Source organism: Dipodomys ordii, unplaced genomic scaffold (genome assembly GCF_000151885.1).
Source record: "Dipodomys ordii isolate 6190 unplaced genomic scaffold, Dord_2.0 Scaffold128, whole genome shotgun sequence".
NCBI lineage: Eukaryota > Metazoa > Chordata > Mammalia > Rodentia > Heteromyidae > Dipodomys > Dipodomys ordii.
Window position 1 is genome coordinate 2,234,600 of NW_012267344.1, and position 55,371 is coordinate 2,289,970.

Here is a 55,371-nt window from a genome sequence, read left to right on the forward strand (position 1 = left end):
AAGAAGAAGAAGAAGAAGAAGAAGAAGAAGAAGAAGAAGAAGAAGAAGAAGAAGAAGAAGAAGAAGAAGAGAAGGAGGAGGAGGAGGAGCAGGAGGAGCAGGAGGAGCAGGAGGAGGAGCAGGAGGAGGAGAGCCCCAGGCTACATTTTATTGTTTGACACTGTCAAGCAATTTTCCCAGGGCTCTGGTTTTTTTCAAATCCTTTTTTGAACCTTGTCCAAAACCCATTTCTACCTGTCAACGTTTTTCTTTTCCATTTGCAGATTGTTCTTGAGAAATTTCACAACAGAGGAATTACTGTCCCCAAGTAATCTCTTTAGCTCTGAGCTAATGAATGCTCCAGAAGATTAACAGCCACAAAATTACTTTGTGTGGACAGGGTTTTTTTTTAATGCAGGTGCCCTGTTTTCAAGATTTGGCCTAATCAAAGGCGATTACAGAGAGAAGTGGTGAGGGTGGAGGGGGCGGATTGTCAGGCTGGCGGCGAATTCACACAATCTTGAGGGTTCTAGAAGGTACTCTGGCGTTCCCTATTAGTCTAGGTGAGATTTTTTTTAAAAAATTGGAGCTAGGTGGATTTTTTTTGTCGGTCATGGGTCTTGAACTCAGAGCCTGGGCGCTGTCCCTGAGCCTCTTTGTGCTCAAGGCTGGCGCTCTACCTCTCTGAGCTATATATAATGCACCACTTCCGGTTTTCTGGTGGTGCTTTGGAGATGAGAGTCTCACGGAATTTCATGCCCAAGGCTGGCCTTGAACTGTGATCCTCCAGAGCTCAGTTTCCTGAGTAGCTGGGATGACAGGCGTGAGCCACCAGAGCCTAGTTTGGGGTTGGATTCCTTCGTTTTCATCTCTTCCTCTTCCTCCTCCTCTTCTTCCTCCTCCTCCTCTTCCTCCTCCTCTTCCTTCTCCTCCTTCTCCTCCTCTTCTTCCTTCTCTTCTTCCTCCTCCTTCTTGAGTACAGTGCATCATGTGTGTGTGTGTGTATGTGTGTGTTTGTGCCAGTCCTGGGATGTGAACTCATGGTCTCTCACTCTTCCTTAGCTTTTTCACTCAAGGCTGGTGCTCTACCACTTGAGTCACAGTACCACTTCTGGCTTTTTTTTATAGTTCACTGGACATAAGAGCCTCATGGACTTTTCTTCCTTGTCTTGGGGCCTAAATCCTCAGATCTCATCCCTCTGAGTAGCTAGGATTACAGGTGTGAGCTACCAGCACCCCGCAGTGCAATGTATCTTGATCAATGTCCACAACTGAGTTCTTTAAAAAAAAAAAAAGTAACTTAAGCCAGATGCCGGTGGCTCACACCTATAATCCTAGCTGAGATCTGAGGATCACAGTTCAAAGCCAGCCTGGGCAGGAAGGGTTGTGAGACTCTTATCTCCAATGAACCACCAGAAAACCGGAAGTGGTGCTATGGCTCAAGTGGTAGAGCACCAACTTTTAGCTGAAGAGCAGAAGGACAACGCCCAGGCCCAGAGTTCAAGTCCTACGACCAGCAAAAATAATAATAACTTTATTGTTATTGTTGAGGTGTTGCACAGAGAGGTTACCATTGCACAGTCCAGGTGCTGTGTGCATCCATTTCTCTTTTAGGCCATGTCCCTCTTCCCTCAGTTTCTCCTTCCCATCCCTGCCCACAGATTTCACAGTCACTTTCCCCTTGGTGTTTACTGAATCCCGTGATGGCGTCTGCTCACCCCGTCCCTTTCTGTGCCCCTCTAACTGGGCTCTTGGTGGTTCTATCTAACACGACACAGAAGAAACAGCTCACTCAGAGGAGGAGCGGGGAGAATCAGGTGTGTTTGGAAGAAGAGGGCTGAGCACTAGAGCTCCGGAGAACAGATTACAATTCTTTGACAAGAGACAGAGAAAGGCGGCTGGCGTGGCATGCCAGGAAGCTGCGGTGCTTAGTAGCTCCACGGGGAAGAACCTGTCAGCCATGCCTCAGACAGAGCAGGCAAGGAAGGGCACTGACAAGAAACATAACACTCACTTGCGTTACATCCCGCCAAGTCCCACAGGATTGAGCATGGCGTGCCTGTCCATCTGGTGATTGGGGCAGGGGAGGGCGAGGGGAGGCAGAGGTAAGAGGAGCATAGTTGGAGGCTGCTGCCAGGCCCCCAAACAAAAGCAAAGCAACAAGCACCCAAAAACCCCAGGAGGTTCCTAACTGAATAACCAGAGGCTAAAAAAAAAAAGAAGGTGTGACTCAAGTGGTAGAGCAAGGCCCTGAGTTTAGTTTTGCCAGGAAAAAAGAAAGGAGAGAGGGGGGGAAGGAAGGAAGAAAAGAAGGAAGGAAGGAGAAAAGGAAGGAGGGACCAAGAAGGAGAGGGAGAGAGAGGGAGGAAGGGGAAAGGAACAAAGGAAAGGAAATAAGGAAGAAAAGGAGGAAGGAGAAAAAAGAAGAGAAGAAAGGAGGGAGAGGGAGACAGAGAAGAGGAGGGGGAGAAAGGGAAAAGAGGACATTTAGAAGAAAAGAGAAAGAAAGTAAGGAAGGAAGGAAGGAAGGAAGGAAGAAAGCAAGCAGAGGAAGAGATGGGAGGGGAAGGAAGAAGGGGGAGGAGAGAAGGAAAAGAGAGGAAACTCAGGAAAGGAAAGAAGGGAAGGGTGAGAGAAAGGGAGGGAAGAAATGGAGGATGCAAGGAGGGAGAAGAGAAGGGAAAGGAAGGAGGGAAGGAGGGAGGCAAGAAAGGAGAGAGGGAAGGAAGAAGGGAGGGAAGGAAGGAAAGAAGGAGGAAGGGAGGGAGGGAGGGTAGGAGGGAAAGGAGGGAAGGACAGAAGGAAGAAGGAAGGGAAAGTAGGGAAGGAATGAAAGAAGGAAGGATGGAAGGAAGGATAGAAGGAAGGATGGAGAGAAGGAAGGAAAGAAGGAGGAAGGGAGGGAGGGAAAGTAGGAGGGAAAGGAGGGAAGGACAGAAGGAAGAAGGAAGAAGGAAGGGAAAGTAGGGAAGGAATGAAAGAAGGAAGGATGGAAGGAAGGAAGGACAGAAGGAAGGATGGAGAGAAGGAAGGAGGGAAGGAAGAAAGGAGGGAAGGAAAGAAGGAAGGATTGAGGGAAGGAAAGAAAGAAGGAAAGAAGGAAGGGAGGAAGGAAGGAAGGAAGGGAAGGAGGAAGGAAGGAAGGAAGGAAGGAAAGGAAGGGAAGGCAGATATCACAATATATGGCAGTTCACTTAAGTTAAAAATACCTGGTCAGGAGGCTCTGATTTAAATTGATGAGAATTTACAGTTCTGACAAGCGTCCCCCCCCCCACCTCCAAGAATTCTGGAAGTCTGTGAGTAACATGTTGTCTTATATTCTGATGCAGATATATTCGAATTCCTATGGAGTGGGAGGGGATTCTGAACAGGTCGTGGGGCTTGAACTCTGGGCCTGGGCGCTGTCCCTCAGCGCTTCAGCTCAGGGCTGGTGCTCTACCACTTGAGCCACGGCACTACTTCCAGTTTCCTGAGTATGGTTGATTGGGGATAAGAGTCTCACGGACTTTCCTGCCCGGGCTGGCTTTGAACCGTGATCCTCAGATCTCAGCCTCCTGAGTAGTTAGGATGACCAGCGTGGGCCGCCAGCTCTCCCTCTCTCCTCTTAGCTTCCACAGGGACACAGCTCTTATTGTGTCAGCCCCACCCAGTCATTCCCAGCTACAGAAGAGATTAATCACAGAGAACCCAACCCACTCGTCTATCGGTTATTTCAGCACCATGGACAGCACAGGGCCCAACAGATCACCTCCACTTTCTGGCAGGATCACAGCACTGAGCTGCATTTGCACAGCTCTTAATTCTGCCTCATTTTGAAGAGTCACACAACAAGGACGTCCCTAGCTTCATTCCCTGAGCTTGGAGTCAAGTCCCAAGCATTCAACTGTGTGTGTGTGTGTGTGTGTGTGTGTGTGTGTGTGTGTCCGTCTGAAGCTCGAACTCAGGGCCTGGGCGCTGTCCCTGAGCTCTTTTTGCTCAAGGCTGGTACTCTACCAGTTTAAGCCAACTGTTCCCCCTTCCTTCCGGTTTTCTGGTGGTTTATTGGAGATCAGAGTCTCATAGGCTTTTCTGCCCAGGCTGGTTTTGAACCAAGAGCCTCAGATCTCAGCCTCCTGAGTTGCTAGGGTTTACAGGGAACTCACAGGAGTTTTTGTGGGGCTCTGTCTGCAAGGACTGGGCAAGATTGTGGCTAAGATGGTCTCTCTTACATGGCCAGGAAGAGCTTATTATTATACAAGGCCTAATGGCCTGGCTCCTTCAATTGTCAGCTTTCTGAACCGTGTTCTCATAGTGCCAGAAACTCTGAACTTTAATGAAATGTCCAAAGACATACACACACACACACACACACACACACACACACACACACAAATTCAGGGCAATGGTGTGTTTACCTGGACATACACCAATATCACTGAATATATACATATGCATACATGTATGCATAATATACAAACATATATGTTTATATACACATAGCCATGTATATGCATATATATGATTATATACACATATATGCACACACGTATACGTAAAAGCTTGGTCTAGTGGCTCACACCTATCATCCTTGCTATTCAAGAGGCTGAAATCAGGACTGTGATTTAAAGCCAGCCTGGGAAGAAAACTCCAGAAGATTCTTATCTCCAATGAACCAACAAAACCTGCAAGTGGCACCGTGGGCTTAAAGTGGTAGAGCACAAACTAGCCTTTAGCAAAAGCGCTCAGGGTCAGTGCCAGGCCCTAAGTTCAAGCCCCAGGACTGGCACACACACAGACAGACAGACAGACAGACACACAAATAGTTGTAATGGATAATCTGGCTAAGAGGGAGATTGTTCATCCCTATACAAGGAGACAATCATCTGGAGATCTAAACTGCAGTTCCAGGAATGAAGAACACATTGTAAATGTTAATGAATGAAAAGATTGTGGGCAGAAAGTTACTCAGAAGAAGTAGATTCTGAATTCAAGTCTTCCTGGAATGTAGGAGCAAGCCTGGAGCTCGGTGGTCATCTTTGACATGAGGAAACACTGGTACAGGCAGAGTGTGTGTGTGTGTGTACGTGTGCATGTGCATGTAAGTGTGTATATGTGTGCATGTGTGTATGCATAAGTATAAGTGTATTTAAGTGTGTGTATTGTGAGTGTATGTGTATGTGTGTATGTGACTATGTGTGTGTACGCGTGAGTAAATGTGTGTATGTGTAAGCATGTTGTGTGTGTGTTTGGAGAAGATCACAATGTAAAGCAGCAGAAAGAAGCAGTAATCAGTGGAGGCATGGCTGATTGGGTGGAGGTGTAGCCCAGCAGATAGCCAATAAGCGAAAGCAGCAGGGGCTGAGTTCGAGTCCTGGTCCCAGCCCTAAACAAACACACCAACCCAAAAGCAATGGGAATAGCTCTTGGGAAGCAAACACATTCGAGGTGCCAGGACCTGGGTGGACAAACAGCTTCTCCCCGAAAGCCCTGGGGATGCGTGTTTGGAAGAAGCTCTTGTGAGCTCAGAATTGGGGGGCTAGTCTAGCAATGAGGGGGGGAGGGAAAGATGGGGGGGTGGGGATAATGGCCACGCTGTCAACTTCTCTGGGGGTCTTGTGTCTTCTCTTAAGGATCTGAACTCCTCCTGAAGAAGGATGAGAAGATGGAGCTCACGCTGGTGTCCCTGGGGGTGACCCCCCACTTCCGCCGGTTCACTGCCGAGTCCCTGGTGGAGATTGAGAAACGCATCTCAGCCCATCAGGCTGCCAAGAAAAGCAGGGAGAAAAGGAGGAGCAGAGAGGAGGAGGGTGAGAAGCTCCGGCCTCAGCTAGACTTGAAAGCCTGCAACCAGCTGCCCAAGTTTTATGGTGAACTCCCTGCGGAACTGGTTGGGGAGACCCTGGAGGATTTAGATCCTTTCTACAGCACTCATCGGGTAAGAGCTACTTGGGGGAGGGAGGGAGTCATGCTCTCTCAGTGAGAGGCCCAGAGATCCAGGGGATCCCCTAAGTCTTGACAAATGGGACGAGGCTGCTAAAGATTCAGAAACCAAGCCATCCATGTAACGCAGCGCTCACATGCTTTGAATCTCTCTCCACGAGATTTTTGGCTTTTTGTGGGTGCCAGGGCTCGAACTCGAGGCCTGGGCACTGTCCCTGAGCTTCTTTGTGTTCAAGGCTGGCGTTCTACCACTTTGAGCCCAATATGGCGCCACTTCCGGTTTCCTGGTGGTTTATTGCTGGTAAGAAGCCCAGGCTGGCTTTGAACTGCCATCCTCTTGTCTCAGCCTGCTGAGTGGTTGGGATGGCAGGCGTGAGCTACCAGCCCCAGCCTTGCTGTCATGAGTCTCTTGCTTTGAAATGTGGTTGGGCCAGGTTTCTGATTCTCACGTGTGTGTGTGTGTGTGTGTGTGTGTGTGTGTCCTTTTTTGCTCTGTTGTGTTTTAGACTTTCATTGTGCTGAACAAAGGGAGGACCATCTCCCGGTTTAGTGCCACCCGGGCCCTGTGGCTCTTCAGTCCTTTCAACCCCATCCGAAGAACAGCCATCAAGGTGTCCGTTCATTCGTATCCTTTGTGTCTCGGTGGGTTCAAAGCAGGCGCCCAGGGGCAGGGCGCCCCGTGGCTCACACCTGTCACCCCAGCCACTCAGGAAGCTGAGATCTGAGGATCCCACTTCCAAGCCAGCACCAGCCGAAAAGTCTCTGAGACTCTTCTCTCCAAGGGCTCACCAAAAAGCCTGAGTGGAAGTGTGACACAAGTGGTAGAGCATCAGCGTTGAGAGTAAAACCTCAAGGACAGCACCCAGGCCCTAAGTTCAAGCCCTTGTATTAGCATAGAATAAGAATACTACTATTGCCGGGCGCTGGTGGCTCACGCCTGTCATCCTAGCTACTCAGGAGGCTGAGGTCTGAGGATCACAGTTCAAAGCCAGCCCGGGCAGGAAAGTCCGTGAAACTCTTATCTCCAATAAACCACCAGAAAACCAAAAGTGGCGCTGTGGCTCAAGTGGTAGAGCGCTCGCCTTGAGCTGAAGAGCTAAGGGATAGTGCTCAAGCCCAGAGTTCAAGTCCCACGATGGACAAAAAAAAAAAGAAGAATACTAGTATTATTGTATCTAATTATCTAGAATGATACTAATATTATCATTGTTTATAATAATTATATCATTATTTGCAATAACATCATCACCTATGTAATAATTTATATATAATTTATAACGATGATCATATATAATTATACAGTTATATATTTATTATATATAATTACATATTAATAATATAATTATAGTATATGATTATAATGTGTAATATGATATATAATTATATATTTCTTTGCTTATATTTATGTAATTTATATATAAATTATTATATATCTAAAGGTATATATCAATAAATATACTATGTATAAATATATTTATATATATAAATTTATTTTCTATAAAATTCATTTATACATAAATAAATACATTTACTTGTATAATTCATATATACATTATTGTATAATAGTGATACTGTTATATAATTTAGATGATATTTTATATGATATCAAATTTTATATAATGTCATTGTAAGTTATATGATATTATTTATAATTTGGTGATATATAATAGTATGTGATATATAATAATATAAATAATGATAATAGTATCATAAATAATGATAATTGTATGATATCAAATGCACACCCACAGGAAAGAAAGGAAAGGTAAAAGAAACCCCTTTGTGCAACTACTTAAAGCTAATTTTCTTTTTTTGTATTTTGGTACTGGGGCTTGAACTCAGGGCCTGGGCGCTGTCCCTGAGCTTCTTTTACTCAAGGCTGGTGGCTCTACCACTTGAGCCACAGCGCCACTTCCAGTTTTCTGGTGGTCCACTGGAGAGGAGAGTCTCATGGACTTTCCCTTCCTGGGCTGGCTTTGAACCATGATCCTCAGATCTCAGCTTCCTGAGTAGCTGGGATGACAGGCGGGAGCCACCAACACCGGCTCCTAAGTACCATTAAACACAACAAGATGCAGTCTGACTTTATAAAGTCTGTAGAATGACAGGTGTGATCTCTTGAAAAATGTTAACACTTGTGTTCGAGTCCTCCGTAGATGTGAGCCAATTTCTTCATTGAAGTATAATTTAGTGATCATTACAGAGGAGAACAAGGAAATAATGCGTTTGAATTAGATGCATTTTGCCTGCTCAAATCGGGTCTGTTCCTAGGTAACCAGAAAACACGGCGCATTAGCAAAGCATTTACAGAAAGCCCGAAGATAGATTTAACATTCCTGCTCACCCCGAGGCCAGAGAGCAAAGGCTGACTCTGGGGAGGCCAGGGTTCCCTGCTGGAATTTGTCTTCTTTTATTATTATTATTTTTTGGTTCATTTTCCTTCAGAAAGATCCAGAAGGGAGCAGGAAGAAGAAAAAAAATGACCCCTGTAGGCAAAAACTCGCTTTTGCATTCTTTCCCACAGCTTTAGCCTTTGTGGGGTGGTCCCCCTCTCTCCCTGCCCCAGCTACTCAGGAGGCTTGAGATCTGGAGGATCACTGTTCAAAGCCAGCCCGGGCAGGAACGTCCATGATGACTCTCCTCTCCCCTGAACCACCAGAAAACTGGAAGTGGTTCAAAGTGGCAGTGCGCTGGCCTTGAGCAAAAGAAGCTCAGGAATAGCACCCAGGCCTCTTCTTCATACTGGGCCCACTTGGTATATACTGGGCCTGACATTCTACCCACTGGGCCTCACCCCTCAACAGGCTCCAATCCGGATGAGAGAGAATTCTATCTACCTGATTTCAGAGACAAAATGGGGTGAGGCGCTGGTAGCACATGCCTGTAATCCCAGCTTACCTGGGGAAGGCTGAAATAGGAGGATCACGGTTTCAAAGCCAGCCTGGGACAGGAAAGTCTGTGAGATTCTGGCCTCTAAGGCACCAGCCAAAAAGCTGGACGTGGAAGTAAGCGGCTATAAGTGGAAGAGTACCAGCTTTGAGGGGGAAAAGCTCAGGGACAGTGGCCAGGTCCCAAGTTCAAGCCCCGGGACCGGCACACACACACACACACACACACACACACACACACACACGCACACACACACACAGAGGTGATCTTAAATGACATGATGTGCATGGGAAACCCAATCTTTCCTTAACACGGGCCTTGCAGTTGGTTCACTACCTTTATTACGGTCACGATTCTGATCAATTGTGGGTGTATGACCCAGAATGACCTTCCAGAAAAAATCGAGTGAGTTGCTCTATCGTACCATTTCCTGGGCTTTCCCCATTTCTCTTTGCCCTCTTGTTTTTCTCGGCCCTTTAAAAAATTTGTCTTTATCTTCCCTGTTTCTTTGTAGAATGCTGAATTCAATCATCAATTTGATTTTAGAAGGATTTAGGTTTCTTTTTCTGGTTTTGTTTGTTTCGTTGGTGTTTTCTCTGGGTGGGTGCACAGAAATGTGATTGAATTCAGGAGGGTCTCAAAACTTGCACTTGGATTTTTCTCCCTCATGACGGGTGCTCTACCGCTTGAGCCACGCCTCCACTTCAGCCTTTTGGCACATTCCTTGGAGTCTCTTGGGATTCTCTGCTCCAGCTGGCTTTTAACCAGGATCCTCAGATCGCAGCCTCTTGAGTAGCTAGGAGCCAAGATGTTGGGCCACTGGTTACCCAATTTTTCTGTGGGTTTTATTTTCTTCAAAACACACAAAAAATATTTTTTAAAGTCATAACCATATGGATTGGCTGAGCGCCGGTGGCTCACGCCTGTCATCCTAGCTACTCAGGAGGCTGAGAGCTGAGGATCATGGTTCAAAGCCAGCCCGGGCAGGAAAGTCTGTGAGACTCTTATTTCCAGTGAACAACTAGAAAACCAGAAGTGGCGCTGTGGCTCAAATGGTAGAGCACTCGCCTTGAGCAAAAAGCAGCTCAGGGACAGCGCCCAGGCCCTGAGTTCAGGCCCCATGACCAAAGAAAACGCCTAGCAAAAAAACAAAAAAGCCCCCCCCACTCGCACAAAAATATGGGGGAGAACATTCCAGAAAGAGTAGGGAGACAAAAATGTTAGCAATGGCTGGCGAATAGATCTCTCCTGACCACCTTCTACCCTGCACGCACAGCAAACTATCACTGGGTGTCCTCAGGACGACGTATGGTAGCCATTTGGGTGGGGTCTGTGTGAAGGGCCGGGTGTGGTAGCGCACGCCTATAATCTCACTGCTCAAGTGGCCGAGGTAGGAAGATCACAAGCGCCATGCAGTGAGACTCCATCGCACATAAGCAAGTGCTTAACTGGAGGTGTGGCTCAAGTGGTAGAGCACCGGCCTTGAGCTGCGGAGCTGAGGGACAGCGCCCAGGCCCACCGAGCCGCTGGTTTGGAGCCATGGCTTTGCTGATGGCTTCTCCAAGTGAGAGAAAGCAGAACATTTCCACGCCAGGCAAATAAAGGCTCACTGGGCCTGACGGGAGAAGAGGAGGGAGGCAGGGAGGAAGTTTCTAGAACCCATGCCCTCTTCCCCCATCCATGGGTCTGGAACAAAGCAGACGCCAGCTTCCACCAGACAGGTGTACGGAACATGAAACAGGGGGATCACAGTCCTTCCCCCCCCCCCGCACTGCGGGCTGCCCCACCCGCCCTACTCACCCCTGTGTGCCTGCCACTCCTCCATCCACAACTGCCCTTCCCCACGCACCTCCTTCCTCCTCACCTGGACCTGGTGGCTCCCAGGGACCCAGCAGCCCAGCTCTCCTTCCTACAGGCAGAGAAAACACCCCAGCGATCCTCCTCCTCCTCCTCCTCCTCTTTCCCTTCCTCTTTCCTGCCTTCCTTCCTTCCTTTCTGTTTGCTTCCTTCCTTCCTTCCTTCCTTCCCTCCCTCCCCCCCAACCTCCTCCTTTCTTTCTTTCTTTTTTCTTCATTCATTCTTTCTTTCCTCCTCCTCCTCCTTCCTTTTTCTTCTTCTTCTTCCTCCTCCTCCTTCCTCCTCCTCCTCCTTCCTCTTCTTCTTCCTCCTCCTCCTCTTCCCCTCCCTCCTCTTCCTCCTTCCTCTTTCTTTCTTTCTTTCTTTCTTTCTTTCTTTCTTTCTTTCTTTCTTTCTTTCTTTCTTTGTTCTTTCCCCTCCTTCTCCTTTTTCCTCCTCCTCCTCCTTCTTTTTCTTTTTCTTCTTCTTCTTCCTCTTCTTTCTCCTCCTTCTTCTTCCTCCTCCTTCTTTTCTCCTCCTCCTCTTCCTTCTTTTCTCCTCCTCCTCTTCCTCCTCCTCTTCCCCTTCCTCCTTCCTTCCTTCTTTCTTTCTTTCTTTCCTCCTCATTCTCCTCCTTTTCCTCCTCTCCTCCTCCTCTTCCTTCCTCTTCCTTCTTTCTCTGTCTCTCTGTCTCTGTCTCTCTCTGTCTCTGTCTGTCTGACTCTGTCTCTGTCTGTCTGTCTCTGTCTCTGTATCTGTCTCTGTCTCTCTCTGTCTTTCTCTGTCTCTGTCTCTCTCTGTCTGTGTCTGTGTCTCTGTCTATCTGTCTCTGTCTCTCTGTCTGTGTCTGTGTCTCTGTCTGTGTGTCTGTCTCTGGCACAGGTCACTGCGCTCTCTCACAGGTACGTCTTCACCGTCATTTACACCTTTGAAGCTCTGATAAAGATCCTGGCGAGGGGCTTCTGCCTCAATGAGTTCACCTACCTGCGGGACCCCTGGAACTGGCTGGACTTCAGTGTCATCTCCCTGGCGTGAGTCCCCCCCCGGCGTGAGTGCCCCCCCCGTGTGATTCCCCCCCAGATGACCGGTGTCATCTGTGTGCCGCCTGTGGTTCATCGTTATTTTTAGGGGTCTCCAGGATCATTCTCCCGTGAGGTTTCCTCATCTGTTAATCCAGCTCCCTCTGCAGGGGCCAAGTCAGAGACCTCAACTCAGGCCGGGCACCCATGGCTCACGCCTGTCATCCCAGCTCCTCAGGAGGCTGAGATCTGAGGATCATGGTTCAAGGCCAGCCCGGGCAGGAGAGACCGTGAGACTCCTATCTCCAAGGCACCACCAGAAAAACCGGAAGTGGTGCCAGCCTTGAGCCCAGAGAGGCTCAGGGAGCGCACCCAGGCCCCCCACGTTCAAGCCTTTTGAGTGGCAAACAACAAGATTGCCTATTTGCACAGCCAGGCATCTGTGTAGAACCCAGAGCCTGGGATCACAGCCCGACTTCTCAGCGATCCTTTGTGAGAGAGATACCCCGGTGTGCACACCCGTGTGCAGAGGGCAGGGCTGGGCTGTCCGTGGTGGTCAGCCACGGGCGTGCTGACGGTCCTGTCCACCGCGATCACCCCCTTTGTGTCCTGCCTGCGATCCCGGGGTCCCCCTACCCGGCTCAGTCAATCTCACGGTCCCCCCCCCAGGTATGTGGGTGCAGCTACCAACCTCCAAGGAATCTCCGGCCTGCGAACTTTCCGTGTTCTGAGAGCGTTGAAGACCGTCTCTGTGATCCCAGGTGGGTTGTGGACTCCATTTTGTCCTATTACTATTACTGCTGCTGCTGTTGTTGTTGTTGGTGGTGGTGGTGCCAGTCTCGGCTCTCGGGTTCTCCTACCCTGGGGCTGGCTTTGAACCTCCGATCTTGGTGGGGGTGTGAGCTGGGCATGTGGTCCGTTCTCTGCAGGGCTGAAGGTCATAGTAGGAGCTTTGATCCACTCGGTGAGGAAGCTGGCAGACGTGACCATCCTCACCGTCTTCTGCCTCAGTGTCTTCGCCCTGGTGGGCCTGCAGCTCTTCAAGGGCAACCTCAAGAACAAGTGTGTCTGGAACACCACAACCTTCCCGGCGAACGCCAGCGACTCCACCGACAGGAAAGGTGAGTGCCGATCACCCGCTCTCCAGACCAGGACTGTAGCTCATGCCCAGCATCCCAGCCATGTCAGCAGGCTGAGATCCGGAGGATCGCGTGTCAAAGCCAGCCCCAGGGGGAAGGAAAGTCCCTGAGACTCTTTAGTCTCCAGTGAACCACACCCCCCCAAAACAAAGCCTGAAGTGGAGGCGTGGTTCAAGTGGTGGAGCACCCACCTTGTATGAAAAACCCAAGTGGGCCTGGGAGGTCCCCGGAGACTGGAGACATGGCTCCATTGCTGGAGAACTTGCCCGGGAGCAGTAATAGCAGGTACTGAGTTCAAATCTCAGTCTTGGACTGAAAAAAAAAAGAGAGAGCTGGGGGTCTTGAGTTCAAGTGTCAGCACAGACACCCACACAAAAACAAAATAAGGCCTGAGTTTGTTGGGCCCGAGAGCTGCTTTATGGATCGAGGCCCTGAATGTCTGTAGAGAGATACATTTGGATCTTTTTTGGTCTTTTTTGGTCCTCCCAGAATGCGTCTGCTGCATCAGGTCTAACGTGCTCCCCAGAATCTCTTTTATTTTAATCTTATTTTAGAGTAGTGAGTATTGTAGCCAGGTATGGGCGGCTCATGCCTGTCACCCCAGCTTCTCAGGAGGCTGAGATCCGGAGGATCGCGGTTCAAAAGTCCCCCTGGGACTCTCTGATCTCCAATGAACCATGCAAAAAGCCAGAGGTGGAAGTGTGGTCCAAGTGGTAGAGCGCCAGACTTGAGAGCTAAAAAGAAAAGAAAAGAAAATTAAAAAGCTAAAGAAAGAGCCCAGGCTTTGAGTTAGGCCCTGCTGGAAGCATCCAGAACCATGGGGGGTGGGGGGGTAGGGGGGGAACTGCTCATGTCTTCCTTTCTTTCTGCAGAGAAGTATGTGATCAAGGAAGGCACGTCGGAGCCCCTGCTGTGCGGGAATGGCTCTGACTCAGGGTGAGTTCCCAGCCCACCAGGGTCCCAAGGCCGGGTGTCCCTCTCTTGTGTCCAGTGTTCTCTGGTCAGATACACCGTTACCATCTTGAGGAAAGATACACTGACCAGGTACAGTGGCTCACGCCTGCTGTCCCAGCTGACTCAGGAGGCTGAGATCCAGAGGATCACAGTCCAAAATCAACTGGGGACCAGAAAAGCTGATGAGATTCTTCTCTCCAGTGAACCACCAAAAAAAGCTGGAAAAGGGGATGTGGCCCAAAGTGGGAGAGGGCCAGTCTTGAGTGAAAGAGAGCTCAGGGACATTGTCCAGGCCCCAGGATGGCAGAGAGAGAGAGAGAGAGAGAGAGAGAGAGAGAGAGAGAGAGAGAGAGTCATGACTTCTTGCCATGATCCAAGGCTTTGGGACTTAATACAATGATTCATTTAGCCAGTTAACCATTTATTCATTTACTTAACTATTTATTTAGAAATGGAGGGCTTGTGGCTTCAAGATGCCCCTCTTCTGCATGTAAGGTTGTCAGCCACACTTGGATGGGTTCTCGGACAGAATCAGCAAGAGCCCAGAACAGTGGAAGTGTGCGAAGCCCAGAACTCTTCCTGCTCTCTCCTTCCTTTCTCCCTCCTCCCTCTTCCCCTCTTCCCCAACCCCTCCTCTTCCTCCTGCCCTAGTCCCTCCTCTTCCGTCTCCCCTCCCTTCCTCTTCTCTACCCCTTCTTTCCCTTCCCATCCCTTCTCCTTCCCCTCCCCTCCTCCTCCTTTACTCTGTCTCTCTCTCCCTCCTTCTCCTCTTCCTTCTTCCTCTCCATACAACTCCTTAAATACTAATGATGGATGCAGGGATTTTGTTGTTTGTTCAACAGCGCTATCCAAACAGGTCTGCCTTATTTTAGGTCAGTAGATTGTTGTAATGTAGGTAAAATGGCATTGGAAAGAAAAAGTATATATTTTGAAGTTCCAAATAGGCATCAAAAATAAAAGTCAGTGCCAGTGGCTCACGCCTGACATCCTAGCTACTCAGGATACTGAGATCTGAGGATCATGGTTCAAAACCAGCCTGGGCAGCAGAAAACCAGAAGTGGCGCTGTGGCTCAAGTGGTAGAGCGCCAGCCTTGAGCACACAAGAGCTCAGGGACAGCGCCCAGGCCCTGAGTTCAAGTCCCAGGACCAACAGAAAAAAAGGAGGAGGAGAAGGAGGAAAAGAAGAAAGAGGAGGAGGAGGAGGAGGAGGAAGGTCACCTTGAACTCTAATCTCTGATGTCCAACTCTGTGGGTCTTCCACGGACTTGAACTGCTTTGTATCCAATAAACAGAGGCTGTCAAATCAATAATTGGTTTTTTTTTTTCTGCTCACCACAGCCACTGCCCTGAAGGCTCGATCTGCCTTAAAACTTACCAAAACCCAGATTACAACTACACCAGCTTCGATTCCTTCGCCTGGGCCTTCCTCTCCCTCTTCCGCCTCATGACACAGGACTCCTGGGAACGCCTCTACCAGCAGGTGTGGACTCTGTGTGTGTGTGTGTGTGTGTGTGTGTGTGTGTGTGCTGGTCCTGGGGCTTGAACTTATAGGGCCTGGTACTGTGCCACTTCCGGGTTTCTGGTGGTTCATTGGAGATGAGAGTCTCAGAGACTTTCCTACCCAGGCTGGCTTTGAACCGTGATCCTCTAGATCTCAGCCTCCTGAGTAGCTGGGATGACAGGCGTGAGCCACCAGGACCTGGCTCCCCAGGCAGACTCCACAGGAGGCTGGGGGGGGGATCTGTGGGTATGGCTCCCCTCTTCCTGGAGTCTGAGGGTGCGGGTGGGGGATCCTGACATAATGTACAGGGGACTCCTGTACTATGAATCCGGGCGCCTCTTTGCTTTCCCTTGTACCTGCAGACGCTCAGGGCATCTGGGAAGATGTACATGATCTTCTTCATGCTGGTCATCTTCCTGGGCTCCTTCTACCTGGTCAACCTCATCCTGGCCGTGGTCACCATGGCCTACGAAGAACAGAACCAGGCCACCATGCTGGAAATCGAGGCGAAGGCGAAGAAATTCCAGGAGGCCTCTGAGTTGCTGCAGAAGGAGCAGGAGGTGGGTAAGGGGGTTAAATAGTTGGGGGGCCACCTGGAGAGAATATCTAGTGTCATCTCTGGGACTTGAACTCAGGGCCTGGGCACAGTCCATGAGCTCTTTGTACTCAAGGCTGACGCTCTGCCACTTTGAGCCAGATAGATGGCGCCACTTCCGGTTTCCTGGTGGTTGATTGGAGGTGAGAGTCTCACAGACTTTCCTGCCCTGGCTGGCTTTGAACTGTGATCCTCTAGATCTCAGCCTCCTCAGTAGCTAGGATGACAGGCCTAAGCCATCAATGCTCAGCTAGGGAGATGCATCTTGATCCAGTCTTAGATCCATTTCTTTAAAAAAAAATTGTCCAGGCATCCATGGCTCACACCTGCCATGGTAGTGACTCAGGAGGCTGAGATCGGAGGATCACAGTTCAAAGTCAACCCTGGGCAGGAAGCCCTTGAGACTCTAATCTCCAGTGAACCACCAAAAGGCTGCAAGTGGAGCTATGGCTCCAAGTGGTAGCCTTGACCACCAAAGCTCTAGAACAGCACCCAGGTCCTGAGTTCAAGCCCCAGGACTGGCACCCAAAAAAACGAGGGGACCGGGTGGGGCCCCCAGCAGCTACCAGCGACTGAGTGACAAAGGGGCCCCTGAGCTGGTCACTTCATCCTGACCCCAGCACGGTACAGCCCTGATCCTTTCCTGTCCTCTGTCTCCGATCCTCCACCCCTGTGGCCTCTGTGTCTAGGACACACATGCGTGTTCAACCTGGCTCAATCTGCTCTGTCTCTGTCTCTGTCTGTCTCTGTCTCTGTCTGTCTCTGTCTCTGTCTGTCTCTGTCTCTCCTTCCCCAGGTGTTGGCATCGCTGGGCATTGACACAGCCTCGCTCCATTCCCACAATGAATCACCACCAGCCACCCAAAACACCAATGACCCCAGAAGGCATGGATTGAAAGCCAGGGTGTCCGAAGGCTCCGCCGACAACAACTCTCCCCAATCGGAGCCTTACAACCAGCGCAGGATGGTGAGAGTTCGAAGCTCCGCTCGGAGCCTTGGTTGTCGGGGGTGAAGGCGTGGTTCAAGTAGGAGAGCATCAGCCTTAAACAACAAAAAGCCAAGCAAGAGTGTAAAGCCTTGAGTGCAAGTCTCAGTACCAGCACACATGCATGCACACACACACACACACACACACTTGTTGGAATTGCAAAACATGGGAAAAGAGAATACAGGATGACCCTTATATGAGAGCATTGTGCTCCTAGTCAGGCAGCATTGGAGCAAGAGTCTAGGTTTGTAGGGAAAATGGATGTCCACCATGTTTGTGGACAGGGAGGGGCCGCGTCTCTAGGGGAAATCTGATTGGCTGCTCTAGAGTTGGTGGGCAGAATTTCCCTGTCCTTGGTGCTGAAATCACTCCTAGAATTTCCATTTTCTTTCTTTCTTCCTTCCTTCTTTTCTTTATTTTTCCTTCCTTCCTTCCTTCCTTTCTTCCTTCCTTCCTTTCTTTATTTCTTTCTTCTTTCCTTCTTCCTTTCTTTATTTCTTTCTTCTTTCCTTCTTCCTTTCTTTCTCTCTTTTCTTCTTTCCTTCCTTCCTTTCCTTCTTTCCTTCCTTCTTTCTTTTCCTTTTTGCTCAAGGCTAGTGCTCTACCATTTAAGCCACAGCTTTACTTCTGACATTTTGGTTGGTTCATTGAAGATAAGAGTCTCATGGACTTTGAACTGCAAGCCTCCAGATATCAGCCTCCTGAGTAGCTAGGATGACAGGCTTTGAGCACACTGGCACCTGGCCTATGAGACTCTTACCTCCAGTGAACCACCAAAAAGCTAGAAGTGGAGGCTCATGTGGTAGAGGGCTAGACTTGAGGGGAAAGCTAAGGCCCAGGGCTGGGAAGGTGGCTCAGTGGTAGAGCGCTTGCCTTGCATGCCTGAGGCTCTGGGTTTGATTCCTCAGCACCACATAAGCAAAAAAGAAAAAAGCCGGAAGTGGCGCTGTGGCTCAAGTGGTAGAGCGCTAGCCTTGAGCTGAAGAGCTGAGGGACAGCGCCCAGGCCCAGAGTTCAGGCCCCACGACTGGACCCCCCCCCAAAAAAGAAAAAAAAAGCTAAGGCCCAGCGATCAGGCCCTGAGTTCAAGTCCTAGCACCAGTACACAATAAATTATGGTGATAATGAGGATCGCAGGACGTGAAGAGGGCAGAGGTCACTATGCTCTTGATTGATCACATGACCAGCCTGCAGCCTGTCTCTCTCCCTGTTCATGACTGGGGCGATGCCCAGTCCTTCCTAGGCCTCACTGCGGGGAGACGCCGAGCCAGCCACAGCAGCGTGTTTCATTTCCGAGCACCTGGGCGAGAAATTTCCTTCTCTGATGGGGTCAGTGATGATGGAGTGTTTCATGGAGATCCCGAAAGCCAACGCGGCCCTGTGCTCATGGGCAGGGGTCCTGGACCACAAGACCCCCTTCCCAGAATCCCACTGCCACAACCCCCCAACTCTGGCTCTGGATATGGGGATGGGGGAACTAGCATGTTACCTGTTCCTGGAGCCACGGATGTCCCGGTGAGTTTGTACACCCCATTTGCTCCTTAGGTGAGGGAGAGGAGTATCTTCTTAGATTTTTTTTTTTGGACATCAGTCCTAGGACTTGAACTCTGGGTTTGGGCGCTGTCCCCTGAGATCAAGGCGAGTACTCTACCACTTGAGTCCCAGCACCACTTCCAGTTTTCTGGTGGTTCATTGGTGAAAAGAGTTTCACAGACTTTCCTTCCTTGGGCTGGCTTTGAACTCCAATCCTTTAGATCTCAGCGTCCTGAGTAGCTGGGATGACAGGCGGGAGCCATCAGCATCCAGCCTGCTTTGAATTCCTTAACAGAATAACTGGCTTGAACCCTGTAATTTAATTTGAATTCTCCCTCCAGTTTCAGTAATGAGGCCTCAAGTGTTTTTGATTTGCCCTCTCTGGCTAGCCAGAGGGAGAGACAGAGCATATTGCAAATGATTTGAGCTCTACTGACTTAGGAAAGGCTTACAGAATTGTGTTCTCTCAATGTGGTTAGATACTGTGGGATTCAAGATGCCAGTAAGAAAAACAAAAATGAAAACAAAAATTGTCTCCACCGGTAAATGAAAAAGAAATCTAGTATTTACATATGGGAATGAAAGAGTGTGGTATTGTGAGAAAACCCATCTTTTCTACCAAAGTAAATTTGCTTCCTTTCTGTGAGTTTCCAGAGACTTGTTTCTCTGAATGGCTCCTGCCTGGGCCGGTGGCTTGACCCTTGTGAATTACTTTAGTGACATCCATCCTTTTCCTGAGCATTTGAATGAAGATGGCCAGAGAGGAGCTCCTGGAATATGCTTACATCTTGTTAATTCAGCCACATCCTTCTGCAGACTGTGAACCTGAGCTCAGCCAATAGGAGCAGAGGGGCCTGAGCTTGGCCAATAGGAGCAGGGGAGGCTTAAACTTGGCCAATGTGGGCTGAGGGGACTGAGCTCAGCTAATGGGAGCCAGAAGGACCTGAGCGCAACCAATGGGAGCAGAGGAGGCCTGAGCTCAGCCAATGGGAGCAGAGGGGTGGAACCTGCTTGCTAGGGATAAAAAGGGAGCAGCCGGCCTGCTCTGTGTTGCTTGCTTGCCAGGTTTTTTGGCTGATGGCAGCTGCAGACTGCGGAAGTAAACTTTGCCTTGCTGAGCACATCCAGACAGGGCTTCAAAGGTGGAAGATTCTGGTATACAATGTTGTAGTCCATTCAGCTCCTATTAACAGAATAACCACAGTCAATGTGAGACTGAGGATCCACAGGAGTTGGTCTCTCAGAGCTCTGAAGATTGGAGTTTCAAGGTCAAGTGGATGACAGATTCCACTGTGTGGGGAGGTGGGAGAGCATCCTCCACCTGGACTCCAGAGATGACAACTTCTTGTTGCTCCCTGGTGTCTGTCTGTCTGTCTGTCTGTCTCTTGGCTTGAACCCAGGGCCAGGGTGCTGTCTCTGAACTCTTCTGCTCCAGGCTAGAGCTCATTACCAAGGATTCTTCCTCCACAGGGAAGCTTGCAACCATGAATCTGACCAGCAGGGAACCTGGGGCCTGATTCATCACTGTTAAGAATTCAGGTTGAGGGCGGGGATGGGGTAGTTTCTCCTGATTTTGTTTTTTGTTTTCTTTTTCTTTTTGGTTCTGTCTCTTCAGGCATGTGACCCAGGAGACAAGCCCATCTTCTTATCAGCAGAATATGTGAACGAACCTTTCCGAGTCCAAAGGGCAATGAGTGTGGTCAGTATTATGACCTCAGTCATCGAAGGTGAGTTGTGATCCTCCGGATAGCTGTCCTCTGTGCTAGTGTTTTCAGATTCTGAATATGCCTCCTCCCCATTGTGGCCTGCTCCTTTTACCCGTGTGTGTGTGTGTGTGTGTGTGTGTGTGTGTGTGTTTGGGAGGGTGTAGTAGAGTTGCTCTTTTAATATTTTTTGTGTTGGTTCTGGGACTGGAACTCAGGGCCTTCTCATTCTTGTTTAGCCTTTTTTTTTTTTGCTCAAAGCTGATGCTCTACCCTTTGAGCCACAGATCCACTTCCAGCTCTTTGTGTGTGTGTGTGGGGGGGGTTCATTGGCGAAAAGAGTCTCATAGACTTTCCTGCCTGGGCTGGCTTTGAACCCCGGTCCTCAGTTCTTAGGATTACAGGCATAAGCCACTGGTGCTGAGCAATTGTGACAGCTTTCCCTCCCCGCCCCCAGTGACAGAGCTAAAGGGATTCAGCAAAAGGAGGGGTGACCAAGGGGATCTGGGGTACTGAGGCAAGATGTTCATTAAGCCCAGTGATGTGTTATTGATAGAAGGAGACCTGGGCCCTGAGCTGGGGATGGGGGGGGGCGTGAAATCCAAGATGACATGTGATTGACAGCTGTCACTCACCCCCCGCTGTATGACAGAGCTGGAGGAGTCAGAGCAGAGGTGTCTGCCCTGTCTGATCAACTTGGCTCAGAAGTACCTGATCTGGGAGTGTTGTCCCACCTGGCTGAGGCTCAAGACGCTGCTCTTCGAGCTGGTGACGGACCCCTTTGCCGAGCTCACCATCACCCTGTGTATTGTGGTGAACACAGTCTTCATGGCCATGGAGCACCACGGCATGAGCAGCGCGTTCGAGTCCATGCTGCAGACGGGCAACATTGTGAGTGAGCCAGAGGGCAGGGCAGGGCAGGGCCAGGGGCTGTGTTGGCCACGCCTTATCAACCACCGGCTGATCTCATTGGCTGAAGTCTTAGCCTCATCAGGAATGGGCTGATCTCATTGGCTGAGTGGTGGCCACACTTTCTCAGGAGTGTATGGCTCTCATTGGCTGAGTGGTGGCCACACCTTCTCAGAGGCGTATGGCTCTCATTGGCTGAGTGGTGGCCACACCTTCTCAGGAACGTATGGCTCTCATTGGCTGCGTGCTTAGCCACCTCAGGAATGCATTGCTCTCATTGGCTGAGGGCAAAGTGACAGGATGGAAAATGTGGAACAGAGCTCAGGTTGCCTTCCTTAGGATGTACAAGCAAATGAGAGGGAGAAGAGGGATGGGGAGGGAGAGAAAGAGCGAACACTGAGCTAGGTATAGCTAGTTGAACATTACAGACGTTATTACCGTCCCTTGAATTCTCAGGAATCTGTGAAGTTTTTCTCTACAGTGAACTAGCAAAAAGCTAGACATGGAGCTGTGGCTCAAGTGGTAGAATGCCAGCCTTGAGTGAAAAAGCTAAGGGGCCGGGCCTTGAGTTCAAACCCCAAGACTAGGAAAAATATAGATAGATAGATGGATTTGCTGTGTTTTTGTTTTGTTTTTGTGCCTATCCTGGAGCTTGAACTCAGGGCCTGAGCACTGTCCCTGAGTTTTTTTCCCCTCCAGGCTAAATGTTACCAGTTGAGCCCCACCTCCACTTCTGGTTTTCTGCTGGTTCATTGGAGATCAGAATCTTACAGATTTTCCTGCCTGGGCTGGCTTTGAACCACGATCCTCAGATCTCAGCCTCTTGAGTAGCTGGGTTGACAGACGTGAGCCAGCGGTGCCCAGCATTATATATATTTGTTGGTTGGTTGGTTAAGGAAGATCAATAGAGCCAGCAATGATCACCAATTTTCCATTCTCTTATCTCTACCTTTCAAGGGCTGGGATTTCAGGCATGTGCCACAGGCCTAGCCAGGTTTGCTATTTGTAAATGACACTTTCTGACAGTCTTCCCTCCCCCCCCCCCATGATTACTACTGAGTTCAAAGGCCCTAAATGATAAAGTTGTGTTTCCATCCACAGGTTTTTACCACGTTTTTTACTGCTGAAATGGTCTTCAAAATCATCGCCTTTGACCCCTACTATTACTTTCAGAAGCGATGGAACATCTTCGACTGTGTCATTGTCACTGTGAGCCTGTCGGAGCTGGGAGTGGCCAAGAAGGGCAGTTTGTCTGTGCTTCGAACTTTCCGCTTGGTAACTTTTTCTCTTGGCCACTAGGAAACTCCCACTCAGATCCAAGGAGGCATTGTCCTGTTTTTGTTTGTCTGTTTGCCAGTCTTGGGGCTTGAACTCAGGGCCTGGGCACTGTCCCTGAGCTTTATTTGCTCAAGCAGGAACTCTACCATTTGAGCCATAACACCACTTCTGCTTTTCGGGTGGTTCCTTGGAGATAAGAGTCTCAAAGTCTTCCTACTTAGGCTGGCTTTGAACTGTGAACCTCCAGATCTCAGCCTCCTGAGTAGCTAGGATGATAGCTAGGATGAGCCACCAGCACCTAGCTTTGTTCTTTTTTTTGTGAGTCATTGTTGGTAATGGGGCTTGAACTCTGGGCCTGGGCGCTGTCCCTCAGCTCTTCAGCTCAAGGCTAGCACTCTACCACTTGAGCCACAGCACCACTTCCAGCTTTTTTCTTATGTGGTGCTGAGGAATCGAACCCAGGGCCTCAGGTATGCAAGGCAAGCGCTCTACCACTGAGCCACCTTCCCAGCCCTCATTTGCCAACTTCTATTTCCCCACTAAAAACTCTCACATGTCCACATTTCCTTCTTATTTTGTGCTAAACACTTCCTAATGTCAATTTTTATTTATCCTGTGATTAAAAGGTTAATTAGAGCCAGGTGCCAGGGCTTCACACCTGTAATTCTCGCTACCCCAGAGGCTGAGATCTGAGACTCGTGGTTCAAAGCCAGTCTGGGCATGAAAACACTGTGAGACTCTTCAATGACCCACAAAAAGTTGCAAGTGGAGCTATGGTTCAAATGGTAGCGCGCCAAGCCTTGAGCACAAAAGCTCAGGGACAGTGCTCAGGCCCTGAGTTCGAGCCTCAGTACCAGCACACACATAAAAGACAACTTTGAAATACAATTCCTAATTTCAAAATATACATGGTATTTCTGTTTATCATTATAATATGGGCTTCTAACTTAGGTGTTCTATAGTCAGAGAATACCCACTCTAGTGAGTTCTAAGGCTTTGAAACTTTGCTATTTTGGGGGCTCATTGTATTGGAAATGTTCTGCTTGGGTGTGGTAGTTTACCTCTGTAATCCCAGCACCAAGGAGGCTGGTGAATTTCAGGCCAGCCTGAACAATATGGCAAAAAACCTTCCTCAAAAAATAATAGCCCAGCATTGGTGGCTCACGCCTGTCATCCTAGCTGTTCAGGAGGCCGAGATCTGAGGATCATGGTTCAAAGCCAACTCATACAGAAAAGTCCCCAGGAGACTATTATCTCCAATAAACTATTCGGAAAAGGTGGCTCAAGTGGTAGAGTGCCAGCCTTGAGCAAAAGAAGCTCAGGGACAGTGCCCAGGCCCTCAGTTCAAGCCCCGGGACTGGCAAAAAAAAGAATATGGTAATGTCCTTTTTACCCACTGCTGTTTGTGGAATCTGGGTTGTTTGGTGCAAATATATTTTAAGTGAATCACATTTTCCCAGGAAAGGCAAGCTTTAATGATTGTACTAATGCACCTCCTTCATGTATAAAACAATAACAACCCTATTTTGCTCAATGCTAACTAAACAACCTGATTTTCTTTTCTTTTCTTTTTGCTTTCTTTGGTTTACATTTTACCAGTTTCTTTTTGTCCATCCTGTTTTTACAATTTGTTTTCTTTTTCTTTTTTAAAGTCCAAGACCAGGATTCGAACTTGGCACCTGAGTTTTTTGCTCACTGGTGGGTGCTCTACTCACTGAACCATGTCTCCAACCCCTTACCCATCCTTTTACTTATAAATTTAGTGTAGTCTTAGGATTAAAAAAAAACACTGGTCTCTTACAAATACTGTATAATCAGATTTTGTATTCTTATTCAGTTCCCATGATCTAATCTTTAGCGTCTAGCCAACCTGCCTGATCCACCTATTTAGATATATATCCATCATTACATCACTCAACCTCTCCCTTCCCAGCCCCTCCTCTATTTGCTTTGTTGGTGGTGGTGGTAGTAGTTTGTTGGGGCTTTTTTTTGGTGTGCCTGTGTTGGGGCTTGAACTCAGGGCCTGGCCGCTGTCCCTGAGCTCTTTTGCTCAAGGCTGGAACTCTACCACTTTGAGCCACCCATGGTGCCACTTCTGGCTTTTCTGGTGGTTCATTGGAGATCAGTCTCATGGGCTTTCCTGCCCGGGTCTGGCCTCGAACTGCGATCCTCCAGCTCCCAGCCTCCTGAGTCATTGGGATGATGGGCGTGAGCTGCCAGACCCCAGCTCTCCAGTGCAGCATTCACCTCGTGATATCTTTTTTCTCCCTCGCACAGCTCCGTGTGTTCAAGTTAGCCAAATCGTGGCCGACCTTGAACACGCTCATCAAGATCATTGGGAACTCCGTAGGGGCGCTGGGGAATCTGACCTTCATCCTGGCCATCATCATCTTCATCTTCGCGCTGGTTGGCAAGCAGCTCCTGAGCGAGGGGTACAGAAAAGAATGCAAGCGCATCGCCGCCCAGGGGGAGCCGGGCCCGCGCTGGCACATGATGGATTTCTTCCATTCCTTTCTCATCATCTTCCGCATCCTCTGTGGGGAGTGGATTGAGAACATGTGGGCCTGTATGGAAGTCGGCGAGAAATATATCTGCCTCATCCTCTTCCTCACCGTGATGGTGCTGGGAAATCTGGTGGTGAGCTGTGGACTCCATTTGGTCCGGGGGGGGGGAGGGGCTGGCATGCCTGAGTCTCCCCAAAATGCCTTCAGCTTGCATGGTTGGTTGTGGTTATTTTTAAATTAAAAAAAATTTGATGCAAAGGTCCTGGGGCTTGAACTCAGGGCCCAGGCGCTGTCTCCTCAGCTTCTTTTGCCTATGGCTGGTGCTTTACCGCTTGAGCCACGGCACCACATTGGGGTTTTTGCTATTAAGTGGAGATAAGGAATGGGGGGGGGCCCAGGGACTTAGTTCACGTCCCAGCTTGAACTGGTGGCTCACGCCTGTCATCCCAGCTACTCAGGAGGCTGAGATCTGAGGATCAAGGTTCAAAGCCAGCCTGGGCAGGAGAGTCTGTGAGACTCTGATCTCCAATAAACCACCAGAAAACCAGAAAGGAAACTATGGCTCAAGTGGTAGAGCACCAGCCTTGAGCAAAAGAAGCTCAGAGACAGCGCTCAGGTCCTGAGTTCAAGCCCCAGGACTGACAAATAATAATAATAATACTTTAAACAACTGGAACCCAGGGCTGGCCCAAGCCTTCTTTCTTGTCCCTCATGTCCCTTCTCTCAAAAAGCTCATCCTCCCCTCTTGTGGAGAGCATGGCACTGTGCCTCATCACCTGATTCATGGCAGGGCATTCTGGAACATTCTCTGGACCCCTTATCACATGTTTTCTGGGTATCTTGGAGAAACCCAACTTGTGGCTTTCCTGGCTGTCCCACATGGAGCAGGTAGGTCCAAGATGGCGCTCCACGGCTTGATGTCTCCCATCCACTCTTCCTCCTTCAGGTGCTCAACCTCTTCATCGCCCTCCTGCTCAATTCCTTCAGCGCTGACAACCTCGCGGCCCCCGAGGATGACGGAGAAGTCAACAACCTCCAGGTGGCCTTGGCACGGATTCAGACATTTGTCCATCGCATCAGGCGGGCCATTGGCAAATTCTTCCGGCGGGCCTGTTGTTGGGGCTGGCCCAAGGCACAATCCAAGATGGTGGTGAAACTTCCACTCTCCACCAGCAGCTCCAAGATGGAGAACCCCCCTGCTGTGGACGGTGTGCTGGCCAGCTCGGATCTGCCCACGCTTGGAGACCCAAGGAACCAACATGGCGACTTCATCACCAACCCAAGTGTGTGGGTCTCTGTGCCCATCGCTGAGGGGGAGTCAGACCTGGAGGAAGAGGATGGTGAGCAGGAAATGAGTCCCAAGGAAGTGGAGGCAAGTGTTGGTCCCTCCCAGGGGACAGCCGCCCAGAAGTGGGGGAGGGACTCAGGGTAGGAAGGAAATTATGGCAGTGCGGGAGGGTGGGGAGAGAGAGAGAGAGAGACATTGTCCCCAGGATGCTCTTTGTTTGAAGAACCCCTGGGGAGAACGATCAGCAGTGAACTTGACATCCAGAAAGCTTGGAGATCATTGGCATTCATGGTGCCTCAGTAGGTCCTTCAAATTCCCCAGGCCAGGGGAAAGGGGGGAGCCAGACTCAGAATTGCTTTTCCAACAGCTGTGCTTTGGACATGGCCCAACCCAGGCTCTTAGGCATCAGAGGTGAATTGTTTTATATGGAACAAATAATGGCACCCAAGGAAGGCATCACGGTCACGTGACTCCCTGACAGAGTCTTTCCTGCTGTGGTATATCCTAGGAAAATGAGATGATTTTCTATGTGCCCGTGCTGTGGCTTGAACTCAGAGCCTCAAGCTCTCCCTTGGCATTTTCACTCCCTCCCCCCACCCTTGAACCACTCCTCTTCTTCTGGCTCTGTGGTGGTTCATTGGAGATAAGTCCCCTGGATTTCCCCACCCAGGGCTGGCCTTGAACCTCCATCCTCAGATCTCAGCCTCCTGAGAAGTTAGGATGACAGGCAGGCGTGAGCCACACCGGTGCCCGGCTGGACATTTCTTTTGGCATCAGAGAATCAAAGGCATCTTTCAGTGCTTTCCTGGCGTACATTTTCCCACTCCTCTGTGCAGTTGCTCACAGCTTTAAGCTGGGATCTCGGCCCCCAGGAACCTGTCCTGGGGCTTCAGGGCTTGGTGGCCCTGGGCCTGGTGGAGGGCGAGAGTTTCTGTGGGGCCTGTGGGACATGCGCAGCCTGGACAGATGCCAGGTGCTAAGTGGTGTCAGACAGCTGTGCTTGGAGTGCTCTCTCTCTCTCTCTCTCTCTCTCTGGTTCTTAATAGCTGTCCCGAGCTTCTCGTAGCTGCTCTTATCAGCTGCCAGTTGCCGCACGCCTGTCTGGGTAGCAGCTGAAGGCAGGGTGGGCTCCTCCCCAGGATGGCGGCCTGCCCCACGGGGGCCAGGCAGAGTTATGTTGGGTCCTGAGGGCTGGGCGGATGGTCAAGTTCATGACCGGTCCGACTTGCAGGTGGGGTGCAGTCCTCATAGCTGATAACCGATGAAGCTGGCCGCCCTCTGCCAGAGAACTTATTTGTCGTAATCTATGGGGCCGTGGCCATGGGGTGTATGCAGGGCAGCGGGAACTGGGGTCACACCATCCCTCTGGACACTGGCAGGGTAACACAAGGCACAGAGGAAAGCGGACATGGGTGGTGTCAGGAAGGGGGTCCCGGAAGGGGGGGCGAGGGCAGTGCTGATGGTCAGTGTCCCCATGGAGCTGGGTAATTTGAGGGGTGGAGGAGGGTGGAAGGGGGGGACACCGACCAAGGCACATTGCCTTGTACCCCGACATGTTGAACTGAGACCCCTTCCATACAATGACTTAAAGATAATTTTAAAAATTATATGTGGCTACATGTAATTCCAGAAATATTATATATAAATGTAGTTCCAGAACTATTATATATAATTGCATACATATAGGTAATTATATGACCATGCAAATATATAAGCATATAAGCATTTCAGGTTACATAAGTTTATTATATAATATATGATATATAATATACAATATGATATATAATATACAATATGATATATAATATACAATAGAATATATGATATATAATATGTGGTATATAATTTATAAATTAAATACATTTATATACTTTTAATTATAGTTAATTATATAATTATAATTAATTATAACCATAATTATATTAGTTATCTACATTAGAAAATTATATAAATTATATCATCTAAGTATATATTATATTGTTACATATATGTTACATATAATTATATACATACATTATATATTTTATATAATATGTAATTTGTTTACATAATTTAATATATACATATTTATGGACATAAATTATATATTATATGTAACTATGTAATATTATACACTGTATAACTTATATATATAAATATAATGTGTAAAGTTATATTATACATAATTATATATAAGTATGTATTCAGTATATATAGCAATTATAATTATTTACTAATGGTATATATTATATTTACTATAAATATAAATGTAGTATTTAAAACTTATATTACTTATAAATATGATGTATTCATTATGATTGAAATATCTTTCTATTACATATGATACTTATAATTATATATCCAATAATTACATGTGGTCATATATTATAAATATATAATATATGCATAAGCCTATAACATGCATATATGCTTATTGAACAACAATGAAGTCAACCTTTCCTTCTCAATTTTTGCAGTCAGGGAAAAATGTTCAGAGAGATTAAATAATTTGCCTCTGGTCACACAGCATTGAAGTCATGGAGCTAAGTGTTAAACACTAATTTACCTCGTTGGGGAGTCTTCATGCTTATTTCATGCAAATTATATATAGATGTGTGTGTGTGCGTGTGTGTGTGTGTGTGTGTGTGTGTATGTCTGATGGGTTGCATAAATAAGATCCTTAGCTCTAGTCTTGTGCAAAAGCTCCTCAGCTCTGGAAGTGACCAGCTCCAATTGGCTCAGACACCTAAGCTGGGACTCTCTTTCACTGGCAGGAGCAACAGCAGCAATTTGGGAGCCAAGAGGATCACCTGGCCTGTAGGAGCCCAGGGTCTGGGTCATCCTTTGAGGATCTTGGCCCATTCCTGGGGGGCAAATGGACAGACAAGGCTGTTCCTCAGGTCCCTGCTGAGGTAAGTGGGTTGGACAATAAAGGATGGACCCCAGACAGAATATTCCAGACTAAAACCCAACCAAGTAGCCTCACTTCACATGCTGGGCCTTTTTCACTCCCTCCCAATGTTCCATACAACATTGACAGACCCTCCTCCAGCTGTGGGTCCTGGAGCCAGTTCCCCAGCCTCTCTGAGCCTTTGCTTCTTTGCCTGTACAGCTGCAGAGGGTGTCGGGCCCAGTAGCTCACACCTGTAATACCAGCTGTTCGGGAGGCCGAGATAGCAGGATCTCCATTCAAATCCAGTCCGAGATGGGAAAATCCATTAAGGAAAATCTGTTCCTTCTAACCCAAATGCCAGATGTGGAGGTGTGGCTCAAGAGGTAGAGCACCTGCCTTGAGCCCAAAGAGCCTGATCAGGGACAGCTCCCAGGTCCTGAGTTCAAGTCCCGGAACTGACCCAAAAAAAGTGTGCTATCTTTTCTAGCCACTGTAATCGATTTTATGTTTTTTTAGTTTCTCTTATTGCTATTATAAAGTAATGGACAGCGGGGTGACAGTCCCAGAAGTCAGGAGACAAGCACATTTCCTCTTGGACCATGTTCCCACCCACAAGGTATAGAGATCATTCTCCACATCCCGTCCAGTGAAGACCAGGGCTGCCTCTGTTCACCCTCCGTCCCCCCCCCCTCATTTCTGTGTCCTGTAGGAGAGAGGACATGGTGTCGGGTGTCTCTCTGAGCCTGGCTGACCTCTCCTCACACCACGTGTGTTAGGTCCGTCCAGTTCCCTGCAGATGACGTAATGTTATTCTCTCTCGTGTGGCTCTGTGAGATTCCATGACGGGTCAGAATTTCACTTGACACCCGGCCCCTGGAGTGTGCGGAGCTGGCGTGAAGGGCCAGAGATAAGGCAGACACCATCTATTCCCGGAATTATCTGGGTCCTCCCGTGTGAGGAATGCCAGCTCAGAAATGTCCACCCACCACTGCCTGCAAGCCCAGCCCTGGCCAGCCACGGGCCGTGAGGGAGATGAAGCCCACAGGGACGCCCACCCTTGGGTGCAGGAGGCCCGTCTCCTTGAACTTAGGGCCTGGGCGCTGTCCCTCAGCTCTTCGGCGCAAGGCTGGTGCTCTACCACTTGAGCCACAGCACCACTTCTGAATTTCTGATGGTTCATTGGAGGTGAGAGTCTCACGGACGTTCCTGCCCCAGGCTGGCTTTGAACTGTGATCCTCAGATCTCAGCCTCCTGAGTCGCTGAGATGACAGGCGTGAGCTGCTGGTGCTCACTTGGCTTGTATATGGGGGTCTTACTCCTTGGCTAGGCCTGCGTGGCTGGAATGGCAGGCACCTGCTCCTGCACCCAGCTAGTGGTTGAGGTAGAGTCTCTCCTAAAATTCTCCCTCCTTTAGGCTAGCCTGGGAATCACTGTGACACCCCCCCCCCAATCCTGTCTCAGTTTTTATTCGCTGGGATTACAAGCTTGACCTACCACACACGGTTGTGTTTCTTGTATATTCTCTTCCTCCCTCCTCCATGGTTGCAGGACACAGTCTCTGGGTGTTGGTTTTTGGTGGTTGTCTTGTGGGTTGTTTTCTATTGTTACTGTTGTTGTTGTTTCCTGACCGTGGTCCCTCGGGCAGGCTGGGAATTGTCTGTTGGTGACCGATGGGGACCCAACTCTGCCATTTGCATCCATTAAGCCCAGCCCTGGGAAATTTTACTCACGGAAGAGTGGCTTGCACTCCTAATTGATGTTCTTCTGGAAACATTAAGGGGCTGCGGCTGGCCGGAGGAGGCAGGCCCGACCCAGGGCACAGCGCCTGTTAAATGTTCACACACACCAGAGCCTGAGCTTGTCCTTAATGGGTGTAATCACAAGGCCTCAGCTCACCTGCCAGCGCTCCCATTGGAGGAGCAGCTTCCCTCCCGGTGAGGGGTCCCCCAAAGCAGAAGTGCGGGTGTCCCAGGCCTGGGACCTGAGGATATGGGTCCTGCTTCCTCCCCTTCCTCTTCCCCCTTCTCTTCTTCCTCCTTCCTCTTCTCCTGCTCTTTCTCTTCCTCCCCCTTCTTCTTCTCTTTCTCTTCTTCCTCTTCCTCCCTCTTCTCTCCCCCAGGAGCCTTGGGCTCTCACTCAGCTTCTCTGCTCAGCATTGGCACTCTACTCCTCAAGCCACACCCTCACTTTCTTTGAGGTGATCCACGGGAGATAAGAGTCTCTTGGATTTGTCCTGCCCGGGCTGGCTTTGAACCATGATCCTCCCGATCTCAGCCTTCCTTGTATCTAGGATGACAGGCGTGTGCCCCCCCTCCCCTCCCCATCCTCACACCCGCCCACAGCTTGTGCCCCCTGACCCCAGGCTCTGACCCACAGGAGGCGGATGATGTCAGCAGCTCGGAGGGGAGCACGGTGGACTGTGTGGACCCTGAGGAGATCCTGAGGAAGATTCCCGAGCTGGCCAATGACCTGCAGAAGCCGGAGGACTGCTTCCCGGAAGGTAGAGGAGGCCACTGCAGGTCTCACATGCGTGGTGTGGGCACACGTGTGCCCGGCTTCAGGTCGGTGCACACCTCTGTGGCCAGGCAGTCAAACCTCGGGCCTAAGGCCCAGGGTTAAAGGCATCCCAACCCAGTGGCCGCTCCGAGGTTCACGGCCATGGTAGATGGACGCATCAGACGTCTGTCCTCAGCATCCCTGGCCAGAAACCTCACTGTGAACTTGTGTGTATGTGTGCATGAATGTGTGTGTTGCATGTGCCAGTCCTGGTGTGTGTGTGTGTGTATACGTCCTGGGGCCTGAACTGTCCTTGAGTTCTTTAGGGTGTGTGTGTGTGTGTGTACGTCCATCCTGGGGCTTGAACTCAGGGCCTGGGTGCTGTCCCTGAGCTCTTGTGCTCAAGGCTGGCACTCTACCACCTGAGCCACAGCGCCACTTGAGGCACACTTCTGGTCTTCTGGTGGTTCATTGGAGATCAGAGTCTCACAGGTTTTCCTGCCCCGGCTGGATCCTCAGCTCTCAGCCTCCTGAGTGGCTGGGGTAACTAACAGGTGTGCGCGGCCTGAGCCCCATGACTGTTGTGAGTGGAAAGGGCAGTGGCAGGAGGTCATTCTCCTCTATTCCCAGAAAGAATCTCCCTGCTGGGTGATTTCCTGGCAGGGCTGGAGTGGAAAAAGAAAATTAAAACAGAAAAGACCTCAAGAGAATATCACTCTGTAGGGCGCTGCCTGTCATCCCAGCTGTCCAGGAGGCTGAGACCTGAGGATCCCGGTTCAAAGCCAGCCCGGTGTGAGAGTCTTACCTCCAATGAACCACAAAAATCCAAAGTGGCGCTGTGGCTCAAGTGGTATAGTGTCAGCCTTGAGCTAAAGAGCTCAGGGGCAGCCCCCAGGTCCTGAGTTCAAGCCCCAGATCTGACACGCATGCATGCACACACACACACACACACACACGGAACTGACTCTCAAGACCCAGGACCAGCACATAAAGGTTCACGTGCACACACACACATGCACACATGTGCGCGCGCTCAGGAACTGACTCTCCTCGCCTCTCCCTGCAGGCTGTGTGCGGCGCTGCTGCCCGGGCCTCCCCGCAGACCCCGCCCGCTGCCCATGGGCCTGGCAGGTGCGCAGAACCTGCTTCCACATCGTGGAGCACAGCTGGTTCGAGAGCTTCATCATCTTCATGATCCTGCTCAGCAGCGGGGCCCTGGTGAGGCCTGGCACGGCCCCGCCACCTCCCTCCCAATGCAAACCTCCAGGATCTGCGCATGGAGGCCAGGGCTGGAGCAGCGGGCTCGCCCTGAGGCCCAGGCCCGCCGTGCTCCACGCAGGCCAGGAAGGGCAGCCTGGGTCTGCTCCCAACTACTCCCATCCGCTCCGCTCCGCTCTTGGCGCAGCCCCGCCACCTCCCTCCCAATGCAAACCTCCTGGATCCGCACATGGAGGCCCGGGGCCGGAGCAGCGGGCTCGCCCTGAGGCCCAGGCCCGCCGTGCTCCACGCAGGCCAAGAAGGGCAGCCTGGGTCTGCTCCCAACTACTCCCATCCGCTCCGCTCCGCTCTTGGCGCAGCCCCGCCACCTCCCTCCCAATGCAAACCTCCAGGATCCGCACATGGAGGCCCGGGGCCGGAGCAGCGGGCTCGCCCTGAGGCCCAGGCCCGCCGTCCTCCACGCAGGCCAGGAAGGGCAGCCTGGGTCTGCTCCCAACTACTCCCATCCGCTCCGCATCGGGGCCTGGCGCAGCCCTGCCACCGCCTCCCTCCACAGGCAAACCTCCCCTGGGCCTTGCTGTCCCCTCGAGCCCTGTCCCCCTTGGGCCTGGCTGTCCCCCCTCCCCTGCTCCTCTCCCAGGTGGACACTCGGGTCCTGCACAGCGGCTGCCCTCCAGAGAGCCTAACAGACTTGTACTGAATTTAGTCTTCTCTATGCTTTTGAGTGCTTTTAATAATAATAATATGAACTTTCCCTTGACCAAAAATCAGAGGCAAAAAATAAAAAGCCTTCGAAATGATAGAAAAAGGTAAAGGAAACAAAAAAATTAAAATATCATCTCTTTGTCTCACATGCCACAGAAACTCATGTGGAAAAACATTCTGGAATATATTCTTGCTTGCTTTCTTATTGGTAGAAGATATACAGAGTATTGGATATAGACATGATGTATTTTATATTATATATTAGAACATATATTTACATAGAGTTATATAAATATATGTTATTCATATATCTGTCTATAATATAGTATATTCATATATAACACAGATATATATTTTTTAATTATATATTTTTCTAATTTTTTTGGGGGGTCCGGTCGTGGGGCCTGAACTCTGGGCCTGGGCGCTGTCCCTCAGCTCTTCAGCTCAAAGCTAGCGCTCTACCACTTGAGCCACAGTGCCACTTCCGGCTTTTTTTTCTTTTTGCTTATGTGGTGCTGAGGAATCGAACCCAGGGCCTCAGGCATGCAAGGCTCTACCACTGAGCCACCTTCCCAGCCCCCACAGATATATATTATAAAATATTATTAGGTATGTATCTACCTATATAATACATAGATTAGATATACATTATTAGATATCTGTCTATATTATACATGTATATTCATATATAACACGTTAGCTATATATTATATTATTGGATATATTATATCTACATATCTACCTAGAATGGGCTCAGCTCTTAGCTGGCACATACATATAGATATGTAACTATGTTTATATATTATGTATTAGATTTGTATCTATATAATAGTATGTGTGTATATATATCTATATAATAGTGTGTATCTGTGTGTATAACTGGAAGCCGGGTGCCAGTGGCTCATGCCTGTAATCCTAGCTACTCAGGAAGCTGAGATTTGAAGATCTAGGTTTAAAGCCAGCCCAGGCAGAAAAGTCCATGAGACTCTTACCTCCAATTAACCACCAAAATGCTGGACATAAACCTTTGGCTCGTATGGTAGAGCACCAGCCTTCAGTAAGAGCTAAAAGAGTTCAAGCCCTAATACTGATGCGCGTGCGCACGCGCGCGCGCACACACACACACACACACAATCTGGGAAGTTTGTAATTTCTCAATATGTTTTTCTCTAGAAAATATTCACATGTATCTCATTTAATAGCTACAATATATTCCAGGATAGAAATATGCCATAATTTATTCAAGCAATTCCCATATTTACTTTGTGTGTGTGTGTGTGTGTGTGTGTGTGTGTGTGTGTGTGTTTGCCAGTACTAGACCTGGGCTCTGTACTTGAGATTTTTTTTGTTCAAGACTGGTGCTCTACCACTCAAGCCACAGCTCCACTTCTGACTTTTTGGTGTTCAACTGGATATAAAAAAGTCCCACAGATTTTTCCTGCCCAGGCTGGCTTCAAACCACAATCCTCAGAGCTCAGCCTCCTGAATAGCTAGGATGACAGGCACAAGCCACTGGTGCCCAACACAAGTAAATCTACTTTTACATTTCCATTCCCTTGATTACCAGTGATCTAGAACCTTCTTTCTTCTAGAGTTTTCTGGGTGACTCTTACTTTTCCCCCCTTCTTTTTTGCATTTTGTGAATTGCCTGAAGACATCCTTTGATAGCATTTATTATTATTTCTCAAACCAAGCCACTTTGGCTCATACCCAAAAATACAATTGGAGAAAGTCTCCTTGCTCGGATTGCATTTAGCAAACCCTGTACAATATCCGAGACTATCCACGCCTCTGTTCCCTATAATAAAGTCTTGGCCTATGTCCCACCAAGATTTTCCCACTCTCCACCGTGTCTCCCCAGGGCGGAGAAAAGAAAAACACTGAGCAAGCTGGCTGATAGAGATACTCTCCCCAAAACTGCAGGCAGAGCTGGAGGGGGCTCCTGGCCTCGAGTGTCCATCTGTCCATCTGTCTGTCCATCAGTCAAGGCAGCTCGCTCTTCTCTCCTCTGTCCTCCAGGCCTTTGAAGACTGCCACCTGGACCAGAAGCCGATGGTGAAGTCATTATTGGAATACACGGACCGCATGTTCACCTTCATCTTCGTGTTTGAGATGCTGCTCAAATGGGTGGCCTATGGCTTTAAGAAATATTTCACCAATGCGTGGTGCTGGCTGGATTTTCTCATTGTTAATGTGAGTGGCTCTGGGTAGAGCAGCCCCATTGGGTCGCCATTGTTGATGTATGACCAGATTTATTTTATTTTATTTCCTATTTTTGTCAGGCTTGAACTCAGGGCCTGGGCACTGTCCCTGAGCTTCTTTCTCTCAAGGCTGGCACTCTACCACTTGAACCACAGTGCCACTTCTGGTCTTCTGGTGGTTCATTGGAGATAGGAGTCTCATGGACTTTTCTGCTGGGCTGGCTTTGGATCGTGATCCTCAGATCTCAGCTGCCTGAGTAGCTGGGATGACAGGTGTGAACCACCAGCACCTAGTTTAATGACTGTGTTTAGTGTCCAGGAAGATCCTTTATGGCTAATATATATATACATATATAATTTTATTGTTATGTTAAAGGTGATGTACAGAGGGGTAACAGTTATATGAGTCAGGGAAAGAGTACATTTCTTTGCAAACAATGTCACCCTTGAAAATATTAAGAAAGAAGGAAGGAAGGAAGGAAGGAGGGAAGGAAGGAAGGAAGGAAGGAAGGAAGGAAGGAAGGAAGGAAGGAAGGAAGGAAGACAACCCAGTACCTGCCATGCTAATTTCTCAGGAGGCTGAGATCTGAGGATTATGGTTCAAAGCCAGCCCGGGCAGGGAAGTCCATGAGACTCTCATCTCCAACAAACCATCAGAAAACCAGAAGTGGTGCTGTGTGGTTCAAGTGGTAGAGCGCCAGCCTTTGAGCAAAAGAAGCTCAGGGACAGCTCCCAGGCCCTGAGTTCAAGCCCCAGGAATGACAAAAAGAAAACAAAAAGAGATAGAAATTGAAGCGGAGTGAAGGGGTCTCTTCCTTTCCCTGGGCTGTTTCTCGAATCCTGTGCTTGTGTTCTCTGCCTGCCCCCAGATCTCACTCGTGAGCCTCATAGCGAAGATCTTAAAATCCGATGTTCAATCCATCAAGGCCCTGAGGACTCTCCGTGCCCTGCGGCCCTTGCGGGCTCTGTCTCGATTTGAGGGCATGCGGGTAAGACCCGGCTCATACCTTCTCTGCTTAGCAACCTTTAGCACCTCAGTGTGTGCCAGACCTGGGGTTTGAACCCAAGACCTAAGCGCTGTCCCTGAGCTTTGGTGCTCAAGGCTGGCGCTCTCCCACTTGAGACACAGCGCCACTTCTGCTGTTTTTTGCTGTCTTGTTGGAGATGAGAGTCTTTCACCTAGTCTCAGCCTTGCTGCTTCCTGACGTTGCCAACTATGTGGGGTTCCTCCTATCTTCACCATCCTGGGTATCTTGTGTCTCTGTCTCCCATTTTCATCATCAAGAACACCTTGAGTGCTGGGAAGGTGGCTCAGTGGTAGAGTGCTTGCCTTGCATGCCTGAGGCCCTGAGTTCGATTCCTCAGCACCACATAAACAAAAAGAAAAAAGCCAGAAGTGGCGCTGTGGCTCAAGTGGTAGAGTGCTAGCCTTGAGCTGAAGAGCTGAGGGACAGCGCCCAGGCCCAGAGTTCAGGCCCCACGACCGGACCCCCCCCAAAAAAAAGAACACTGTGAGTTCTCCATCTTTCCATGAGCACAAATGCGCTTCTGCATGTGCGTGTGCATGCATGCATGCTGCACACACACCAGCACTGGAGTTTGAACTCAGGGCCTTCCCTTCCTGCTTAGATTTTATTCCCTCAAGGCTGATGCTCTACCACTTGAGCCACTGCTCTACTTCTGGCATTTTGCTGGTTCATGGGAGATCAGAGTCTCACGGACTCTCCTCATCTCCCCCCTCCCCACCCCCGGGGCTGGCTTGGAAATGTGATCCTCCAGATCTCAGCCTCCAGCGTCACTGGGTTGACAGGTGTGAGGCACGGCACATGGCAGGGGTGGTAGATATGAGGCTGCAGGTGGTTTTCTCCATCTCTCTCCTTAGGTGGTGGTGGACGCGCTGGTGGGCGCCATCCCCTCCATCATGAACGTCCTGCTCGTCTGCCTCATCTTCTGGCTCATCTTCAGCATCATGGGCGTGAATCTGTTTGCGGGCAAGTTCGGCCGCTGCGTCAAGCAGACAGACAATGGATTCTTGCTGGTGAATCTGTCGACTGTGGACAACCTGTCCGATTGTCGGGAAAAGAACGACACCGGCCACCTGTTCTGGGTCAACGTGAAGGTCAACTTTGACAACGTAGCCATGGGCTATCTCGCACTCCTACAGGTGGTGAGTCGCCCAGGTGGCCGCTGGATCTCCTCCTGGGCCCTGCAATGGATGGAGAACCCTGATACTCACCCACAGGGGCATAGATGGAGTGGAGGGCCAGCACTGCATGAGAGTTGAGGTCCATCTCCAGGACTACAGGCAGCACAACTTAGCTAGGCAATCTTGCTGGAGAGTGTGGTGTCACAGGGGCTAAATTGAGATAAGTCAGAACTGCACCAACAGGAGACAAGGCTAGCACCAGTCGCCTGAGCTACTCGGGAGGCTGCGATCTGGAGGATTGTGGTTCAAAGCCAGCCTGGGCAGGAAAGTCTGTAAGACTCTCATCTCCAATGAACCACCAGAAAACCAGAAGTGGCGCTGTGGCTCAAGTGGTAGAGCGCCAGCCGAGCAAAAGAAGCTCAGGGACGGCATGCAGGCCATGAATTCAAGCCCCAGGACTGGCAAAAGAGGGAGGGAAGGAAGGAAGGAAGAAGGGAGGGAAGGAGGGAGGGAAGGTAGGAAGGAGGGAAGGAAGAAAGGAAGGAAGGAAGGAAAGAAGGAAGGAAGAAAGGAGGGAAGGAAGAAAGGAAGGAAGGAAGGAAAGAAGGAAGGAAGAAAGGAGGGAAGGAAGAAATGAAGGAAGGAAGGAAAGAAGGAAGTAAGCAAGGAGGGAAGGAAAGAGGGATGGAAGGAAGGAGGGAAGGAAGGGAGGGAGGAAAAAGGGAAGGAAAGAAGGGAGGGAGGGAGGGAGAGAGGAAGGAAGGCAAGAAAGAAAGAAGAGAGAGAGAGAAAGACTTAATCAAGAACACCAAATGCCTTTGTTTGCAGTTCATCCCACAGCTAAGTATCTAGGTGCCCCCGCTCCTTGCCACATTCTAGAAAGTTCCATATCTTTAATAACATTCTATTCTGCTCCGTTTGTTTCATGTGCCTTTCCTGGGGCTCAAACTCAGGGCCTCAGCACCTTGCCCTTAATCCTTCTGTCACTCAAGGCTGGTGCTCTACCCTTTGAACCACGACACCACTTCCCTCCAATATTTTTTGGTGGCCCCTTACCTGAACCATGATCCTCCAGATCTCAACCTCCTGAGTTACCTAGGCGTGAGCCACATTGGGGAGGCTTTCCTTTTGCATGAGGTACAAACCAGCTCGCCCAGTCCTCCTCCAGTCTCCTTGTCACGAGCACCCATGGAAGGTCCAGTATGGACGGTTATGGGCCCTGAGTGTTCTCTGTTCCTTGTCTCCAGGCAACTTTCAAAGGGTGGATGGACATCATGTATGCAGCCGTTGATTCTCGGGATGTGAGTCTTTGTTCACCGTACCTGCATCCCACCTTCTCTCTGTCTGTCCAACCTGTGTTATTCTGCACCTGAGCTAGAATGAACACAGGGACCAGTCACCTGCCTTCCGCTGCCAAAATGTCTGTCTGCTTTTCTTTACTTTTTATTCCTATTTTTTATTATTTATTTTGCTCGGTCGTGGGGTTTGAACTCATGGTCTGGGTGCTGTCCCTGAGCTTCTTTTGCTCGGCTGGTGCTCTACCACTTGAACCACAGCACCACTTCCAGTTTTTTTTGTGGCTCATTGGAGATGAGAGTCTCATGGATTTTCCTGCCCTGGGCTGGCTTTGAACTACAGTCCTCCAGATCTCAGCCTCCCAAGTAGCTGGGATGACAGGTGTGAGCCATGGGTGCCTTGGCAACTTGCCTGGTCTTTAACATCAGTTTCCTACCCACTCACCTTCTCCCTGTGTTCGTCCTTCTATGGTCACAGGTGGACAGCCAGCCCTCGTGGGAGTATAATGTGTATATGTATTTGTACTTCGTCATCTTCATCATCTTCGGTGGCTTCTTCACGCTGAATCTCTTTGTTGGGGTCATCATCGACAACTTCAATCAACAGAAGAAAAAGATAAGTGGAGCATGTACCTCTGTGTGTGTGTGTGTGTGTGTGTGTGTGTGTGTGTGTGTGTGCATGTGTTTGTGCATGCATGCATGTCCATCCTGGGGCTTGAACTCAGAGCCTGGGCACTGTCCCTGAGCTCTTTCACTCAAGGCTAGCACTCTACCACTTTGAGCTATAGCTCCACTTCTGGTTTTCTGGTGGTTCATTGGAGATAAGAGTCTCACCGACTTTCCTGCCCAGGCTGGTTTTGAACCACGATCCTCTATATCTCAGCCTTCTGAGTAGCTAGGTTGATGGATGCACCCAGTAGGGTGTGTACCTTCTCTTTGAGTCCTACTCATAAATCTTTTCCCTGGTCCATCCTACCATCTAAGCAGCCTTTCTGAGCTCCTAGGAAATTAAAAGCCCACTTTGCTTTATAAAGAGATCCAAGCAGAGAGTCAATCCCAGATGGTCAAGACCAATCCACTGCTCTGGCATTGATTGCTAACACCTGGGCAAGATTCTCCATGCTCCTGGGCTTGGTGCACCATTTTCATTTTTATTTTTTAGGAGGGGGGGAGTGGGAGAAAGAAGGTTAAAATGATTCTTAAGCTCTAATAACAGCCATGTGTCCTCTCATACCTAGGGGGCCAGGATATCTTCATGACAGAGGAACAGAAGAAATATTATAATGCCATGAAAAAGCTTGGATCCAAAAAACCCCAGAAACCCATTCCTCGGCCCCTGGTGAGCCCCCTCCCGCAACCTCCACCCCTCATTTTCCTTCTAGAAGCGTGCACCTAGGCCTGGACTGGAAAGGGGGAAGATCTGGCCAAGGGGAGGAGATCGGGGTTGAGTCTGAAGAGGGGTTCAAGAATGGAAAAGTTTATAAGAAGCATTGCAGGTCTTTTGAGGTGGTAGTTGCTTCAGTTTGGGGGAGTGGTAGGATCTACAGCAATTTTAGGGTGTAAGTCCAAGAGTAGAAGCAGATTATATGGATGGTAGGTCCCAAGAGAAGAATGAAACATTTATGTAATTCTTTTTTTAAAAGAAGTTTTCTGCCAGGCACCGATGGCTCATGCCTGTCATCTTAGCTCCTCAGGAGGCTGAGATCTGAGGATCATGGGTCAAAGCCAGCCTCAGGCAGGAAAGTCTGTGAGACTCTTATTTCCCATGAACCACCAGAAAACTGGAAGTGGCGCTGTGGCTCAAGTGGTAAAGCACTTGCTTTGAGTGAAAAAAGCCTAGCTAGAGTGAGAAAGATATGAGTGAAAATCTCAGGACTGGTGACACACACATACTCACACACACACACACACAATACACACACACACACACACACAAAACAGGGTGGGGGGGAGGTTCTAAAGGACAACAGCCACTAACTAAAAGTGAATTAATTCATTAATCAATTAATTAATGGATTAATAGATGAACCCACTGATGGCTTAATTAATTAATGGACTAATTGATGAACCCACTAATTGATTAATCATTTATTAATTAATTGATTAACAACTGATTATTTGATTAGAGGATGGATTAGAGGATGGATTCATTAGCTAGTTGACTCATTACTGGGTTAGTTAGTTAATTGATCGATGAATTAGTTGATTGAGGGATTAGTTAATTGGTGGGTTAATTAATTAATTGGTAGATTAATTTGTGGGTTGATTAGTTAATTGGTGGATTGATTAGCTGATCTGTCAAGTCGTGGGTTGACTGGTGGGTTAATTGGTCCATTAGTTTGTTCATTAGTGGATTGATTTGTTAATTCATTGATTAGTTGGAAGTGAGATGCTGGTGGCTGGGCTGTGGCTTCTTCCCAAACGTGGAGCAGACAGGAAAGGAGAAAGGAGGAATCTGAGCGACTCCTGGGGGGGGGGGGCAGCTCGGCTTTTTCGGATGTTTGGCCTTCTGAGCACTCCAGATATCTGGGAGGCCCTGACCTCCACCTCAACCTCCTCTCCCTAGAACAAGTACCAAGCCTTCGCCTTTGACTTGGTGACCAAGCAGGCGTTCGACGTGAGCATCATGGCGCTCATCTGCCTCAACATGGTGACCATGATGGTGGAGACGGACGACCAGAGTGAGGAGAAGACCCAGATCCTGGGCAGGATCAACCAGTTCTTCGTGGCGGTGTTTGCGGCCGAGTGCGTCCTGAAAATGTTTGCTTTGCGGCAGTATTACTTCACCAACGGCTGGAACGTGTTCGACCTCATCGTCGTTCTGCTCTCCATCGGGAGTAAGGAAGAGAGAGAGGCCTGGTGGCCTCACTGGAGGGAGTCTCTGGCTGCTCTACCAACACTAGAGGGCCAGCCAAGTCTCCTTTTCCTATGTGCCGGTAGTGGGGCTCGAACTCAGGGCCCTTGGCATTTTTTTAAACTCAAGGCTGGCGCTCCTCCACTCCAGCCACACTTCCCTTCCAGCTTTGGGCTAGTTCATTGGAGATAAGTTCATTGTCTGCCCAAGCTGGCTTTGAACTGCCGGTCCTCAGATCTCAGCCTCCTCGGTAGCTAGGCAGCAGAGTTAGGTGCCTGACCTAACTCTCTCTCTGTTTTTTTTTGTGCCTGCCCTGAGGCTTGAACGCAATGCCTGGGCATGGTCCCTAAGCTTTTGTGGTTAAGGCTAGTGCCTTACCACTGGAACTACAGCTCCACTTCTGACTTTTGCGGATGCTTAATTGGAAATTAAAGTCTCACTGACTTTCTTGCCCAGGCTGATTTCAAACTGTGACCCTCAGATCTTAGCCTCTTGGGTAGCTAAGAGAATGGGCATGAGCTACTGCTCCTAGTTCTGTGTGTGTGTGTGTGTGTGTGTGTGTTTTTAAAAAGAAGAGCCTATTATTCGCGACCTCCAAAAAGTATCTTAAAAGATTTCTGTAGCCATGAGCCGGTGGCTGATGTCTGTCATCCCAGCTACTCAAGAGGCTGAGATCTGAGGATCACAGTTCGAAGCCAGCTGGGGCAGGAAAGACGATGAGACTCTTCTCTCCAATGAATCACAGAAAACCAGAAGTGGTATCATATATGGCTCCAAATGGAAGAGCGCCAGCCTTGAGCACAGAGAAGCTCAGGGACAGTGCCCAGGCCTTGAGTTCAAGACCCAGGACTGGCAAAATAAATCAATAAGTAAAAATTCCACTGGAACATAGATGTTCTTTATCTTTCTAGCCTTTTTTTGTCATCATTAGGGTGAAAGGCTATGACTGACCCTGAAAAGCCCCTCGCTTGGCCCTGGCCCCCCAATTCAAACACAGCTGGGAATGAAAGAAACCAATTAAAGCCATTATTCAGCCAGCTGGCCATTCAAAGCCATCTTGCTTTAGCTGCCATGTGGCTCCATTTCTAGGCCCCCTCTTATAATTAAGACCCGGCTGTGTATAATTATCTAGGGCGAGGGGGCCAAAGGAATGTGTGCGGGGAACGGTGTCAATCTTCACAGTAGGAAGTGTGGAGATGGGTCATAAGGAAATCCTGGCCTTCCTCAAGCACAGAAGCCAAGATGGAGAAACAGGCATGCCTGTCTTCGGCAAAAACAAGCAAACACAAAGCCAGGGTGGGTGTCCTATTAGGAATAAAGCATTGTGGGTATGTGAAGTAGACTATAATCATTTCCAACCACCCCGGGCAGTAGAACATAAGAGGGGGCTGTTTACCGAGGAACACGGAACTGTTGTAAATGTGAATGGCGGTCACAACGCTGTACCCGTACATGCACACATTGTAGATTGACCAAAATAAGGGTCCAGCATGGGTGGCTCACACCTGTCATCCTAGCCACTCAGGAGGCTGAGCTCTGAGGACACTCTTATCTAAAATTAACGAGCAAAATGCCGCAAGTGGAGGTGTGACTCAAGTGGCAGAGCACCACCCTCGAAGGGGAAAGGTTCACGAACAGCTTCCAGGCCCTGAGTTCAAATCCCAGAACCAGCATGCACCAAAAAAAGCGGGGGGGGGGGGGAAGATCAGCGTAAGGAAACATGATCACAGCCAGGGACTGATGGTTGCCTTGTCTCCTTCTTCCTAGGTCTGCTGTTCTCTGCCATTCTCACCTCCATTGAAAACTACTTCTCCCCCACGCTCTTGCGTGTCATCCGCCTGGCCCGCATCGGCCGCATCCTCCGGCTCATCCGGGCCGCCAAGGGCATCCGCACCCTCCTCTTCGCCCTCATGATGTCCCTCCCCGCCCTCTTCAACATCGGCCTGCTGCTCTTCCTCGTCATGTTCATCTACTCCATCTTCGGCATGGCCTCCTTCCCCAACGTCCGGAGGGAGGCGGGCATCGACGACATGTTTAACTTCCAGACGTTCGCCAACAGCATGTTGTGCCTCTTCCAGATCACCACCTCGGCCGGCTGGGACGGCCTCCTCAGTCCCATCCTCAACACCGGGCCTCCCTACTGCGACCCCAACGTGCCAAACAGCTGTGGCTCCCATGGGGACTGTGGGAGCCCGGCCGTGGGGATCGTCTTCTTCACCACCTACATCATCATCTCCTTCCTCATCGTGGTCAACATGTACATCGCCGTCATCCTGGAGAATTTCAACGTGGCCACGGAGGAGAGCACCGAGCCGCTGGGCGAGGACGACTTCGACATGTTCTACGAGATCTGGGAGAAGTTCGACCCCGAGGCCACGCAGTTCATCGCCTTTTCCGTCCTCTCTGATTTTGCAGACACCCTCTCCGGCCCTCTGCGAATCCCCAAGCCCAATCAGAATATCTTACTCCAGATGAACCTGCCTTTAGTCCCCGGAGATAAGATCCACTGCTTAGACATCCTCTTCGCCTTCACCAAGCACGTGCTGGGCGAGTCCGGGGAGTTGGACTCCCTGAAGGCCACCATGGAGGAGAAGTTCATGGCCACCAACCTCTCGAAAGCGTCCTACGAGCCTATTGCCACCACCCTTCGGTGGAAGCAAGAAGACATCTCGGCCACTGTGATCCAAAAAGCATACCGGAACTACGTACGGCACCGATCCTCCGTCATCTCCCGCACGTCACATGCACCCAAGAACCCAGAGGGGGGCCTGTCGCCCTCGGGTGAACACGATGCTGCCTTCATGACCCAGGGTGCTTGTGAGCTCCCCGACAAATCCGCCACCACATCGGCCACGTCCTTCCCACCGTCCTATGACAGTGTCACCAGAGGCCTGAGTGACAGAGCTGGTGGGAGCACATCCAGCTCAGTACAGAATGAACTGGAAGTGACTTCCCCTCAACCCTAGCCAGGGGCTTCCCGCCTGGATAGAGACATCCGTTCCTTGGTCCAGCGATCCAGAACCCCTGGCCGCCCGCGACCAAAATCCCTCATGGTGACAAGAGTCGGAAGGCTAGATTTTTTTTTTTCATCTCCAATGTGATATCCAGATAACAGATAATAGGCTGGGCCCCTGATGGCTCACACCTGTCATCCTAGCTACTTAGAAGGCTGAGGTCTGAGGTCTGAGGTTCAAAGCCAGCACCAGGAGAAGGGAAGTCCATGAGACTCTGATCTCCCATGAACCACCAAAACGCTGGAAGTGGCGCTGTGACTAAAGGGGATAGAGCTCCAACCTTGAGCAAAAGAAGGTCCAGGACAGTGCCCAGGGCCCTGAGTTCAAGCCCTCAGAATAAATAAGTAAAAGTTAAATGCCTTTATTTATTTAGTTAAATGACTAGAAAACATGTAGGCAAAAAGAAATGAATAAATACAATAAGGTTATGCCCTACTTTTCAGGTTAAAAAAAAATCTCTTCATTGGTTTGGTGACGGTGGAGGGGCGAAGGGACTAGGACCAGAACTTTGACTTCGAACACAAACTTCTCAGGACTGGAAACTTCCAAAAAAAAAGCATGGCAATGACCTTGTGGGAAGGTCAGGCATTGTCTCCTTGGAAAGACACTTCTAGAGGTGGCCATGTTTAGTTAGGATTTTTGCATGACTGCATGTTGAAAAGCTCCTGATTAACTTCTTCAGCTGCAGTGGATGAACACTTGTGGTCTCTGTCATGAAAGCCTTTGAAATCGCCATTAAAATTCATATTTTCAAAGACAGACCAAGACCAGGGCTTGTTATTAAAGTACCATTTTGTTTTCTTGTGTGTATGTGTGTATGCGTGTGCACACACCAGACCTGGAGCTTGAACTCAGGGCTTGGGCGCTGTCCCTGAGCTCTTTATACTCAAGGCTGGCGCTCTACTACTTTGAGCCATAAATATGGCACCACTTCCAGTTTTCTGGTGGTTCATTGGAGATAAGAGTGTCATGGACTTTCCTGCCCTGGTTGGCTTCAGACCTCAATCCTCCAGATTTCAGCCTCCTGAGTAGCTAGGATGACAGGCGTGAGCCACCAGTGTCTGGGTCTTACTTAGCTTTTTCACCTCAAGACTAGTCACCTACAATTTGAGTCATACCTCTACTTCTGGCTTTGATTTTATTTTTGCTGGTTACCTGCAGATAAAGAGTCTTACAAACTTTTCTACCACACTTCTGCCAGAGCTAGCTTTGGCCTTTAATCCCTGGGCAAAAAGAGAAATAAAAACTATTTTTTTAAAAAAAGAAACAAACCAAAGCAGCCAATGATCTACTCAAAAACTGGAAGTGGCCTTCTGGCTCAAAATGGTAGAGTGCCAGCCTTAAGCAAAAAGAGCTCAGGGACACAGCACCTGGGCCCTAAGTTCAAGCCCTCCAACTGACATGGACCAACAAAAAAAATGTAATGCCACTAGAATTTTAAAAAAGCAATGTATAGAGCAAAAACAAATGCTTAAAATGCATAGGAGCTCTCTATTTCTTAAGGACATCACAAGTGACTCAGATCAGTAACAATCTAGTATCTCTAAACAGTAGACTCATTGGACAAATGGTGTATCTTCTTAAAACTGTACTTTTGTACAACAATGAAAGTAAAATAGAGATAACTTCACGAGAAAAGCAGTTCACAAATAGAGTGCTTGTTTAGCATGTATAAGAATTGAATCCCTGGTACTAAAAAAAATAAAAATAAATGCTTTTATATTGAACAAAAGTCTCATATTCAAAGAATTCTTTATGAACTTTTATAAATCAGTACAAAACAGACAACACAATAGAAAATTAGCAGGAGAGTTGAAGAGGCACTTCACAAAAGAAGAAATCTGAATAACTAATAAACATTTTTAAAGGGTGAACAACCTAATTAGTAATCAGGGAAATATGCAAATTAAAGCCACAATGAAATAACCCTCCCACATTGGTCAGGCCTGCATCATTTTACATTTTAACAAACATCAAGTATTTGGCCAAAATGGAAAGTAATAACTCTCAGAGCTCTGAATGGGAGAAACTAAATGCCGATGGCTCACGCCTGTCATCCTAGCAACTCAGGAGGCTGAGATCTAGAGGATTGTGGTTCAAAGCCAGCCCGGGGCAGGAAAGTTCATGAGACTCTTATCTCCAATAAACCACCAGAAAACTGGAAGTGGCGCCATATAGATGGCTCAAGTGGTAAAGCGTCAGCCTTGAGCAAAAAGAGCTCAGGGACAGTGCCCAGGCCCTGAGTTCAAGCCCTGGGACCAGTACATACAACACCAACACCAACAAGAGAGCGTATGACACAGAGATTGGACATAGCAGCATCTTGGTTGCTTCTGTTCTTCCTATAACAAAATACCTGGTGCTCAGAAAGGTAGAGAGCAAAGGGGTTCATATGAGTCATGGAGCCCTATAGCATGGCATAGAAAGATGGTATTGCTTGACAACAGTGTGGAGATGGGGGGGGGGTGAGCCGTGGGGCCAGACAGGAAATGAGAACTCAGAGACAGACAGACAGACAGACCAAGCTTATTTGTGTAATCACATCTCTCCTCTCCCTGAGCCTTTTTCACTCAAGCCTGGGCGCTCTACTCCTTGAGCCACACCTCCGATTCAGCCTTTTGGTGTCTTCATGGACTTTCCTGCCCCAGTAGACTTCCAACCTTGATCCTCCAGAGCTCAGCCCCCTGAGCAGCTAGGATGACAGGTGTGAGCCACGGCACCGGCCTCCTACCACTCCTGCCTGGTAAGCAAAAGAGTCGAGAATAATGGGGGAGAGAGATCACAGTTGTGGCTCACAAAAGCCTCCAGCGTTTCCTTTCTGGCCCTTTCCCGAGAAACTGCAATAGGAATATTTGCCAACCGACAGACTCTTTCCATTCCCTTGAATACATTCCCTTTAATAAATGCATTCCCTTTAATATGTGACAAAAGGTCCCTTGCTGGCGAAAAGGCCAAGTGGGAGCCCTTGAACTCGTTCTTATCAGAAGAGCCATTCAAGAGCCATCTCACTCCCTAGAGAGTGTCACCAACAAAGACCAAAACGTTCAGCCAGGCACCGGTGGCTCCTGCCCGTCATCCCCGCTACTCAGGAGGCTGAGATCTGAGGATCACAGTTCAAAGCCAGCCCAGGCAGGAAAGTTTGTGAGACTCTTATCTCCAAGGAACCAGGAAAAAAAATCTGGAACTGTGGCTCAAGTGGTAGAGCATTAGCCTTGAGTGAAAATGATAAGAGATACCACCCGGGCCTTGAGTTCAAGACCCAGGACTGGCACAAGAAAAGGGAAAAGAAAGAAGGAAGGAAGGAGAAGATGAAGGAGGAGGAGGAGGAGGAAGGAAGGGAAGAGGAGGAGGAGGAGGAAATGGAAGGAAGGGAGGGAGGGATGGAAGAAGGGGGAATGAAGGATAAAAAGGACAGTTTGCTACACAAGAGTCTGTGATAGGGGGGCTGAAATCCAAGCCTGCCCCACATACCCCCCCCACCAAACCACAGGACCCCATCTGAAAGACAACTAAAGCCAAACAGTAATGGAGGCGTGGCTCGAGTGGTAGAGTGCCAGTTTAGCCCTGAGTTCACACCAGGTACCACCAAAAGTAACACCAGAGTTTATTCCTTTACTTAAAAATTAAGAAGCAAAGCCGGGCGCCAGGGGCTCACGCCTGTCATCCCAGCTACTCAGGAGGCTGAGATCTAGAGGATTGCAGTTCGAAGCCAGCCTGGGCAGGAAAGTCCCTGTGAGACTCTCCCATGAACCACCAGAAAACCGGAAGTAGTGCCAAACATATGGCTCAAAGTTGGTAAGAGCACTAGCCCTGAGCAAAAGTAGATCAGGGACAGTGCCCAGGCCCTGAGTTCAAGTCCCACAACCGGCCCCCAAAAAACCCTAGAGAAACCAGTATCTTCTCTCGCTCTTGTACAAGAAGAGTGGTTTTTGTCAGTTCCAGCTGCCATTGTGAGCAGGTGTTTTACACACACACACATTCCTGGTCTGAAATACTGACTTGGGGAGAGGGAGGGAAGGGGAGGAAATGCTCTCTGAATTCTCCGATCCAGACGGGCCCTTTGGCTCATGCATTTTTCTTGGGAGCCTGTAGGGGGTGCTAGAGACAGGTGGAAAAATACCTAAAATTCTGTGTGTGTGTGTGTGTGTGTGTGTGTGTGCTGATACCTGGGATTTGAACTCAGGGTCTGGGCATTGTCCCTAAGCTTTGCTCTTTTTTTTCTCACAGCTGGTGCTCTACCACTCAAGCCAGAGCTCCACTGCTGGCATTTTGCCTGCTCGTTGGAGATAAGAATCCCTGCGGCTTGGGCTGGGAAGGTGGCTGAGTAATAGAGTGCTTGCCTAGCATACTTGAGGCCCTGGGTTCAATTCCTTGGTAGCACATTAAAAAAAATAATTAATTGAAAAAAAAAACTCAGGGGCTGGGCACTGTCTCTGAGCTTCTTTTGCCCAAGGCTGGTGATCTACCACTTGAGCCACAGTGCCACTTCTGGCTTTTTTTGATTGTTAGTCCTGGGGCTTGAACTCTGGGCCTGGGCGCTGTCCCTCAGCATTTCAGCTCAAGGTGAGCGCTCTACCACTTGAGCCACAGGCCACTTCTGGTTTTCTGATGGATCATTGGAGATAAAAGTAGTCTCATAGGTTTTCCTGCCCGAGAGCTGGCTTTGAACCACGATCCTTGGATCTCAGCCTCCTGATTGGCTGGGATGACAGATGATTACAGAGCCGGGGAAGGCAGCCTCCCCAGGGGACAGGGACGGGGGCCCTGAGGTGACGTGCTTGCTCAGCTTTAGATATGGGGGACACTGAGGCACATAGCAGCCTCCCAGCTTAGCGTGCAAATGGCAGGACTCAATTCTTCACAGCTCTGAAGACTCACCGCCAATCTTCCCTCACCTCCCCGGATATTTGTATTTGAAAGAATCTGTTCATGCTAGGAAGGAGAAGAGCAGGGGGAGCCCTAGGGTCTCATGACTGTCATCCTAGCTACTCAAAAGGCAGAGGTTCAAAGCCAGCCCAGGCAGGAAAGTCCATGAGACTCTGATCTCCAATGAACCACCAACAGGTCGGAAGCAGGGGCGGTGGCTCGAGTGGTAGAGCGCCAGCCTTGAGTGAAACTGGGCCACAGGTCCTGAGTTCAAATCCCAGGACTGGAAGCTCATAGGAACTCCAAGAGTCAAATCCTAAATTTTTACTCCCTCTGCCCCTCTGATGACTGCATTTCCTCCCTTGTCCAGCAGATGGTAGCCGAGTGTCTTGAGGGAGGGGCAGCCTTGGGCTAGAGATGGAGTTGGGTCTGTCTTGGACTGGGGGGTGGAGATGGGAGGAGGAAGAGACTAGAAGATGCCCTCTGTCCTCCCCCCCCCCAGCCTCCCCAGGCCCAGAAGGGGGAATCCCTTCTGGGGCTGTCATCCACGCTACTCAAAAGGCTGAGATCTGAGGAGGATCACAGTTTAAAGCCAACCTGAGCAGACAAATCCGAGAGATTCTCCAAAGTAGGGAGCAAAAAGCAGGGAGTGGAGGTGTGGCTCAAGTGGAAGAGCACCAGCCTTGAGTTCTCTGAGTTCGAGTCCCAGTACTGGCGCATACACACACACACACACACACACACACACACACACACACACACAAAGCAGGCCAAAGATGGGGGGGAGGGGCAGGCTGGGAAAAGGCACCTCTGAGTCTTTGTCTGGAAGACTCCATCAGCCCTATCTGCCAGGCTAGGAGTGTCTAGGTTCATCACAAGGGGAGTCCATGATTCTTCCATCCACCCACCAATCCCTTGCCTTTATGGAAATGAATAGTAAAATGGATAAAAAGGGGGAAATATACAATATAAGGGTCTCATTGCACACCACGGGGTGTTTCTCAACAGGAGAGAGAGAAATCTAGAACAATACTCATTGATCTAAATGAAAAGCACAGGGCCAATAGTGTCAATGGCCAATAGACCATAGTGGGAGAAAAAATACCCATGAAAACCACAATGGGAGCTGCGCGTCAGTGGCTCACGCCTGTCATTCCAGCTACTCAAGAGGCGGAGATCTGAGGATCACAGTTCAAAGCCACCATGGGCAGGAAAGTCCCTGAGACTCTTAATCTCCAATGAACCACCAGGAAACAGGAAGTGGCGCTGTGGCTCAAGTGGTAGAGTGCTCGCCTTGAGCTGAAGAGCTGAGGGACAGCACCCAGGCCCAGAGTTCAAGCCCCATGACTGACAATAATAATCACAACAACAACAACAATAATAATAATGGAAATAAAAAGAAAGAAAAGAAAGTCAAAATGGGCAGCTCACATTGGTGGCAGCGGCTCACACGTGTCATCCTAGGATGGAGGTTCAAATCCAGCCTGGGCACTTCAGTGGGACGGGGATGAATTAACAAGACATATGAATCCTGGGGGCGGGGGAGGAGGAATGGCGCCACAAAATGCAGGTGGAGATGGAGAACCAATCACTAGACTTTCTCCCATCCCCTCAGCCAATCAGAGCAGGCACAAACCGCCACTCCCCCTTGGCCAATCAGAGCCAGAACACACCTGCCATTCCCACCCACCCCTCGGCCAATCAGGACAGTAGCACACTTGCCCCTCGGCCAATCAGCCGGAGCACACCTGCCATACCCACAGCCTTCCAGCCAATCAGAGAAGGAGTATGCCTGACATTCCCACACTCTCTCAGCCAATCAGAGCAGGAGCACATTCCCATCCACCCCTCAACCAATCAGAGCGGAAGCACACCTGCCCCTTGGCCAATCAGAGCAGAAACACATCTGCCACCCACCCACCCCTCAACCAATCAGAGCAGAAGCATACCCACCCCTTGGCCAATCAGAGCAGAAGAACACCCACCATTCCCACACTCCCTCAGCCAATCAGAGCAGGAGCACACCCAGAGGGGGAGGCAACAAGGTTATCCAGTTCCGGCCCACTCCCTTGTTCAATGGACAAGGAGTCCATTTTGCTGTTTCTTTCACTGTTTCTTCTGCCTTCGAATCAATCTGCTCTGTCTGCTTTAACCACTTTCCTGCCCTTTAATTCTTCCATCCGTGGAGAAAATGGACCTGAATCTTAGATGGCATTGGACACTCATAGCGAGCTATTTTTGGTCACCTCACTCAAGGTGAGCCATAAAGTGGCTCATGAAGGGAAGACCGTTGGCATCGCCACACCATGGCTTTCCATACAACAGAGAGAACCAAGAAACTCCCCCAACGGCAGACAACCGCTCAGATGAATTTCACCAGCCCAAAGCTGGGCGCCAGTGACTCACGCCTGTAATCCTGGCTACTTAGGCTGGCTGAGATCTGGAGGATCATAGCCAAGCCAGCCTGGGCAGAAAAGTTTTGTAAGATCCCATCTCTAAAAAAAAAATAATATAATAACCAGGGAGGGCTGGGAAGGTGGCTCAGGGGTTGAGTACTTGCCTTGCATATGTGAGGCCCTGGGTTCGATTCCTCAGTACCACATAAGCAGAAAAAAAAGCAGAAGTGGCGCTGTGGCTCAAAGTGGTAGAGTGCTCGCCTTGAACTGAAGAGCTGAGAGACAGCGCCCAGGCCCAGAGTTCAAGCCTCACAACTGGGGAAAAAAATAATCAGGGGGAAAAAGCCAGGATGGAGACAGCATGACTCAAGCAGCAAAGCACCAGCCAAGCAAGCCCAGGGAACCGTGACAATGGCAAGACTTCAAGAAGGAGCCTCTGAAGCGGGTTGCTTTTTGGTGTCTTTGTGTGGGTGTCTGAGTAAACGCGGGGTGCCGGATAATATGGGTAGGTTCAATAGAAGGAAACATGAAAAGGAAAAGCAGGGGGGGGGGTGGACCTGACTGGTAGCTCACGCCTGTCATCCCAGCTACTCAGGAGGCTGAGATCTGAGGACCATGGTTCAAAGCTAGCCCAGGCAGGAAAGTCCGTGAGACTCTTCTCTTCAATGAACCACCAAAAATCTTGAAGTAGAGCTATGGCTCAAATGATAGAATGCCAGCTTTAGCCAAAAAGAAACTAAGGGACAACATGCAGGCCCTGAGTTCAAGTCCCAGTACTGGCGCAGACACACACACACACACACAAACTACATAGATAGATAGAAGATTGATAGACAAAAGGATAGACAGATATAGATAGATAGATAGATAGATAGATAGATAGATAGATAGATAGATAGATAGATAGATAGATGGATGGATGGATAGATAGATAGATGGATAGATGGATGGATAGATAGATAGATAGATAGATAGATAGATAGATAGATAGATGGATGGATGGATGGATGGATGGATGGATGGATGGATGGATGGATAGATAGATAGATGGATAGATGGATGGATAGATAGATAGATAGATAGATAGATAGATAGATAGATAGATGGATGGATGGATGGATGGATGGATGGATGGATGGATGGATGGATGGATGGATGGATGGATAGATAGATAGATAGATAGATAGATAGATAGATAGATAGATAGATAGATAGATGGATGGATGGATAGATAGATAGATGGATGGATGATTGATAGATACAGGCAGAGAGGCAGACAGATGACTGATAGAGGAAAATAGATGGATGGATAGATAGGTGGATGATTGATGGATAGATTGACAGATGGTAGATGGAAAGATGATAGACAGACAGGTGGATGCATAGATAGATAGGTAGGCAGACAGATAGACAGATGGAAGGAAGCACGCAGACAGACAGAGACAGATGATAGACAGATGCATGTATAACTCAGAGCCCACAGGTTTTCGTGGACCCATCCCCAGGGACCTGACTGTCCCTGCTCGCAGCTTTTCCCCTGCCCCCCCCCACCGTTGAAATTTGGGGTGCTTGGTCGGTCTTCCCTCTCCCGTCTCCTGGAGCGGGGCAGGCCTGCACCCCCCGCACTGACCGCTAGTGGGAGCCGCTGCCAGCCCAAAGCGCCTGGGCTTTGCTCCCACCGCTCACCGGGAGCGGGGCGGGCGCCCTCCCCTGCCCTCACTGTCCTCCTGACCCCAGACTGCTCCCAACCCCAGGGCCTCAATGTCCACCCCACCAAGAGGGACCGCTCCCAAGCCCAGGGCGCATACAGGGAACTGAGCCCCGGCTCCCCAAACCCAGTACCACCACGCCCTCTGGGCCTCCAGCAACTTACAATGTGTGTGTGTGTGTGTGTGTGTGCGCGTGTGCACAAGTGTGCCTGAACCCTGGAACTCCATTTATCCATCTGTCTACTGTCTGTCTGTCCCTAGATTTGATGGAAACCATGCTGGGCCCTGGGACCCTCTGTGTGTGTGTGTGTGTGTGTGTGTGTGTGTGTGAACAGTGTGTGCGCGCGCATGCATGTGTGCCTAGGCCCTGGGACTTCGTCTGTCTGTCTGTCTGTCTGCTGTCTGGCTGTCTGTTTGCTGTCTGGCTGTCTGGCTGTCCCTGGGTTTGATGGAAAACATGCTGGGCCCTGGGACCCTCTGTGTGTATGTGTGTGTGTGTGTGTGTGTGTGTGTGTGTTTGTGTGTGTGTGCGCATGCATGTGTGCCTAGGCCCTGGGACTTCGTCTGTCTGTCTGTCTGCCTGCTGTCTGTTTGCTGTCTGGCTATCCCTGGGTTTGATGGAAAGCATGCTGGGCCCTGGGATCCTGTGTGTGTGCGTGCATGCGTGTGTGTGCACGCATGCATATGTGTGTGTCTGGGGCCTGGGACTTGTCCATCTGTCTGTCTGTCTGCTGTCTGTCTGCTTACTGTCTGTCTGTCCCTGGGTTTGATGGAAAGCATGCTGGGCCCTGGGATCCTGTGTGTGTGTGTGCATGTGCATGTGTGCATGCACACATGTGTGTCCGGGCCCTGGGACTCTGTCCATCTGTCTGTCTGTTGTCTGTCTGTCTGCTGTCTGCCTGTGTGTCTGCTGTCTGGCTCTCTGCTGTCTGCTATCTGGCTCTCTGTCTGTCTGTCTGGGATCTGGCTCTCTACTGTCTGTTTCTCTGTCTGCTGTCTGTCTGTCTGTCTGTCTGGGGTCTAGCTCTCTGCTGTCTGTTTCTCTGTCTGTCTGTCTGTCTGTCTGGGGTCTGGCTCTCTGCTGTCTCTCTGCTGTCTGTCTCTGCTGTCTATCTGTCTGTCTGTCTGGGGTCTGGCTCTCTGCTGTCTGTTTCTCTGTCTGCTGTCTTTCTCTCGGCTGTCTGTCTGTCTGTCTGCTGTCTGCAGTCTGACTGGCTGGCTGCAGTCTGTCTCTCTGCTATCTGTCTGTCTGTCTGTCTGTCTGGGGTCTGGCTCTCTGCTGTCTGTTTCTCTGTCTGCTGTCTGTCTCTCTGCTGTCTGTCTGTCTGTCTGCTGTCTGCAGTCTGACTGGCTGGCTGCAGTCTGTCTCTCTGCTGTCTGTCTGCTGTCCGTCCGTCCATCTGTCCGTCCGTCCATCTGTCCGTCCGCAGTCTGTCCGTCCCTGGGTCTGCTGGAGAGCGTGCCGGGCCCCGGACCCGGTGCGCGCGCGCGTGTGCGCTCCCCGCGCCCAGGTGTGCGCCTCCCCGGCGTTGTGCCCGCCGTCCGTCCGTCCGTCCCTCTGTCCG

At 49.6% G+C, this 55,371-nt stretch overlaps 1 protein-coding gene across 1 annotated transcript; it reads left to right on the forward strand.

Moving 5' to 3' along the window:
* Positions 1 to 5,620: 5,620 nt before the first annotated feature.
* On the forward strand, positions 5,621 to 44,787 carry Scn10a (sodium channel, voltage gated, type X alpha subunit). The gene is made up of 28 exons (XM_013030251.1): positions 5,621 to 5,893; positions 6,405 to 6,523; positions 9,112 to 9,192; positions 11,526 to 11,654; positions 12,312 to 12,403; positions 12,572 to 12,763; positions 13,654 to 13,717; positions 15,074 to 15,215; positions 15,599 to 15,796; positions 16,628 to 16,798; positions 18,053 to 18,334; positions 19,968 to 20,079; positions 20,708 to 20,946; positions 22,066 to 22,239; positions 24,520 to 24,879; positions 25,693 to 26,086; positions 27,320 to 27,414; positions 28,788 to 28,925; positions 31,283 to 31,406; positions 32,469 to 32,620; positions 35,345 to 35,518; positions 36,396 to 36,515; positions 37,409 to 37,693; positions 38,920 to 38,973; positions 39,446 to 39,587; positions 40,206 to 40,306; positions 41,534 to 41,804; positions 43,589 to 44,787. The coding sequence occupies exons 1-28, from the start codon at positions 5,621 to 5,623 to the stop codon at positions 44,785 to 44,787; spliced, it is 5,877 nt and encodes a 1,958-aa protein (XP_012885705.1).
* Positions 44,788 to 55,371: the final 10,584 nt, after the last annotated feature.

Excerpts from the sequence above, each read along its gene's own strand:
- Scn10a (XM_013030251.1), top strand. The coding sequence starts at position 5,621 with ATGGAGCTCACGCTGGTGTCCCTGGGGGTGACCCCCCACTTCCGCCGG. Across the intron at positions 16,799-18,052 it reads CTTACAACCAGCGCAGGATG|TCCTTCCTAGGCCTCACTGC; the intron begins GTGAGAGTTCGA and ends GGCGATGCCCAG. Across the intron at positions 18,335-19,967 it reads CTGGAGCCACGGATGTCCCG|GCATGTGACCCAGGAGACAA; the intron begins GTGAGTTTGTAC and ends CTGTCTCTTCAG.